We start from the raw sequence: 69,901 nt of genomic DNA, 5'->3' as shown, positions 1-69,901 counted from the left end.
CCCCTCTGTGACCTCCCCCCAAGCTGCCCTCCCCTCTGTGACCCCCCCGGGCTGCCCTCCCCTCTGTGACCCCCCCAAGCTGCCCTCCCCTCTGTGACCCCCCCTCCCCGGGCTGCCCTCCCCTCTGTGACCCCCCCGGGCTGCCCTCCCCTCTGTGACCCCCCCGGGCTGCCCTCCCCTCTGTGACCCCCCCTGGGCTGCCCTCCCCGCTGTGACCCCCCCTCCCCAGGCTGCCTGCCCTCTGTGTTCCTGCAGGGCTGCCTTCCCCTCTGTGACCCCCCCTCCCTGGGCTGACCTCCCCTCTGTGACCCCTCCCTCCCCGGGCTGCCCTCCCCTCTGTGACCCCTCCCTCCCCGGGCTGCCCTCCCCTCTGTGACCTCCCCCCAAGCTGCCCTCCCCTCTGTAACCGCCCCCCTCCCCAGGCTGCCCTCCCCTCTGTGACCTCCCCACGGGCTGCCCTCCCCTCTGTGACCCCCCCACGGGCTGCCCTCCCCTCTGTGACCCCCCCCGGGCTGCCCTCCCCTCTGTGACCCCCCCGGGCTGCCCTCCCCTCTGTGACCCCCCCCCCGAGCTGCCTGCCTTCTGTGTTCCTGCAGGGCTGCCCTCCCCTCTGTGACCCCCCCCACGGGCTGCCCTCCCCTCTGTGACCCCCCCTCCCCGGGCTGCCCTCCCCTCTGTGACCTCCCCCCAAGCTGCCCTCCCCTCTGTGACCCCCCTCCCCGGGCTGCCCTCCCCTCTGTGACCCCCCCTCCCCAGGCTGCCCTCCCCTCTGTGACCCCCCCTCCCTGGGCTGCCCTCCCCTCTGTGACCCCCCTCCCCAGGCTGCCCTCCCCTCTGTGACCCCCCCTCCCCGGGCTGCCCTCCCCTCTGTGACCCCCCCCCCCCGGGCTGACTGCCCTCTGTGCTCCTGCAGGGCTGGTTTCCTGGGCCCTCTCCGGTTCTCTGGTGACTGGTGTGTGGTCACTGGTGTGTGTTTTCCCTGGGGCTGGAGGGGCTTTTGGGAGGGCAGAAGTGGAGGCCGGCAGTCCTGTGAGGGGCCCAGGGCCGCCCCTCCCCACGCCCACCGTCCCCTGGGGCCCTGGGCCGCTGGCCCCAGCCCCGTCCGGCCGTCCAGGAGGAGCCGGCCCGGGAGGCCAGGCCACCTGTGGGTGACAGAGGACCTGGGCACACGCGGCCCCATGCTGTGACTCTGCGCCCAGTGGAATCTTTCTTCTTGGAGTCGTCTCTGCGGGGTCTCGGCGTCGTCACGGCGGTGGACGCTAACCCGGTGCGCTGCGCTCCCTCCCGGTGCCGAGCCCTCCGCCCAGAGCTGGGGTTTGAACCCGGCATGGGTCTGCGGGGGCTCTTCCGCTGCCCCTTTGACTGGGAGCCGGGCCCCTGCTCCTCCTAGAGTCGGCCTCGTGGCTGGGATTAGGGGCGTACACCACCTGCCTGCCGCTCCTGGGTCTGTGCTCGCCCAAGCACCCCTCCCGCCCCGCGAGCCACGCAGCCCAGAGCTGCTTCCTGAACGGATCCACCTGTCCCACAACACAGCCCAAGTGACAGACGCACGACAGTTCTGCACCAGGCTAGACTGCGGTGTGGGGACCAGATGCCACCTGCTGGCGGGCCTTGGCATCTTGTGTGTTACCCTCCAGAACCTTCCCTGGCCCTTCTGCCAGTGGCTTCCCTGTTGGCTGGAGCTGGCGTGGGTGGGGCAGGGAATTTGGGAGAAAATGGGCTGGAGGGTGAGGAGACTGGGGTGGGGGGCAAGTCCATTACCATCTGACTGCCTTGTGGGAGCTGGACAGGACAGGACTGGACAGGACAGCACAGGACAGGACTGGACAGGACTGGACAGCACAGGACAGGACTGGACAGCACAGGACAGCACAGGACAGGACAGGATAAAACTGGACAGGACAGGCCAGGACAGGACAGCACAGGACAGGACTGGACAGGACAGCACAGGACAGGACAGGACTGGACAGGACAGGACTGGACAGCACAGGACAGGACAGGACTGGACAGGACAGGATAAAACTGGACAGGACAGGCCAGGACAGGACAGCACAGGACAGGACAGGACAGGACAACACAGGACAGGACTGGACAGCACAGGACAGGACAGGACTGGACAGGACAGGACAGGACTGGACAACACAGGACAGGACTGGACAGGACAGGACAGGACGTTTTCCTTGGACCCCCTGAGCTCCCAGGTAGAAGGTGCCCAGCCACCCTGACCAGGGCTCCCTCTGTGACGCCATCCCCGCCCGTGTACCGTGTGACACACCATCCCCCGCCTGTGTGTCCTCTGTGACACGCCGTCCCCGCCCATGTACCATGTGACACGCCATCCCTGCCCGTGTGCTGTGACACGCCATCCCCGCCCGTGTGCTGTGTGACACGCCATCCCCGCCTGTGTGTCGTGTGACACGCCATCCCCACCAGTGTGTCCTCTGTGACACGCCATCCCTGCCCGTGTGCCGTGTGACACGCCATCCCCACCCGTGTGTCCTCTGTGACACGCCATCCCTGCCCGTGTGCCATGTGACATGCCATCCCCACCCGTGTGTCCTCTGTGACACGCCATCCCCGCCCGTGTGCCATGTGACATGCAATCACCACCAGTGTGCCATGTGACACGCCATCCCCGCCCGTGTGCTGTATGACACGCCATCCCCACCCGTGTGCCGTGTGACACGCCATCCCTGCCCGTGTGCTGTGTGACACGCCATCCCCACCCGTGTGCTGTGTGACACGCCGTCCCCACCTGTGTGCTGTGTGACACGCCATCCCCACCCTTGTACCGTGTGACACGCCATCCCCACCCGTGTGCTGTGTGACACGCCATCCCCACCCATGTGCCGTGTGACACGCCATCCCCACCCGTGTGCTGTGTGACACGCCATCACCACCCGTGTGTCCTCTGTGACACGCCATCCCCGCCCGTGTGCCGTGTGACACGCCATCCCCACCCGTGTCCTCTGTGACACGCCATCCCTGCCCGTGTCCTCTGTGACACGCCATCCCCGCCCGTGTGCTGTGTGACACGCCATCCCCGCCCGTGTGCTGTGTGACACGCCATCCCTACCCGTGTGCTGTGTGACACGCCATCCCCACCTGTGTGCTGTGTGACATGCCTGTATGTCCCTGCCCGTGTGCTGTGTGACACGCCTGTATGTCCCTGCCCGTGTGCTGTGTGACACGCCATCCCCGCCCATGTGCTGTGTGACACGCCATCCCCGCCCGTGTGCTGTGTGACACGCCATCCCTGCCCGTGTGCTGTGTGACACGCCATCCCCGCCCGTGTGCTGTGTGACACGCCATCCCCGCCCGTGTGCTGTGTGACACGCCATCCCCGCCCGTGTGCTGTGTGACACGCCATCCCCGCCCATGTGCTGTGTGACACGCCATCCCCGCCCGTGTGCTGTGTGACACGCCATCCCCGCCCGTGTGCTGTGTGACACGCCTGTATGTCCCTGCCCGTGTGTGCTCTGTGACACGCCGCCCCTGCACCTGCTCCTGGTCTGTCCTAGGCCAGCCCCCTGGCACCTGGCGGTGGCTCCCTGGTCACTGGGCAGCAGGGGTCGGACCCGCGGCTGCAGCCCCCGGCCCTGGGCCCCAGGCTGCGGCTGGTGCCGGCGGTGAAGCTAGCGTGGGCCACCCCTGAGGGGGAGGGGAGCTGGGGGGCGCCCGCCCTCCCCAGGAGCACCCCTCCCTGCCCTGGGCTGCTGCAGGGGGGCCGCGGGGGGCGGGGCGGGCAGACTCGGGGAGGCGGCTCTCCTGGGAGGGGCCCCCAGAGGAGCCCGCAGCTCCCCAACCTCTATGCAGCAAACCCGCTGCCAGGGCCCCACCGGTGCCCACCAGGCTCCCGTGGGCCCCAGGGCGGCCTCCCTTCCTGGAGACCCTGGGTGCCCAGAAGGGGATTGTCGGCTGGGCCAGCGGGGCCTCTGGGCCCAGGGTCCCGGGCTGGAGGCCCCTCCTCAGAAGGCAGCGCGCAGGGCAGGGGTGAGGGGTGACTGGAGGTGCTGGCCGTCTCCTGCCTCTCGAGTGGGCCAGACTCTGTGTGGGCCTGCACGCCTCACTTCAGCCCTGCCTCCCCTGCCCCCACACCTCCCCCATGTCCCCCTCCCCCATCCCCCCACACCTCACCCCTAATCCCTACCTCACCCCTGCCCCCACACCTCACCCCTGGTCCCACACCTCCTTCCTCCCCCCACACCTCACCCCTGCTTCCCCTACTCATATACAGGCACACAGTGGGTCTACTCCCCCGTCCTCCCTCACACGCGGCACACAGTGGGTCTACTCCCCCGTCCTCCCTCACACGCGGCACACAGTGGGTCTAGCCCCCCCGCCCTCCCTCACATGTGTCACACAGTGGGTCTAATCCCCCGTCCTCCCTCACACGCGGCACACAGTGGGTCTAGCCCCCCTCACCCTCCCTCACACGCGGCACACAGTGGGTCTAGCCCCCCGCCCTCCCTCACACGCAACACACATTGGGTCTAGCCCCCCCGCCCTCCCTCACACGCGGCACACAGTGGGTCTAGCCCCCCCACCCTCCCTCACACGCGGCACACAGTGGGTCTAGCCCCCCCACCCTCCCTCACACGCGGCACACAGTGGGTCTAGCCCCCCCCTCACACGGGGCACACAGTGGGTCTAGCCCCCCCGCCCTCCCTCACATGTGTCACACAGTGGGTCTAATCCCCCGTCCTCCCTCACACGCGGCACACAGTGGGTCTAGCCCCCCCGCCCTCCCTCACACGTGGCACACAGTGGGTCTAGCCCCCCCACCCTCCCTCACACGCGGCACACAGTGGGTCTAGCCCCCCTGCCCTCCCTCACACACCGCACACAGTGGGTCTAGCCCCCCCGCCCTCCCTCACACGTGGCACACAGTGGGTCTAGCCCCCCCACCCTCCCTCACACGCGGCACACAGTGGGTCTAGCCCCCCTGCCCTCCCTCACACACCGCACACAGTGGGTCTAGCCCCCCCGCCCTCCCTCACACGGGGCACACAGTGGGTCTAGCCCCCCCCCTCACACGGGGCACACAGTGGGTCTAGCCCCACACGCCCTCCCTCACACGGGGCACACAGTGGGTCTAGCCCCCCCGCCCTCCCTCACATGTGGCACACAGTGGGTCTAGCCCCCCCGCCCTCCCTCACACGGGGCACACAGTGGGTCTAGCCCCCCCGCCCTCCCTCACATGTGGCACACAGTGGGTCTAGCCCCCCCACCCTCCCTCACACGCGGCACACAGTGGGTCTAGCCCCCCCCTCACACGGGGCACACAGTGGGTCTAGCCCCACACGCCCTCCCTCACACGCGGCACACAGTGGGTCTAGCCCCCTCCCGCCCTCTCTCATGTGTTGATGGCTGACAGTTGAGACCGCAGGCATATGTGCAGCGGCCCTGTTTTCCGTGTGCCGCTCCGGCTCTGAGGTCTGGGGGAAGCCAGTGCCCAGCCCAGCCAGCCCGTGCTGCAGCCCCGCGCTGCGCCCCGCCTGTTCCTGGAAGATGCTGCGGTAGGAAGGGCGGCGCACTGGACCGGTGCCTGCAACAGGACCTGGCCATAAACGCTGTGGGCGAGGCAGTGGGGGGGCAGGACTCTGATCCCGAGGACTCTCCTCAGGCCTGGCCTGCAGCTGTCGGCCTGTCCCAGGAACAGGCTCCTTGTTTGTTCCTTGACAGAGTCCGTGGCTCTATCCACCAGAGTCTGGCCACCGGCCCGTGTGGGCCTGGGTCCCGTCCACCCTCTCCAGAGCCTGGCCTGGGTCCCGATCACCCTCTCCGGAGCCTGGCCTGGGTCCCGATCACCCTCTCCGGAGCCTGGCCTGGGTCCCGATCACCCTCTCTGGAGCCTGGCCTGGGTTCTGTCCACCCTCTCCGGAGCCTGCCTGGGGTCCCGTCCACCCTGTCCCTGGTGGCAGGCACAGGGAGGGCCTGGGGCGCAGACGATGTGGGACGGGTGTGAAGGAGCCGCCAGACCTGAGACGGGCCTGGTGCCGCCCTGCCAGGGCCTCCCCCTCCGCCTGTCTGGGGAGGTCAGGAGCCTGCTTTCCCTCCCTCAGGTTTTGTTGGTGTGGTGTTTTTCTTAGTGCTCTACCATGTGAGCCGCAGCTCTACTTCTGACTTTTTGGTAGTTAATTTGACATAACAGTCTTACAGCCTTTCCTGCCCAGGCTGGCTTTGAACCATGGTCCTCAGAAGTCAGCCTCCTGAGTATCTCACGAGGGTGTTGGACCACGTACCCTGATGGGCCATGGGCGGGTTCGCAGGCCTGCCTCCAGCTCCTGCCCGCCGCTCCTGGCTGTGACCTCACCAGGGGGCCCAGAATCCCGGCGCTCTCAGGAGCTGCCACCGCGTCCCAGGTCCCCAAGTTACGTTTTGGGGGAGGCTGTGAGCCCCACACTGGCTACCTTCTTTCCCTCTTGCCCAGATCTGGGAGCCGGTGGGGCCGGACCTGCCCCTGGCCGGCCCTGCTCTGGGAAGCATGGGAAGAAGGTGGCAGTGGCAGGCCCTGCAGGGTGCTTACGTGCTCTGCTCTGGTCTGGAGCACAAGAGGGCCAGATCCTGCCGTCCTGGAGCCCTGGATGGCTGTCTGTGGAGAGTTGTCTGTGCATGTCTGACTGTGGATGTCTGTCTGTGGATGTCTGTCTGTGGATGTCTGTCTGTGGATGTCTGTCTGTGGAGAGCTGTCTGTGGAGAGCTGTCTGTGGAGAGCTGTCTGTGGATGTCTGTCTGTGGAGAGCTGTCTGTGGAGAGCTGTCTGTGGATGTCTGTCTGTGGATGTCTGTCTGTGGAGAGCTGTCTGTGGAGAGCTGTCTGTGGATGTCTGTGGAGAGCTGTCTGTGGATGTCTGTCTGTGGAGAGCTGTCTGTGGAGGGCTGTCTGTGGAGGGCTGTCTGTGGATGTCTGTCTGTGGATGTCTGTCTGTGGAGAGCTGTCTGTGGAGAGCTGTCTGTGGAGAGCTGTCTGTGGAGGGCTGTCTGTGGATGTCTGTCTGTGGAGAGCTGTCTGTGGAGAGCTGTCTGTGGAGAGCTGTCTGTGGAGAGCTGTCTGTGGATGTCTGTCTGTGGATGTCTGTCTGTGGAGAGCTGTCTGTGGAGAGCTGTCTGTGGAGAGCTGGCTGGCCGTCCCGGACACTGCTGGTGCTTCCACTCCGTCGTTGGAAAGACCTCCTGCTGTGGGCGAGGCTGTCTTTCACAGCCGGCTGTACCTGCTGTTCACGCGCACCAGGGCACGGCAGACAGCTTTCCCAGGATGGACAGAGAGACAGCTCCTGGCAGGTTGGGCTGCTTTTAGTGAAGGAAATGAAATTCAAGGCCTCAGGCTGTCCATGTCTGCAGGACCCAACCTGAGACGGTTCTGGCCAATCTGGTGTGACCTTAGCGACCCCAGGGTGTGTATACAGAGGGCCGACAGGCTGACTCCAGGGACAGCCATGCTAGGACACCAACGTGAGGTGCCACAGAGCCACTCACACACGGTGAAGAGCATTCACACCAGGTCCATGGGAGACCACACAGGGTGAAGAGCATTCACACCCGGCCCATGGGAGATCACACAGGGTGAAGAGCATTCACACTCAGCCCATGGGAGATCACACACGGTGAAGAGCATTCACACCTGGCCCATGGGAGATCACACACGGTGAAGAGCATTCACACTCGGCCCATGGGAGATCACACATGGTGAAGAGCATTCACACTCAGCCCATGGGAGATCACACAGGGTGAAGAGCATTCACACCCGGCCCACGTGAGGAGATCATACACGGGTGAAGAGCATTCACACCCGGCCCACGTGAGGAGATCACACATGGTGAAGAGCATTCACACTCAGCCCATGGGAGATCACACAGGGTGAAGAGCATTCACACCCGGCCCACGTGAGGAGATCATACACGGGTGAGCAGCGTTCTCAGGAGGCCCAGGGAGCCGGATCCCCACACAGAGTGGTGAGCAGCATGGGGCACATAGGCTGGGAGAGGGGAGAGGGGAAGCCCGCGGCCCAGGGCCAGCCTGGCAGAGCAGGGTTCGAGGGGCGTGTAACAGCACCGCGCTCACCGACTTTTCGCCTTGCGAGATGCTGTCTATGCTGCACCAGGTTCCTTTACTTTATTCAGAATGAAGAACAGCGCCGCACCCGGGAATGCCAGCTCCCTTGGGGCTCCGGGCCGGTCCTCCTGAGGGGGTCGCCGTGCCCGAGGCAGGGGAGTTTGAGAACCCCCGCTCGCCAGCCGTGGGGCGCGGGCACCCTGGGCACACAGGGCCCCTTCTGGAGGGCCCCGTCTTGGGGAGCGAACAGGCCCCCCTCCCTCCCTCCCGTCACGCCCTCTGCAGCTGCTCCACCGTGGTCACGGCAGGAGGCTGGCCATGGTGGCTGCATTCATTCATTCATTCATTCATTCTTTCATTTCTCTCTCTCTCTGCATTCCCAGCACTTGGGAAGCCGACACAGGAGGATCAGCTTGGGCCTCAGACTGAAGCCTTGTCTCAGATGTCCTGACATCAGGAAAAATAGATGAATCATGACATAAATTTTATCGTGTTTACCTTTTTTGCTTCTGGTGCTGGTCCTGAGACTTGAACTCAGGGCCTGGGTGCTGTTCCTAAGCTTTATTCTGCTAGCACTCTACCATGTGAGCCACAGTTCTTGTGGCTTTTGTGGCTCACTGGAGATGAGTTATGGACTTTCCTGCCTGCGCTGTCTTTGAACCACAATCCTCAGATCCTGAGTGGCTAGGTTTTCAGGTGTGATTCGCCAGCACCAGGCCCCTGGCTGCCATTTTTCAGTGCACAGTGTAAGGGTTCAGATGGTCCTGTCGCGGTCACCACGGTCTGCCTCTGCGTCTCTCACCTTTCCATACTGGACTCCGTCCTCATTAGCTCTGCCTGCCCTGTCCCTCCCCAGCCCTGGCTCCCTGCCCTGATTTCTGTCTCTGTGGGTCTGATGATTCCGGAGCCTCCATGGGTGAACTCGGGAGGGACTTACTTGTGTGGATTATTCACTCAGCATAGGTCCTCACAGGCCACCTTTGTTCTGTAGTGAGTGCCAGAATGGCCTGTTCATGGCTGACCAGTATTCTACCGGTGGCTGGGTGGCCGCCTGCCCCTCTGTCCGTCTGTCAGTCCACGGACACCGGGTAGCCTCCTCCTTTGGCAGCTGTGAATAATGCTGCTGTGGCCACAGGTGTGCAGATGCTGTTCGCATCTCTGGTTTCGATGATCTGGAGCATGCAACGAAGGTGTGCATGGGTCGGGCCACAGAATGTGGCAGTTCCTCGTGACTGTTGTGGGAGAGCCGCGCTGCGTCCCCCAGCGGCTGCACCGTTTCAGTCCACCCTTCCCCTTTCTGTGTCCTCCAGGCCACTTGGTAGTGTCTAGGTTTTGGTGCTAGGCGGCCTAGCGGGTGTGGTCGTGGCCTTGTGGTTTCGAGGCTTCCTCGGGGGCCTGGAGCCTGGCCCGGGTGTCCGTGAGCCCAGGGGGGCCAGTGCGCCGGCCATGCGCTGCCCCGCCAGCGGCCCCGCCCCCGTGGCCTGCCCCCAGCTCTCGTCCAGTCGGGGCAGGAGGAGGTCTGAGCTGCTCCTGTCCAGGGACTTACTGCCCATAACAAGGCTTGAACTCAGGGTCTTGAATTTGCTAGGTCGGTGCTCTACCTCTGGAGCCATACCACCAGCCCTTTTTACTTTCATTTAAAAGATGTTTTTATTGTTACAGTGCAGGGAGGTTACAGTTACATGTCAGGTAATGAGCGCATTTCTTTTTGAACAGTGTCAGTCCTTCACTTGTTTTCTCCCAGCTTTTCCCTCCCTTCCTTTCTTCCTTTCTTCCTTCCTTCCTTCCTTCCTTCCTTCCTTCCTTCCCTCCCTCTCCTTTCTTTCCTTCCTCCCTCCCTCCCTCCCTCCCTCCCTCCCTCCCTCCCTCCCTCCTTACTTTCTTTTCCAAATAGTGCTTTTTCTGGGGACAGCTGTACCATGGTCCTCCCATTTATGTTTCCTGCGTAGGTGAGTGACAGGTGTGTGCCTATGCACCCAGCCTTCTCACAGTTGATATGGGGCTCAAACTGCGATCTTCCCAGTCTCTACCTCTCGATTTGCTGAGACTACACACATGAGCCACCTTGCCCAGCTGTCCAGAGTTGGCCTCTCTACAGGCTCCCAGATCTCCTGTGAGCTCCCAGAACACCAGGGCCCGTGTCTCTAAGCCAAGACCCAGTGCAGCCTAGAGACCTGGTAGGGGCTTAGGTCAAGTCCCTGCTCTTCCCCAGCGGGAGCTGGGGCTTCCAGGACTCAGGGAGCCGAACCTCCACCTTGGTCAGACCTCCAGACAGACATGTCCATTTTCACGGTCCTCTCCCTTCACTGTGCCGTTTGACTTCCCTCAATGAGGGGTGGGAAGCGGGATTCATGGCCTTGGGTGACCCCTGAGCCAGGCCTGAACCTTGCCACCTTTATTACTATTATTATCATTATTACTATAACTTGTCAGTTGTGGGTCTTGAACTCTGGGCCTGGGCGCTGTCCCTCAGCTCTGCAGCTCAAGGCTGGTGCTCTACCACTTGAGCCACAGCACCACTTCCGGCTTTCTGGTGGTTTATTGGAGATGAGAGTCTCACGGACTTTCCTGCCCAGCCTGGCTTCAAGCTGCGGATCCTCGGCTCTCCGCTTCCTGAGTAGCTGGGATGGCAGGCAGGAGCCACTGCGCCCAGCTCTTTCTAGCTTTATTTACAGGGAGCAGCATCCATAGCCGAGGTCTCAGGGCGGCCTCTGCCCACTGCCAGGCGTGGGCAAGGCGACCAGGACGTGAGCTGTGGACACGGACTGAAGGGTCCACACAAGGCAGGCGTGTGGACGGGCCCCCCGACGCCCGCGGGGCCGGCACCGCCCGGGACCCCCGACGCCCGACGCCCGACGCCCGCGGGGCCGGCACCGCCCGGGACCCCCGACGCCCGACGCCCGCGGGGCCGGCACCCCCCCTCTCCTCCCTTCTGTTGCAGTGCCGTGTAGACCGCGTGGACGTGCAGCGTTCCACAAACTCGGTATAGAACGCAGAAACACAGGCCACTCCACCTCCTCGTCCTCCCCAGGCCCACACTGGAGGCCCGCGTCCCCTCTAGTGGGGTCATTGTCGGGACGCCTGGGGGGGGCTGGCATCCCCGCACCGCTGCGGGTGATGTGGCCCGGCCGGAGGTGCGGAGCTTCCGCGGCGGGGGCCGGCGGGGGCTGCACCCTGCCCCGTGCAGGTCACACGCAGGGCCCGCGAGTTCCTTCCCGCTGGCACGCACGCATGCACGGACGTCCGGTTATTACCCTAGATTGCTTTATAGCCCTCTCCTCAGCAGTGTGGGGGAATTAAAGCCAGCATCAAATATTCACCAGGAACATTTTAATGGCTGTGGGACATGGTCCAGCACAGCGGCTCAGCCTTCATCCGCCCAGGCCTCGGCCCGGACAGCTGCGCGGCGGCACCCAGGGCGATCCTCACCCGGGACCATCCTTAGAGATGCCCAAGGAGCTGCCAGGATGCTGCTCCTCCATAGGCTGGAGGCCACACTGCCTGCAGCCTCTCTGGAACCCTCTAGAAATGTCTCTTTGTTCCCTCTGATCTGTGTCTGTTCTTCATTCTTTCCTGTCTTCCATGAAACTTTTTTTTTTTGTCAGTCATAGGACTTGAACTCAGGTCTTGGACACTGTCCCTCAGCTCTTTAGCTCAAGGCGAGCGCTCTACCATTTGAGCCACAGCGCCACTTCTAGTGGTTTATTGGAGATAAGAGTCTCAGGACTTTCCTGCCTGGGCTGGCTTTGAACTGTGATTCTCAGATTCAGCCTTCTGAGTAGTTAGGATGATGGGTGTGAGCCACCAATGCCTGGCTTTATTATTAATCTTTTTTTTTTTTCTGAGTCACAGTCTTGCTATGTGGCTCAGGCTGACCTTGAACTCAAAATTCTCCTGCCTCTGTCCCAGTTGCTGGATTATCGCATCAGATACCACACCTGACTTATTTCGTCACTTTTAAAAATTAATAAATACCTTGGAGTATGTGACTCAAGTGGTGGAGTTCCTGTTCAGCAAATGGGAGGCCCTGGGTCCCAGCCTTAGAGCAATACCTGCTGTGGGCAGTAGTTTGAATTTATGTAAATAGCTTGCTTCCCTTCAAAGCTTAGTCCGGTGGCTTTAGAATCAGCGCAATAATGAGGTGATAATGGCTGTGTGCACCAATGAAGAGTTTCTGTTTCCTTGTTCCCATTGATAATTCTTCACAATGAGCAGTTTTTCCTTAACTTCCCCATGTAATTATTTACATTACTGTGGACATATAAGATGTTTATTTCGCCCTTCGATGATAACCAGACGCTGCCTTCATTTCTTGCTCCGATTGCTCCAGCCGTAGCCGTTTTCCCCCTTCTCTCTCACGAGCCCCAGCTTTTCTTTGCTGAATTTTGTTTGAGCGTCTTCTTGTTCTCTGGCACAACAAAACGCCCGGTTCTTCCCCTCACCTCTTTGCCTAGACACTCAGATCCTGCTCCGGAATAGATTTTCTAAGCCAAGATCTGGCGTTACACATGGCTGTTACACATGGTAACTGGGTTACCACTACGCTCAGACCTTCTCAGGAGGCAGCAGAAATGTGTGGTGTGCACGCGCGTGTGTGTTAACCTGTGTGCGCACGTGCATGCACACACGTACCTCTCTAGATTGATCGTAGAGACCAGGGACCGTGATTTGTGGGATGTGGCAGCGCAGCCTTTAGGCCTGATCTGCAGTACAGACGCCCCACATCCTGGAGGAAGGCCTCCGGCCAGTGACGGCCTTCCTTAAAAACCAGGAAAGGAGAAAATGAACAGTGACCCAAATAATAGAGACAGTGACACAAGACACTGGAGAAAACCGGTGAAGCCAAAGCTGGCTCTTTGAAATCGCTAAGCCTCTTACCAGACTGGTAGGGAAAGGAGAGAGACGCCACGGAGATCCGCAGCGGGGAGAGCGCGGGCGTGGGACGGGCCACGGTGCTGAAGTCCATAAAGGAATGTGAACAACCTCGTGCCAATAAACTTAACCACTTAGGTAAAGTGGCCGGATTCTTGGAAACACAACCTACCAAAGCATACCCAGGAAGAAATAGCTAGAATGGCCCTGTATATTAAAGGAATTGAGTTGTAATTAAACCAAAAGCAAACAAAACCTTCCCACAAAGAAAACTCCAGGCCCTGATGACTTCACTGGTCAATTCTATCAAACATTTAAGGAAGAGATAAAGCCAACTCTACACAAACTCTTCCGAAAAACTTGAAGAGGAAGAAATACTTCAGACTCTTTCTCAGAGACTAGTATTACTAATTTAGAAACTACATAAAGACAGTATGAAAAGAGAAAAGTAGTTTAATATCCATCATGAAACAGACGCACAAATTCTACATATGGTTTAACAAATCAAGCCTGTTAATGTATTAAGATGAGGCTGGACCCCTCACATTGCCGTTCTAGCTACTCGCTGTCTGTGATCTGTAGGACTGAGGTTCGGAGTTAGTCCAGGCAGAAAAGTCCGTAAGACTCAGTCTCCAAAACAACCAGAAAAACAAAACCAAGCCCCAGGCTGGAAGTGCGGGTCAAGTGGCCGGCGGCCAGCCAGCTGGGAGCGGGAAAGCCCAGCAAGCCCAAAGCCCTGAGTTCAAACCCTAGTACTGCCGAAAGGAGAGCAGGAGACAGCCAAGCGAGAAGAGTGTGGCTTCCACATACTGAGGGCGTTAGTTGGCTTTTGCTTTTTTACGGGACTGAGGACTGGACTCAGAGCCTCCTGCTTGCTCACCTTGGGCCCTGCCCTGTGAGCCAGGCCTCCAGCCAGCCCTGTGTTTTGCTGGTTATTTTGGTCTTTTCTGCTGAGGCTGCCTTGGAACCTCCTGAGTTCCTGGGGTTCTCCGCATCCCAGCCTCCCAGCAGGGATGGCTGTGTGTGTCCCGGTGTGGCAGGGCTAGCCTCTCATGGCTGCGAGTTTAGTCTGGTGAGACGAGACAGTGCATGAGTAGACACTTGGTCAAGGGCCATATTTGGAGGCGGAAAAGCAAAAATCCCTCATGTGATTTGTTACAGAAACACAAGGTAAAGCGGAGATGGAATGCCGCTGCACACTTGCGCCAAGGACTCAATGAAACCTGGAACACACACGGCTGTGTGGACAGCACCTGCGGGTAGCTGGGAGAACAGAGTGTGAGTGTGCGTGTATGTGTGGGAGCGTGTGGGAGTATGTATGTGTGTGTGAGTGTGTGTGCGAGTGGGTGTGTGTGCCAATACTGGCGCGTGAATTCAGGGCTTCGCTCTGTCATTTTGTTTTTGGGCTAAAGGCTGGTGCTTTACCACTTGAGCCACCCCTCCCCTCTACTTACAGCTTCTTGGTAGCTAGTTAGAGATAAAGATCTTACAGTCTGTGTGCCCAGGCTGTCCTTGAACTGCTGTCCTCAGATCTCAGCTCCTGAGTGGTTGGGTGGTGGGCGTGCCGCGGTGCCCAGACAGTTTGGTAATGTCAGTACTTACGTGGAGAATTCACTTCTGGCCTCACCTGTGAGAAAAGGATGCTAACATTCACAGGCGCGCACACAGACAGCGCTAGCGGTTTATCATTTGCACTAGGTTATGTTATAGCTTGGATCTAGAATGTTCTAAAGCTCCTGTGGCCCGCGTGAGGCGGTGGCGCGGCGGGCGTTGGTGGGTCGCTGGTGCTGTCCCTGCAGGGGTCTGGGACTCCGCCCTCCTCTCCTCCCTCTCTGCGTTCTGGCGGCCCGGGAAGAGCAGCTGCGCTGCATCCTTGTTTTCTGCATGCTGTTCAGGTTCCACGGGGGGCAGGCACGGGGTCGCGTGGCCGTGGACTCAGCTCTGAACCTCAGGCCTGACCCACCCTCCCCTCCTTCAAGCTGGGCGCTTGGGCACCCTTGGTCTGGATGGGCATGGAGCCTGTCCATCAGCAGTACACAGGAACCCAGATAGGATCACACAAGGTGGTGAGTACTGGTACCTGTAACAGCACAGAGGGGTCTCAGAATAATTATCCAGAGTGGCAGAGGTCAGAGAAGGTGTAGGATATATGAACCGTGCCACTAATCCACCACAGACAAGAGATCAGTTGGCACTTCCTGAATGGTGTAGGGTGGGAGGGAGGGAAAAACAAATTTCCATCTACTTACTTACCTATCCACCCACCCACTCACCCACCTACCCACCCACTCATCCACCCACCCATCCATCCATCTACCTCCTCACCCACCCACCCATCCATGCATCCACCCATCCACACATCTACCCATCCATCCATCCACCCATCCACTCATCCATTCACACACCCACCTACCCATCCATGCATGCGTGCATCCATCCATCCATCCATCTACCCACCCACTCATCCACCCACCCACCCATCCATCCACACGTTCATCCATCCACCCATCCACCCACCCACCCACCCACCCATCCATCCACACGTTCATCCATCCACCCATCCACCCACCCACCCACCCATCCATCCACTCATGCCGGGGGGCATGAGGACACTTGTGTGGTGGATAGATGTGGAAACACTCCTATCTTCATTGTGTTGATGGTTGCCTAGGGGTATTTGTATGTTGGAAAAAAATCATAAAACAAGCAATTTATTGCGTGCTAATTATGCCCCAGTAAAGCAATTTTAAAACATTTCATCTGGGTGCTTGTGGCTCACACCTGTGATCCTACTCAGGAGATCTGATTATTGTGGCTCAAAGCCTTTTATCTCCAATTAACTAGGAAGAATCTTGAAATGGAGCTATGGATCAACTGGTAGGATGCCAGCCTTGAATAAAAAAGCTAAGGGACAATGCCCAGGCCTTGAGTTCAAACCTCAGTATAGTATAGGCATAAAAAGCATTTCAAATTATTTGTAAAAAGGAATATGCCCAGTATTCTTCAGACCAGTCAGTATTACCCATCCATCCATCCATCAATCCATCCACCCACCCACCCACCCACCCACTGATGCATCCATCCATCCATCCATCCACCCATCCTCCATCCACCCATCCACCCACCCACTGACCCATCCACCCACCCACCCACCCACCCACCCACCCACCCATTCATCCATCCACCCATCCACCCATCCACTGACCCATCCACCTACCCACCCACTCACCTACCCACCCACCCACCCACCCATCCATCCATCCACCCATCCATCCATCCACACATCTACCCGAGTACTCATCCATTCATCCACCCACAGTTCCATCCTTGATCTATCCATCCACCCACTAAACTCCCAATCTACCCACCCACCCATTTGCTAACTCACCATCAATTTATCCATCCATTCATGTACTTGTCCATTCATTTATCTGCTTACTCCTTCATTCATCTCTTCATCTATCCACTCACCCACCCACCCATCTCCCCACTCCACTCCACTTACAGGCATCAATTGATATATGGATCAATCAATCAATCGAGAGCATTTGCTGTCATGGCGGCATATGAGGGACCTGTACAGCTTGCTGTCCCTGTGGCGCGAGAGCCAGGAATGGCCACAAAATGTGGCTGAGGGCAAGGGCAGTGGTCAGCGTGAAGGTGTGACACCTGGGCCGCATCTCAAGTGGAGAAGGGAGTAACTGCCCAGAAAGGCTGGAGTGCAGTGAGCCAAGAAGTCTGCTCAGCGCCCCAGTTCCGTGGCGGTGCTGGTTTGGCTTCTCGCGACCCCTCCGCCTTCACACACTTCCACGTTCTGACCAAGGCAGTGGTCTGCTGTGATCTCTGCGGCCCCACGGCTCAGGGAGGACTCCCGGGAGGGTGGTGTGGCGGATGCCCGGCCTGTGGCTGTGGGCAGGGCCTCCCTTGGCTGTGCAGAAGGCGGGGGTGGGGGAGGGCTGTGGGGCTAGGGCTGCGCCCCGGGGCTGGGGACCCTGGCGGGGGCAGAGTGGCCCGGGGCTGGGGGCCTTCCTGGGGTGGGGGGGGGTGATGGCCGTCAGCACAGTGGTTGTCGGCCTCAACTCACGCTCCTGGTGACAACCCCAGGATGCTAGGAATACTCAGTGACTCAGTTTCCCTCTGTAACACGGATGAATGACCAGGATGGCCATGCTGTGTCCTAGTTGGGTGGCCTGAGACGACGCAGGCAGGCCGCCTATGTCTGCGGGAAACTTACTTCAGTGAATGGCCTGCGGGCCGCTGAGGTCCACGGAGGCCGGGAGGAGGAGGCTGCTGGGGAGGGAGGCCGAGGAACGGCAGTGGGAACACGGAAGACGGCCCCCCACGCTGGGCCACAGGACTGCCCCCACCCAGGGGGTGGGGCTTGGCCGCACAGGCCAATCACGGGGGGCCGCGGGTCTGAACTGCACAGGCCAATCACGGGGGCCGAGGGTCTGAACTGCACAGGCCAATCACGGGGGCCGAGGGTCTGAACTGCACAGGCCAATCACGGGGGGCCGAGGGTCTGAACTGCACAGGCCAATCACGGGGGGCCGAGGGTCTGAACTGCACAGGCCAATCACGGGGGGCCGCGGGCCTGAACTGTGTCCAGCAGGCTGGAGACGTGGGGCTAACTGGAGGCTGCTCACATTGGAGGACCTGGGATTAAATCCCCTCCTTCTTGGAGCCTCGGTGTTTTGTCTCGCCTGGTTTAGTGATGCCCATGTACAGGGGAGGGCCTTCCCCTGCTCACACCTAAAAGGTGCCTTCTCGCACCCTTAGACTAGTCTCGGAGCAGAAGTGGGGGACCTCCGCCCAGACAAGTGGACACATGAAATTCACCAGCACAGGAGGGTGGGGGGGGCGGGTCTGGCAGGAGGGTGGGAGGCTCCCTTCCCCCACTCTCCTTTCCTCCCTGTCTGGCCTGGTCCCCGGTCCCCGCTGGTCCCCGGGTCCCCGCCTGCCCCGCCGCTTCCTGGTGACTCAGTTTGTGGACGCTCGCAGTGGAACAGTCGCTGAGGATGTGTGACGTCTGTACCGCCCCCTCCCTGCGGCCACGGCTGTAAAGTCTGCGCCCGCACTGGGAAGTGTCTTGTCCAGGTAAACACTGCCAGGTGCGGGACAGCAGGAAAAGCCCAGAGTGCTGGAGACCCCGGCTGCCCGGGCAGCCGACCACAGCCCACGCCTGCGCTGCCTTGCGGTGGGGAGGGGCACCGTGCAGCCCCCTGGAATCCACCCCCTGCGGCCCCTCCCCCCGCGGCCCCCTCCCCCGCAGTCCCTCAGGGTGGAGGATGGGTAAGGGTCTCTGAGACCTGGGACGTGTGCCTCCCATGCCCTGCACAGAGGAGACGACGCACATCCCTGTGTCTGCTGGTCTAGGGCAGTTTTGACAGCTCTGCAGCTGGATGCTGTTGGAACCAGCTCAGGGCTTCGGCCCATCACTCCAGACCCAACGCGAGGCCCACTGGCCGTCCAGGGCCCTGCACCTGCCGGGGCACGGCCACTGCCGCTGCCGCCGCCGGCCAAGACGCCAGCAGCCGCCGGGCCCCTGGGCATCGCCGTCCCCAGCCCACTGCTTGGCCCTCGTCCCGCCCCGCGCGGCCTGCCACGTGTCACGGTCCACGGGACCCCACAAGACCCTGCCGCGGGCCAGGAGCACGGCTGGGCTCAGGCCTGGGCCTGAGTTACTGCCACTGCCTGACCAAGGGGACACAGACCTGAGCCCCGCCACCCAGGGGGACCTCCTCTCCACCCGGGGAGGACTCACCTCGCCACCCGGGGAGGACTCTCCTCGCCACCCCGGGGGACCTACCCCTTTCCTTCCACAGATGGCCTGCATCTCCATCTGGGGGACCTGCATCCTCAGAGCTTAGGGCTGGGGCTGTGCCGTTGTTGTATTCTGGCTGAGACTTAATGGTCTCACCCGGATCAGAGTTGCCTGGCTCCTGGGGCTCGTGAGCCGGGTCTGTCCTTGTGTTTCCCTCGGGCTGGGTGCCAGGGTGTGGGGCCCACACCGGGAAGTTGCACAATGTGTTCTTGGCCTGAGGGCTCTGGTTCCCTAATCCCTGTTTCTCTAGCTTAGGCCACCTTCCAGGTCCCTTGTCCGGGCAGGGGGACACTCCAGGCTGCGGCTGGTCACCGGGGCACTGCGCTGGGACGGGTGGGAGGCTTTCTCCCAGCCCCGCTGACGCTCACCCTGGTCTCTGATGCCCTCCCAGCCAGGGACCTTCTCCTCCTGGCCTGTCTGAGGGGCTGTGGGGCAGCAGGGGCTGCAGGCTGACACACGGGGACGGAGTCCGGGCCTCAGGAACTCTTCCTGAATCTAGAGCCTGTCCAGGTCAGCAGGTGGGCTGGCCAGGGGCTTGGTGAACGCCAGCCGCATCTTCCTCATTGGCCACAGGAGCTTGGGGCCACGTTTGGCTCCGAGGCCTCCCCTGTGATCAGCGCTCATGATGGACACCGACCCAGAAACGAGAATCAGGATCCCATTGTTTTCAACAGGGGGAAGACATGGCGGGGAAGGGACCCCACGTCTCTGTTCATCCCCAGCTGCAGGGTCAGGGCCGCCCGGGCCTCTACGCCTGGCCAGCCTGTGTGCTGAGGGCCTCTACCCCTGGCCAGCCTCTGTGCTGAGGGCCTGCAGGCTGGACTGATGCACCGTGCCCTTCCAGGTGGCTCCAGATGCCGGAAAGGCAGTGGTCAGCCTCAGCCACTCAGGATCAGGCTCTGCAGAGGCTGCGCTTCTTTCTGGGGCAGGATCCAGACAGAGAGAGTGGGGGAGACAGAGACAGACAGACAGAGACAGAGGCACACAGAGACAGAGACAGAGACAGACAGAGATAGAGACAGGGACAGAGATAGAGACAGACAGGGACATAGATAGAGACAGAGATAGAGACAGAAGCAGAGACAGACAAAGACAGAGACAGAGACAGAGATAGAGAGAGACAGAAGCAGAGACAGACAGAGACAGAGACAGAGAGAGACAGAAGCAGAGACAGACAGAGACAGAGACAGAGACAGAGACAGACAGAGACAGACAGAGACAGACAGAGACAGAGGCACACAGCGACAGAGACAGAGACAGACAGAGACAGAGATAGAGACAGAAGCAGAGACAGACAGAGACAGAGACAGACAGAGACAGAGACGGAGGCACACAGAGCGAGGTATGGCATTGAGCGGGCAGCTCCCTGCGTGTGCCCGGGAGCAGCAGCAGCGGTGGGGAGGGCTGCGGGGATGGCCTGTGGGGAGGGCTGCCCTCCCCCAGCCCCATCTGCAGGCCTCAAGCCGCTTCCTCCTGCACGACGGGACCTGATTCTACCGAAAGCCCCTGGCCGGGCTGGGCGCGCCCCGCGTTCTAATTACATGTAATTCCAGGACCTGCTGAGCCTGGGAACGCGCGGGATCAGAGCGCAGAGTGTGGATGGAGCTGGGCTCTGACGGAGCTCCAGGCTCCACCGAGGCCGGCGGCCCCACGCTCCCACGCTTCTGGAGGCCACGCGGGGCATGCGCTGGTGAGGGGTGCCGGCTCTGGCCCCCCTCGCCCCCGAGCTCCCCCTGCCGGGGGAGGATTACCTCCCGAGGTGGGCCGGGCCGGGGCAGACCCCAGGCCCCCTGGCTGGGGCAGCCACGTCGTTTGTGGCTGATGGGCCTCTGGAATGGGAGAGAATGCACACACCGAGCCAGGAGTCCCAGCCTGGGAGTCCCTCATTCTACCTGGGCACGGGGCTGGGGCTGGGAGCCGGCTCTGCGGCCAGGATGCACTTCTGGCAAGAACCTTTGGCCTCTTCCTTGGCTGGGGTCTCCTAGCGTGGAAGGGACGGGAGCCAGGCCGTGGGTGTGTGCGGCGTGGGGAGGTGTGGGTGCTGCATCCTGAGGAAGGCCGGGTTTACTCAGAGAGTCATAAAAGGATAAACTCCGATAACCTGAGTCAATATTTCCCCACGGGAGCCCCCACAGCTGTTTTCTGCATAATCCGCAGGCCCCGCCCACCGCCGCCCCTCCCCCTCGGCCCTGCACAGCCTGCTGGGCATATAAGGTGCCCACCCCGGCCCCGGCCGCTCTCTCACGCCGGCCTGCTGAGCGCCATGGGGTGGCCGCTGGCTCGTCTGGTGGCCGTCTGCCTGGCCCTGACCCTGGCCAGGGGCTCAGAGCTCCAGAGAGGTGAGAGGTCCGGGGTGTGCGCAGCGGGAGGCAGCCCGGCCGGGAGGCCGGTCAGGCGGGCCAGGCAGCCCGGCGCGGCCAGCGGAGCCTGGGAGCCGAGGGCCCGGGACAGCCCGACGGCTCCAGCTGGATGGGCCCGGGACAGCCATCACCCCTCTGAGGGTGGAGTGAGGGGGGCCTACCGGAGCGGGGCAGCTGCCGGCTGAGGAGCTCTGTTCTCGGGGGGCGGGGGGCGCAGGGGGAGCGGGGGCGAGGGCGGGGAGCTGGGTTGGGGCGGGAAGGCCAAGCCGCCCCTGTTCCGTCAGGGCGGGCTCCGGCTCAGGAGGGCCCAGCCCCCGTGTGTGGGTGGGCGGCGGGGAGGGGCGCCTGGAGTGGCAGTGTTGGGGGTCCGCACGGGGTTACACGGGGCCGGGCCCGCCGCGCAGCTCTGGGGCGGGGACCGGGCGGCCCGGGCGCTCACCACGTCCCCCGCCGCTCCATCCGAAGGCCGGCCCCGGAACCACGGCCACAACGTCTGCAGCACCTGGGGCGCCTTCCACTACAAGACCTTCGACGGCGACGTCTTCCGCTTCCCCGGCCTCTGCGACTACAACTTCGCCTCCGACTGCCGGGACGCCTACAAGGAGTTTGCCGTGCACCTGCGGCGGGGCGCGGGCACGGGCGGGACCCAGCCCCGGGTGGAGTCCATCCTGCTCACCATCAAGGACGACGCCATCTACCTCACGCACCAGCTGGTCGTGGTGAACGGAGCCATGTGAGTGGGGTGGCAGTGTCCCCTGGGGACTGGCAGTGTCCCCGTGCTGTCCTGGGGACTGACAGTGTCCCCCATGCTGTCCTGAGGGTCAGCAGTGTCCCCTGTGCTGTCCTGGGGGTGGTGGCAGTGTCCCCCATGCTGTCCTGAGGGTCAGCAGTGTCCCCCGTGCTGTCCTGGGGACCGGCAGTATCCCCTGTGCTGTCCTGGGGGTGGTGGCAGTGTCCCCTGTGCTGTCCTGGGGTGGCAGTGTCCCCTGTGCTATCCTGGGGTGGCAGTGTCCCCTGTGCTGTCCTGGGGGTGGTGGCAGTGTCCCCTGTGCTGTCCTGGGGTGGCAGTGTCCCCTGTGCTGTCCTGGGGTGGCAGTGTCCCTGTGCTGTCCTGGGGCGGCAGTGTCCCCTGTGCTGTCCTGAGGGTCAGCAGTGTCCCTGTGCTGTCCTGGGGTGGCAGTGTCCCCTGTGCTGTCCTGGGGCGGCAGTGTCCCCTGTGCTGTCCTGGGGTGGCAGTGTCCCCCGTGCTGTCCTGGGGTGGCAGTGTCCCCTCCCATTCTTGTAAGGATGGTGGTACTTGCTTGGCTGTGGAGGCCTGCTCCCCACACCCTCTTTTAGACCTCTTTCTGCCTGGCATGTGGCTTTGAGGTCTGAGCGCAGGTCACAGATTCATTCAACAAACACAGATGAATCCCCTTCACGAACAAGGCGTCTTGCTTTTCCTGTGGGCTTCTCTGGAAGAGGGGGTAGTGACCACCAGAGCCGGGTCCCAGGCTGGGGGATGGTGACCACCAGAGCCGGGTCCCAGGCTGGGGGGTTAGTGACCACCAGAGCCGGGTCCCAGGCTGGGGGGGGGATGGTGACCACCAGAGCCGGGTCCCAGCCTGGGGGATGGTGACCACCAGAGCCCTGGCCCAGGCTGGGGGATGGTGACCACCAGAGCCGGGTCCCAGGCTGGGGGATGGTGACCACCAGAGCCGGGTCCCAGGCTGGGGGATGGTGACCACCAGAGCCGGGTCCCAGGCTGGGGGATGGTGACCACCAGAGCCGGGTCCCAGGCTGGGGGATGGTGACCACCAGAGCCGGGTCCCAGGCTGGGGGGGCGATGGTGACCACCAGAGCCGGGTCCCAGGCTGGGGGGTTAGTGACCACCAGAGCCCGGTCCCAGGCTGTGGGGGGGATGGTGACCACCAGAGCCGGGTCCCAGGCTGGGGGGGTGGTGGGCTGAGCCCAGGCTTGGGTTGCAGAAGGCTGACGCTATTGTTCCTGCTTTGTCCGGGGAACAATGGGCGTCTCAGGTGGATTTCCGTCCTGCCGTGGGAGTTGCCCTCTCCCTGCTTCACGGGGCTGTTTCCTGCACGGCTCCATCTTCACTCCCCTGCCCCGCTGGCCTGCCTGGACGGGCGGGTGGGGAGGGCAGCGGGGCTGGGGGTGGGGCTCGAGCTGGGGTGAGGCAGCGCCCCTCCAGCACAGGACGCGTGGGCACAGCCCGGTCAGGGATGCGTGGCCCACCTGGGACAGAGGCGGGGGCGGGGCTGTCCTCAGCGCCCAGAGCCTGGAGGGGCTGGGGTCCCGCCCCTCCCTCCCTTGGGGCTGGGTGCTTCCTGGGGGGGGCGGGGCTGTCCTCAGCGCCCAGAGCTGGTGAGTGACCCTGGCGCCCCTCCAGGGTCAGCACCCCACACTACAGTTCCGGGCTGCTCATCGAGAAGAACGACGCCTACACCAAGGTCTACTCCCGGGCTGGCCTCACCCTCATGTGGAACCGCGAGGACGCTGTCATGGTGGGCACCGGCGTCCCCAGGCTGGGGGCGGCAGGCTCCCCTGTCAGGCCGGAGGGCAGAGGACCTGGGCTGGCCCTCACTGGGCCGTGGGAAGGCTACAGGTAGCCGCCAGTCCTGGGCCCTCAGCCCCTGCCTCGAGAGGTCCTCAGGGCTGCGGGGCAGCCGCTGCCCCACGGGGCCCACGTGGTAGCCGCCCGGGGCCTCCCCTCCACCGCCCTGCTTAAGGATCTGGCCGGGCTGGGGGCTTGGGTGGCAGCCTGGGACCTGGGTATCACATGCTCGCTCCTCTTCCCTAGCTGGAGCTGGACAGCAGGTTCCAGAACCACACCTGCGGCCTCTGCGGGGACTACAATGGCCTGCAGACCTACTCAGAGTTCCTCTCCGAAGGTGGGCTCTGGGCTGGGCAGCAGGAGGTGGGGGCCGGGCCGGGGCCCCTGCTCACGCTGACCCGTCCCCCGCCTGGCTCTCCCCCGCTGACCGGACCCCTGCCCACCAGGCATACGCTTCAGCGCCCTGGAGTTCGGGAACATGCAGAAGATCAACAGGCCAGGGGTGCCCTGTGAGGACCCGGAGGAGGAGCCGGCGCCCGAGTCCTGCTCTGAGCACGTGAGTGGCAGGCTGGGCCCCCCAGCTCCCAGCGGGCCCCCCTCTGCTGGCTTTGGGTGGGGACCCCAGCGGCGAAGCGAGGGGCAGGGGATGGAGGGAGAGCAGCTGGCCGCATCGCGTCCCCCTCTGTCCAGCGAGCCGAGTGCGAGAGGCTTCTGACCGCAGCAGCCTTCGAGGACTGCCAGGCCCGGGTGCCGGTGGAGCTGTACGTGCGCGCCTGCATGCAGGACCGCTGCCGGTGCCCACCAGGGGGCGCCTGCGAGTGCAGCACCGTGGCCGAGTTCTCCCGCCAGTGCTCCCACGCCGGGGGCCAGCCGGGGAGCTGGAGGACAGACTCGCTCTGCCGTGAGCAGCGGGGGACTCCCGGGGGGGGGCTCTGGGGTGGAGCCCGGGGCGGGGGCCATGTCAGGGCCCGGCCGCTGGGCCCCATCCTCCCCGAACCGCAGACTCATGGCCGCCTTCGCTTCCAGCCAAGAGCTGCCCTGGGAACATGATTTACCTGGAGAGCGGCTCCCCCTGCATGGACACCTGCTCACACCTGGAGGTCAGCAGCCTGTGTGAGGAACACCGCATGGACGGCTGCTTCTGCCCGGAAGGTGAGGTTCTGGAGGGTCCCCACTCAGGGGCTCTGGGGCCCCCAACGAGGGTCTGGGACTCTCTGTACCAGATGGGGCACAGGTGTGGGAGGTGGTGCAGTGAATCGGAGGGCGGCACTTCCTGGGGTCCCGGGCCGACGCCCCGCTCCCGTCTGCCCCAGGCACCGTGTACGATGACATCACGGGCGGTGGCTGCGTCCCCGTGAGCCAGTGCCACTGCCGGCTGCACGGGCGTCTGTACACGCCGGGTCAGGAGGTCAGCAATGAGTGTGAGCAGTGGTGAGTCTCGGGGCGCGGGGGCGGGGGCGGGGCGGGCGGGTGCCAGGCAGGGTGCCACCGAGCCTCAACCCGCTCCCCGCTGCCCGGCAGCCTCTGCCACGCCGGCCGCTGGGTGTGCAAAGACCTGCCCTGCCCGGGGACCTGCACCCTGGAGGGCGGCGCTCACATCTCCACCTTCGACGGGAAAAAGTTCACCTTCCACGGGGACTGCTACTACGTCCTGACCAAGGTAGCCGCCCGGCGGGCGGGCGGGCGGGCAACGCAGAGCTGGAGCCCCAGCTGTTCCTGGAGGGGGCCACGGCGTGCTGGGGCGGCGGGTGGCCCCTGGCCCTCACATCTCAGCGTCCGCCGTCCGCCCCGCAGGGGGAACACAACGACTCGTACGCCCTGCTGGGCGAGCTGGCCCCGTGCGGCTCCACCGACAAGCAGACCTGCCTGAAGACCGTGGTGCTACTGACTGACAAGAATAAGAATGTGGGTGCCCCCCACGCCCCTTGCCCAGTTCCCCGAGCTCTGCAGACCCGCTCCATCCTGTGGACCTTTGACCTTTCAGTTAGATTATGACCTTTAAGTAGTTGTGCAGAGGGGTTTCAATCACGTGGCAGTTTGTGAGTACAACACGCCTCGGTCCACGTGACCCCTCCCATCTGCCCCACCCCCTCCACCCCCCAGGTGCATACTGAATGTTCTGACTGTGCGGGCCTACCCTCTTCTCTCCGTTCTTTTGCCCAATGCCCTGGACCCCCCACTCTGTGTCCCAGCCCTCGGTATTCACTGTTAGCATGTAAGCGGTTCAAAGGCGTTACACCGTTGGAATCCTCCCTTGCGTAAACACACCATGGCGTGCATGTGAATGGCTCTGTACGCCTTTTACATACATCTTTACCTTCGTCCCCACTTCCACATATGAGAGAAACATGCGCTGTCTCTCTTAGCTCAACTTTCCTCACACAGCTGGACAAAGGACACAATGTTATTCCTCCAGATAAGTGGGGAAAGGTTTGCATGTACACACGGAGGTACATATACGTATATGCATACAAGCCCACATGTATTCTCTCGACCTGTGTCTTGGCTGTGATAAATAGTGCAGCAAGGACAATGGGTGTGCAAGCATCTTTACTGTATCCCAACTGACTGTCCCCCCCCCCCCCCCCCGCTGCTGGGCTGTGGGGTCTTCTCTGGTACTTTTCTGAGCTGGCTTCCTTGCAGGTGGTAGCCTTCAAGTCAGATGGCAGTGTGCTGCTCAATGAGATGGAGGTAACCCTGCCCCATGTGGCTGGTGAGTCCCCTGTCCTGAGGGGAGCCCTGATGGGGGGTGGGGGAGGGTGGGGGGAGGGGCCGCCTCTGCTCTCCAGCTCCTTCTGGTTGTGGCGAGGGAAGGTGACGGGGGACCGCAGGGAAGCAGGGCCCAGGGGTCCTGTGTGCTCACCGCACCTTGCCTTGCAGCGAGCTTCGCCATCTTCCAACCCTCCTCCTACCACATTGTTGTGAACACGGCGTTCGGGCTGCGGCTGCAGGTCCAGCTGGTTCCGGTCATGCAGCTCTTTGTGACTCTGGACCAGGCTTCCCAGGGGCAGGTGCAGGGTGAGTGGCCCAGCGGGGTTTGCCCCTGCAAACGTCCCACGTGGGGCCTGCCCCCCGCCAGCCCCGGACCCCCCCCAACCCTGTGCTGGCCCCTCAGGCCTCTGCGGGAACTTCAACGGCCTGGAGAGTGATGACTTCATGACGTCTGGCGGGCTGGTAGAGGCGACGGGCGCCGGCTTTGCCAACACCTGGAAGGCCCAGACCAGCTGCCATGACAAGCCGGACTGGCTGGATGACCCCTGCTCGCTCAACATCGAGAGCGGTGAGGCTCAGGCCCGGGTGGGGGCGCCGCGTCCCGGCCTCCGGGGTGGGGGCTCCCGCGTCCCGGCCTCCGGGGTGGGAGTTCCCGCGTCCCGGCCTCCGGGCTGGGGGCTCCCGCGTCCCGGCCTCCAGGGTGGGGATTCCCGCGTCCCGGCCTCCGGGCTGGGGGCTCCCGCGTCCCGGCCTCCAGGGTGGGGATTCCCGCGTCCCGGCCTCCGGGGTGGGGACGCCCGCGTCCCGGCCTCCGGGGTGGGGGCTCCCGCGTCCCGGCCTCCAGGCTGGGGGCGCACGAGCCCTGGCCAGCACGGCCTTAGGGTGGGCGGGGCCCTGGCGGGTCAGGGCGCAGGGGTTGGTGGGGGGTGGACAGCCTGCCGTGCCAGGTTCCAGCCTGTCACCTGCTGCTGCCCCACAGGACTGTTCATTGTAGCTCAGTGACTGACAGCGAGGGCCGGGCTGGCCACTCACGGGTGGTGGTCCCCGTCCAGGGTTGGCCTGGCACCGTGAGAGGCAGCATGAGCTCCCGGCCACACCCAGGGTCCTCTCTGGATTCTGCTTTAAGCTGGGACACTGTGGGTGGGGTCTCCTTGGAGGAGCAGAGGTGGTGGGTGGGTGGCAAGGAGCTCCTAGAGATTTGACTGGAGAGAGGAAGGGACCTGGTGTGGGTGAGGGGACCCTGTCCCTCAGCCCGGGTGAGCTACTGGACTGGGGATCTACAGAGAGGCCCTGGCCCTGCTGAGGTTCTGACCCATTCCAGCCAACTACGCTGAGCACTGGTGCTCACTCCTGAGGAGGACTGAGACCCCCTTCGGCAAATGCCACCTGGCCGTGGACCCTACAGAATACTACAAGGTGGGTGTGCAGTGTGCAGTGTGCAAATGTGCAGTGTGCTGCATTCAGTTTATAGTATGCAAATGTGCAGTTTGCAGTGTGCTATGTGCAGTTTGCAGTGTGCAAATGTGCTGTGTGCAGTGTGGAAATGTGCAGTGTGCAGATGTGCTGTTTCCGGTGTACTGTGTGCAGCATGCAGTGTGCCTTGTGCAGTGTGGAAATGTGCAGTGTGGAGATGTGCTGTGTCCAGTGTACTGTGTGCAGTGTGCAGTGCACAGCGTGCAGTTTGCAGTGTGCTGTGTGCAGTGTGCCTTGTGCCATGTGCAGCATGCTGTGTGCCGTGTGCAGCATGCTGTGTGCAGTGTGCAGCATGCTGTGTGCAGTGTGCAGCATGCTGTGTGCCGTGTGCAGCATGCTGTGTGCAGTGTGCAGCATGCTGTGTGCCGTGTGCAGCATGCTGTGTGCAGTGTTCAGCGTGCTGTGTGCAGTGTGCAGCGTGCTGTGTGCAGTGTGCCTTGTGCCGTGTGCAGCATGCTGTGTGCAGTGTGCAGCATGCTGTGTGCCGTGTGCAGCATGCTGTGTGCCGTGTGCAGCATGCTGTGTGCAGTGTGCAGCATGCTGTGTGCAGTGTGCCTTGTGCCATGTGCAGCATGCTGTGTGCAGTGTTCAGCGTGCTGTGTGCAGTGTGCCTTGTGCCGTGTGCAGTGAACTGTGTGCCTGAAGCAGCCCGGGGGCTTGGTGCTCCTGGCTGAGCCTGCATGTTCTAGGTGTGTGTGTCACACTGCGTGCGTGCGTGCATGCAAGCGTGTGCAGCTCTCAAGCACACAGGTGGCTGGCCACTCCCCTCACTGTGTGCTGCCTTGTTCTGTTGTCCAGAGGTGCAAATATGACACGTGTAACTGCCAGAACAATGAAGACTGCCTGTGTGCGGCCCTGTCCTCCTACGCCCGGGCCTGCGCGGCCAAGGGCGTCATGCTGTGGGGCTGGCGGGAGCGTGTCTGCAGTGAGTGCCCCTGCATGCTGGGTCCAGGCCGAGAGCCCGGGGCCCAGAGCCTGGGAGGTGCAGGAGAGGGCCGGTCCCTACGGACCCCTCTGCTGCCTGCTCCCAGATGGGCAGGGAGTGGGGTACACCCATGTCTGCCATCCCAGGGACAGACTTTGGGGGGCCAGCTGGGAGCCAGCTTTGGGGTATCAGCTGGGGGCCAGCTTTGGGGGGTCACTTGGGGGTCAGCTTTGAAGGTGGTAGATGGGGGTCCACTTTGGGGTGTCTGCTGGAGGTCAGTGCACTCACCCTCACTCTGGCCCTGTGGTCCCCCCTAGACAAGGACGTGGACTCCTGCCCCACCTCCCAGGTCTTCCTGTACAACCTGACCACCTGCCAGCAGACCTGCCGCTCGCTCTCCGACGGGGACACCCACTGCCTCAAGGGCTTTGCGCCGGTGGACGGCTGCGGCTGCCCGGACCGCACCTTCCTGGACGAGAAGGGCCGCTGCGTGCCCCTGGCCAAGTGCTCCTGCTACCACCACGGCCTCTACCTGGAGGCCGGAGAAGTGATCCTGCGGCAGGAGGAACGCTGGTGGGGCAGGGGTCAGGGGTCAGCGGAGGGGGGTCAGGGGTTAGCGGGGGGGTCAGGGGTCAGTGGGGGGGGGAGGAACAGGATGGAGGAACGGCTCCAGCTCTGCTCCGGGTCTCTGCTCCAAAGCAAACCTCGGGGAACTCTATGTGGGGAAAGAGGGCCCCACGGGGGCGGAGATGCTCGGGGCGGGGGTCCCCGGGCAGCGGCTGGCCGTGTCCGCAGCTGGCGATGGCGTTCTTGTGACCGTCGCGAGTGGGTGCAGGGCCCGGCCCACTCACCCCCCTCTCTCTCACAGTGTTTGCCAGAATGGAAGGCTGAATTGCAGGCAGGTCAAGTTGCTTAGCCAGAGTAAGTGCTGCCTGCAGGGCGGGGGGTCCCGCCCGCGGCCCCCTCCCCTCCCCTTCCCCTGCCTCTGCCTGGGGCTCCAGCTGAAGGCCGGCCTCCGCCCGCAGGCTGCCGGCCCCCAAAGGCCCTCGTGGACTGCAACAACCTGACGGCTCCCGCCACGCAGAGCCCGCGTCCGCGGAGCTGCCAGGCGCTGGTGGCTGGCTATGTGCGTGTTCCGGGGGCTGCGGTGGGCGGGCAGGCTGGGAGGGTCCCCGGCTGCCTGAGCGGGGGGGGGGGGGGCGGCGGGGCCTCACCCTGCCCCACCCACCAGCCTGGCTCGACCCGAGGGTGGCAGTGTGGTGAGGGGCGGGCCCTCCTGGGGACTCTGGCAGCCAACCTGTGGGCAGCGACGAAGGGGGGGGCGGCTGAGGGTGGGAGTCAGGGGCCCCGGGGCGGCCCCATAGCTTCGCGGGAGGCAGTGAGGACCTCGCTCAGGAAGCCCTGCTTTGTGCCGCCCCCAGTACCACACGGAGTGTGTCAGCGGCTGCGTGTGCCCCGGCGGGCTGCTGGATGATGGGCGTGGAGGCTGCGTTCCGGAAGAGGCGTGCCCGTGCATGCACAACAAGGACCTGTACCTCCCGGGGGACCAGATCAAGATGGACTGCAACAACACCTGGTGAGCAGGCCCCGCCTGGCCGCTCCTCGGGGGGTGGGCCGAGGTGGGCGCCGACTCCGGGGGGCCACAGAGGGCCGCAGTCGGCAGCCGGCCTCCGGTGTCTGCAGAGGCCTGGAGCCTCGGTGGGAGTGGGGCCTTAGGGATGGCCCTGCACCGTGGTCCACACGCGCCTGCGCGAGCTGCTGGGCGCCTCTCAGCCCCTCCTGCTCCCCCCAGCACCTGCCAGAGAGGACGCTGGGCGTGCACGCAGTACGCGTGCCACGGCACCTGCTCCATCTACGGGAGTGGCCACTACATCACCTTTGACGGGAAGCACTATGACTTCGACGGGCACTGCTCCTACGTGGCTGTGCAGGTGAGGCTGGGCGGGGCCGGCGCCTGTCCAGACCCGGAGGGGCTCAGGGTGGGACCGGCAGCCTTCCCCGGCCCCAGACGCCCACCCCTCACACTGCCTGGAGGTTGGGCTCCTAACCTCACGCGGGTGGGCCTCCTCCGTTCTGTGCGTGTAGTGTGTGTACGGGTGTACTTGTGCCTGTGTGTGCACTTTGGCGTGTGTGTATATGTGTGCATGTGAACACAGACCCAGAAAGTCTCCAGGTTCCCCCTGCCCCCTGTTTGGGAAGCTGTGGAGGGCTGTGGTTGGTGAGGCTGGGGGGGGGAGGCAGAGCTGGGGTTGGGTTGACCAGCGGGAGGGTGGGTGTACGCAGAGCACCCATGCTGCGCCCATCCTGCTGGCCCCTAGGACTACTGTGGTCAGAACTCCACCGGCTCCTTCAGCATCATCACCGAGAACGTGCCCTGCGGCACCACCGGCGTCACCTGCTCCAAGGCCATCAAGATCTTCATAGGCGTAAGCACCAGCTCCCGGGGACTGGGGACTCCTCGGGACCCTCCCCCGGGATGCCTCGGGGCCCTCCCCCGGGACTCCTCAGGGACCCTCCCCCGGGACTCCTCAGGGACCCTCCCCCGGGACACCTCAGGATCCCCCCGGGACTCCTCGGGACCCCCCCCCCTGGGATGCCTCGGGGCCCTCCTCCGGACTCCTTGGGGACCCTCCCCAGGGACTCCTCGGGACCCTCCCCCGGGACGCCTCAGGACCCCCCCGGGACTCCTTGGGGCCCTCCCCCAGGACTCCTCAGGGACCCTCCCCTGGGACTCCTTGGGGACCCTCCCCCGGGACGCCTCGGGACCCCCCCGGGACGCCTCGGGACCCTCCCCAGGGAAGCCTTGGGACCCTCCCCCGGGACGCCTCGGGACCCTCCCCCGGGATGCCTCGGGACCCTCCCCCGGGACGCCTCGGGACCCTCCCCCGGGACGCCTCCGGGCCATCCCCCGGGATGCCTTGGGACCCTCCCCCGGGACGCCTCCGGGCCATCCCCCGGGATGCCTCGGGACCCTCCCCCGGGACGCCTCGGGACCCTCCCCCCGGACGCCTCGGGACCCTCCCCCCGGACGCCTCAGGACTCCCCCGGGACGCCTTGGGACCCTCCCCCGGGACGCCTCGGGGACCCTCGGACGTGAGCAGTGGCCCTCCTCTCCGGTGGACAGGGCACGGAGCTGAAGCTGGAGGACAGGCACCGGGTGGTGAAGCAGCTGGAGGAGGGCGGCCACGTGGCCTTCCTCACGCGGGAAGTGGGCCAGTACCTGGTGGTGGAGGCCAGCACCGGCATCATCCTCATCTGGGACAAGAAGACCACGCTCTTCATCAGGCTGGCTCCGTCCTACAAGGTGGGCATCTGGCAGGGTGCAGCGCTGCCTCCCTGCCTCCCACCCGCCCGCCCCCTCCCCCTGCGCCCCCCCACTCCAAGCCTGGGACTAGCCGGCTCGCCTCCCGCAGGGCGCGGTGTGCGGCCTGTGCGGGAACTTCGACGGCCGTACCAACAACGACTTCACCACGCGGGACCACATGGTGGTGAGCAGCGAGCTGGACTTCGGGAACAGCTGGAAGGAGGCTTCCACCTGCCCGGATGTGAGCAGCACCCCGGACCCCTGCAGCGCGAACCCACACCGCCGCTCCTGGGCCGAGAAGCAGTGCAGCATCATCAAGAGCAGAGTGTTCAGCGGGTGCCACAGCAAGGTGGGCAGGCGTGGGCTGGGCGTGGCCAAGACAGGCGGGCGGGGCGTGGGAGTGGGCGGGGCCAAGACCGGTGGGTGGGGTGCAGGAGTGGGCGTGGCCATGGCACACAGGCCAGCAGAGGCCTCCTGTGGCTGAGGACCCAGGTCAGGCAAGGCCCAGCCTGCCCACGGCCAGTGAGCCTGTCTGGGGCCCAGGGAAGGCAGGGCTGCAGCTGGCGGGTTGGGCTATGCTGCTATTGGTCCCAGGGTCCTCTCCACGTGTGCCAGGGTAGGGTCACCGGCTGCATCCCCATGGGGTGCTAGTCCCCGAGCTTCTACGCTGCACCCCTCGCTCTTCCCTCCCTCCCTCCCTCGGAGATCCCTGGCTGGTCCCCAGCCTTCCCTACCTTTCCTGGCTCACACGTTCACCCGAGGGAGAAAGGACATAACCCACGAGGGTACGGGCCAGGGGCGGGGTGATTTTAGGATTGCCATTTACAGCGGAGGGGCGGAGGCCCCCGGGGGCAGAGAGGCCAGCCACGGCTGTGCATGGGAGCCACAGGGCCTCTCTGGGCCCTGGTTAGCCACGCGGGGCCCGGGGTAGGAGCAGGTCTAGGGGACTGCGTCCCGAGCTCCAGGGCCTGCGGGGAGGAGTCCTGGCGGGGGGCGGCAGCGTGGCCCCAGACACACTCGAGTCCGCCCCCCAGGTGGACCCCACCGTCTTCTACGAGGCGTGCGTGCACGACTCCTGCTCCTGCGACTCGGGCGGGGACTGCGATTGCTTCTGCTCGGCCGTGGCCTCCTACGCCCAGGAATGCACCAAGGCCGAGGCCTGCGTCTTCTGGAGGACGCCAGACCTGTGCCGTGAGTGCCGGGCAGGGCCGAGGCGGAGGGAGGCCCGGGGTCTGCTACAGAGGGCGCCCCCCCGTGCCGGGATGGCGCCGGCCCTCCGGGGGTCCCGGCCCTGGCTCCCCGTCATCTCGGCACCCGCCGGTCCCCTCGGGCCTGACTCTGCCCCGCCCCCCTCCCGCACCAGCCATCTTCTGCGATTACTACAACCCCCCGGACGAGTGTGAGTGGCACTATGAGCCGTGTGGGAACCGCAGCTTCGAGACCTGCAGGACCATCAACGGCATCCACTCCAACATCTCTGTGTCCTACCTGGAGGGTGAGCGGCCGGCTCTCGGGACACCGGTGCCTCACCGGCCTCTGCGGTGGGGCCAAGGGGTCACTTGGAGAGGGGTCTGCGATGGACGAGGTGGACCAAGCCCACCTCGCTGCAGAAGCAGCCCCCTGGGCAGGGGCCTGGCTTCCAAGCTGGGCCTGACTGTGCGGGACAGGGGCCGAGAAGCCGACGCCGTCAGAGTGGTGTGCGGAGTGGGGGGGGGGGTGGGGGGGATGGGGAGGGGGGACGGCAGGGGCAGACTGCTTGGGTCAGGCAGTGCAGGACGCCCCGGGGACACATGCAGGCCCTTGTGCTCCTGACCCCTGGGCCTCCCGGAGCACCAGCCCCAGGAGAAGGGCCTGCGGCGTGGGGCCTGGGCTGTCCCGTGGGGAAGGGCCTGCGGCGTGGGGCCTGGGCTGTCCCGTGGGGAAGGGCCTGCGGCGTGGGGCCTGGGCTGTCCCGTGGGGAAGGGCCTGCTGCATGGGGCCTGGGCTGTCCCGTGGGGAAGGGCCTGTGGCGTGGGGCCTGGGCTGTCCCGTGGGGAAGGGCCTGCGGCGTGGGCCTGGGCTGTCCCATGGGCTGAGCCTGCTCCTCCCCATGCCGCCAGGCTGCTACCCCCGGTGCCCGCAGGACAGACCCATCTACGATGAGGACCTGAAGAAATGTGTCAGCGGGGACCAGTGTGGCTGCTACATCGAGGACACCCACTACCCACCCGGAGCCCCCATTCCCAGCGAGGACATCTGCATGTCCTGGTACGTGAGCCGGGGCCTGGGGGAGGCTCTGCACACGCACACACACACGCACACGCACACACACACACACACACGTGCAGACACACACACACGTGCACACACACACACACACGTGCAGACACAGCAGAGTCTACACACGGGCAACATGCCACCTCCCCATGCAACGTGCATATGGGAAACCTACCCACAGGCATCCACACCATATATGGTAACCTACGCAACACGCGTACGTGCACACAAAGCACAACATACCACATATACATACCAAGCACAGCACACACAGCAATACACATACAACACATGTGACCCATACACCTAACCTGACCCACACACGTGTGTACAGCATACACATGTATATACCACACACATGTGACCTACACAACACGCACAGAGGCCAGGTCACAGGTGCACTCAGTGCACATGCTTACAGAAACTCGAGCGTGGAGTTCCAGTCCTTTCTTTCTCTTTTTCCTTCCTTCCTTCCTTCCTTCCTTCCTTCCTTCCTTCCTTCCTTCCTTCCTTCTTTCCTTCCTTCCTTCTCTCCCTCCCTCCCTTCTTTCTTTTTCTTTTTCCACCCCTCCCTCCCCTCTCTCTCTCTTTTCTCCCATCCTACCCCTCAGTATCAGGAGGTCCCAGGCGCTCTACCACTTGAGTCACACCTCCAGCCTGGCTTTTTGCTGATTGTTATGGACATGGAGGTTCACAGACTTCTCTGTCTGGGCTGCTGTGATTTGTAGCTCTCCACACCTCAGGGTCCTGAGCAGCTAGGATCCTAGGCGTGAGCCACCAGAGCCCGGCTGCCAGTCCCTCTCCCTGGGGGCAAGGAGGCCTTCCGGTCCCCTCCGCCCTCGGGCCCCGCTTTCCCTCACCCACCTGTCCCCCATCGAGGACAGCGCGTGGCAGGGAGGGTGCAGGAAGGACTGGCAGCTGTTGTGTTTTCCTTGCAGCACGTGCACGGATTCCTCACAAATCACCTGCCAGCCAGACGAAGGTGAGGGGCGAGCCGTGAGCTGGCGGGAGGGGACCCCAGCCCAGAAGCCGCACGGTGCCCGCTCTCAGCCCAGGGGCCCGGCCTGGCCTCTTCCCCCTGGGCCCTGCCCCCGGGCCTGGGGAATCTTCTGGGCTCAGACCTGAGTGCTCAGCTCACTTGTTTCTGTCCCTTCTTGTGGGAGGAGCCGGCCGGCCTGTGGCCCAGCTCCTGCGTGGCTGATGAGACCTTCCTTCCTGCGCGGGGGACGCTGGGACACTTGGCTGCGGGTGGTCTGCGGAGTGCGTGGAGTCCTCCTCTTTCCTGCGGTGTTGATGGTCAGCTTCCCTTCCCTCCCAGGAAAAGTTGTCAACCAGACCCAGGACGGCGTGTTCTGCTTCTGGGACATCTGTGGCCCCAACGGAACAGTGGAGCATCACTTCAACATCTGTGTCTCCTCCACCAGACCACCCTCGTCCACGCCAACCACCGCGGTCACCACGTCCTTCACCACCCCCACGCCCCTCACCACCACCACCCCCACCCCCACCTCAACCCCCCGGACAGGTGAGCGGGGCAGAGGGACGTCCACATTTGCTCTGGAGGAGACCGCAGGGGAGGCTGCCAGCAGTGTGACAGCCACGGGCAGAGGCGCCTTTAAGGTATGTCTGAAGCGGTACGATGACATCTTCTTCTCGTCCTTCTCTTGCAGTGCCGTCCACGACTCCACGTAAGTGATGCTGCTGCGTGACGGTCAGAGGGGCGGGGGGGGGGAGGTCGGGGAGGTCGTGAGTGTGTCAGGACTGCCAACGGGGACAGGGCCTGGGGGGGACGCAAGTGCGCAGAGCAGAGGAAAAGCCCTCCTTCCACACTCCTCCTTCCTGGAACGTGGCCCTTTTGGTTTTTATTTTTCATTTACTTATTTACATTTTCTGTGTCAGAACTGGGGCTTGGACTCATGGCCTTGCTCGCTCTTTCCTTCTTTCTTTCTTTCTTTCTTTCTTTCTTTCTTTCTTTCTTTCTTTCTTTCTTTCTTTCTTTCTTTCTTCTCTCTTTCTTTTCTTTCTTTCTTTCTTGGTCCCCACTGAACTCTGGGCCTGGGTGCTGTCCCTCAGCTCTTCAGCTCAAGGCCAGCGCTCTACCACAGCGCCACTTCTGGCTTTTTCTGCTTATGTGGGCTGAGGCATCAAACCCAGGGCCTCATGCATAGGAGCCAAGCACTCTACCACTGAGCCACCTTCCCAGCCCCAGCCTTGTAGTTTCATTTGGCTTTGTCACTTGAGGCTGGTGCTCTACCACTTGAGCCACAGCTTTACTTCTGTGAAGCTTTTTGGTGGTCAATGGGAGATAAGAGTCTCATGGATTCTCTGCCAGGGCTTTTCTGATGGATTTCTCTGCTGGCTTCAAAATGAGATCCTCAGAACTCAGTCTCCTGAGTAGCTGGGATTACAGGCGTGAGCCACCAGTGATCAGCCCCTTTTGACTGGCAATCTGGTAGCCACACCACACGTGGCTCTGTGCGGCCCCTTCCGTCCCTAGGCTGCAAAACAAGACTGTAAGGGATGCCCAGCCCTAAGCTCAGACCCCACACACAGTCCTCGGGTGAGGGAGGGGTGGTGGCAGCCTCACGGGGTTGGTCATGGAGGTCCGGAGTCCTCTAAACGTGCAGGTGCCTCTCCCAGCCACACATGACCAAGACTGGTTTGGTTTCTCTAGACTGCTGCCTCTGGTCTGACTGGGTCAACAAGGACCACCCTGAGAGTGGGAGCGATGGCGGCGACCACGAGACATTCACAAATATCTGCCCCGCTCCTGAAGACATCGAGTGCAGGCCAGCCGCGGAGCCCCACCTCAACTTGACGGACCTGCAGCAGAAGGTGTACTGCAACGTCACACATGGCTTTGCTTGCAAGAATGAAGAGCAGTCAGCAACACCATTTAATCTCTGTTATGACTACGAGATACGAGTCAAGTGTTGCTGGCCAGAAGAACTCTGTGTGACCAGCACCTCACCTACAACCGCTACCACTAGAACCACCACCACAACAACCACAACCACACCCACCACTCCACCAACATCCACCCCACCAACCCCCACCACTTCACCAACACCCACCACCCCACCAACCTCCACATCCACCACCTCACCAACACCAACACCAACACCAACACCCACCACCCCACCAACCTCCACATCCACCACCACACCAACACCAACACCAACACCAACACCCACCACCCCACCAACCTCCACATCCACCACTACACCAACACCAACACCAACACCTACCACCCCACCAACCTCCACATCCACCACTTCACCAACATCCACCACCCCACCAACCTCCACATCCACCACTACACCAACACCAACGCCAACACCTACCACCCCACCAACCTCCACATCCACCACTACACCAATACCAACACCAACACCCACCACCCCACCAACCTCCACATCCACCACTACACCAACACCAACACCAACACCAACCACCCCACCAACCTCCACATCCACCACTACACCAACACCTACCACCCCACCAACCTCCACATCCACCACTACACCAACACCCACCACCCCACCAACCTCCACATCCACCACTACGCCAACACCAACGCCAACACCAACTACCCCACCAACTTCCACATCCACCACTTCACCAACACCTACCACCCCACCAACCTCCACATCCACCACTTCACCAACACCCACATCCACCAGTCCACCAACCTCCACATCCACCACTTCACCAACACCTACCACCCCACCAACCTCCACATCCACCACTTCACCAACACCTACCACCCCACCAACCTCCACATCCACCACTTCACCAACACCCACATCCACCAGTCCACCAACCTCCACATCTACCATTTCATCAACACCCACAGCCACCACCTCTCAGACAACATGTGTACCAGACTGCAAATGGACTGGCTGGTGGGATTCCGGTAAACTGTACCCTAATGGGACAGGTGACTTTGAATTGGTTGGAAATGTCTGTGAAGGCTGGGCACTGAACATCTCCTGCAGAGCTGTGCCTTACCCCAGCACTCCAATTGAACAGCTCGGACAAACAGTGGTATGTGATCCCTCTATTGGGCTGGTGTGCAAAAATGAGGACCAGGAGATAAGTGAGGCTTTCCCATTCCGCCATTGTCTTAACTATGAGATCAATGTCTACTGCTGTGAGTGCGCTGCTCCCACCTCAACCAGCACCTGGACACCAACCACCACATCCACCACTTCAACACCAACACCCACACCCACCACCCCACCAACCTCCACATCCACCACTCCTCCCACCCCACCAACCACCACCCCACCAACCTCCACATCCACCACTTCAACACCAACACCAACACCTACCACCCCACCAACCTCCACATCCACCACTCCTCCCACCCCACCAACCACCACCCCACCAACCTCCACATCCAACACTTCAACACCAACACCCACACCCACCACCCCACCAACCTCCACATCCACCACTTCTTCCACCCCACCAACCACCACCCCACCAACCTCCACATCCACCACTTCAACACCAACACCAACACCTACCACTCCACCAACCTCCACATCCACCACTTCTCACACACCAACACCAACACCAACTACCCCACCAACCTCCACATCCACCACTTCAACACTAACACCAACACCTACCACCCCACCAACCTCCACATCCACCACTACACCAACACCAACGCCAACACCTACCACCCCACCAACCTCCACATCCACCACTACACCAACACCTACTACCCCACCAACCTCCACATCCACCACCTCACCAACACCAACACCAACACCTACCACCCCACCAACCTCCACATCCACCACTACACCAACACCAACGCCAACACCTACCACCCCACCAACCTCCACATCTACCACTTCGCCAACACCTACCACCCCACCAACCTCCACATCCACCACTACACCAACACCAACACCAACACCTACCACCCCACCAACCTCCACATCCACCACTTCTTCCACCCCACCAACCACCACCCCACCAACATCCACATCCACCACTTCAACACCAACACCAACACCTACCACTCCACCAACCTCCACATCCACCACTTCTCACACACCAACACCAACACCAACTACCCCACCAACCTCCACATCCACCACTTCAACACTAACACCAACACCTACCACTCCACCAACCTCCACATCCACCACTTCTCCCACCCCACCAACCACCACCCCACCAACCTCCACATCCACCACTTCAACACCAACACCAACACCTACCACTCCACCAACCTCCACATCCACCACTTCTCACACACCAACACCAACACCAACTACCCCACCAACCTCCACATCTACCACTTCAACACTAACACCAACACCTACCACCCCACCAACCTCCACATCCACCACTACACCAACACCAACGCCAACACCTACCACCCCACCAACCTCCACATCCACCACTACACCAACACCTACTACCCCACCAACCTCCACATCCACCACCTCACCAACACCAACACCAACACCTACCACTCCAACAACCTCCTCATCTACTACTTCTCCAACACCAACATCCACCATCCCTGAAACAACCACATCCACCACTTCTCCAACACCAACACCAACACATACCACCCCACCAACCTCCACATCTACTACTTCTCCAACACCAACACCAACACCTACCACTCCACCAAGCTCCACATCTACTACTTCTCCAATACCAACATCCACCACCCCTGAAACGACCACATCTACCACTTCCCCAACACCAACAACACCTACCACCACACCAACCTCCACATCTACTACTTCAACACCAACACCAACACCTACCACCCCACCAACCTCCACATCCACCACTTCACCAACACCAACACCAACACCCACCATCTCTGAAACGACCACATCCACCACTACACCAACACCAACACCAACACCTACCACCCCACCAACCTCCACATCCACCACTTCACCAACACCTACCACCCCACCAACCTCCACATCCACCACTACACCAACACCAACGCCAACACCTACCACCCCACCAACCTCCACATCCACCACTACACCAACACCCACTACCCCACCAACCTCCACATCCACCACCTCACCAACACCAACACCAACACCTACCACCCCACCAACCTCCACATCCACCACTACACCAACACCAACGCCAATACCTACCACCCCACCAACCTCCACATCCACCACTTCGCCAACACCTACCACCCCAACAACCTCCACATCCACCACTACACCAACACCAACACCAACACCTACCACCCCACCAACCTCCACATCCACCACTTCACCAACACCTACCACCCCACCAACCTCCACATCCACCACTTCACCAACACCCACATCCACCAGTCCACCAACCTCCACATCTACCATTTCATCAACACCCACAGCCACCACCTCTCAGACAACATGTGTACCAGACTGCAAATGGACTGGCTGGTGGGATTCCGGTAAACTGTACCCTAATGGGACAGGTGACTTTGAATTGGTTGGAAATGTCTGTGAAGGCTGGGCACTGAACATCTCCTGCAGAGCTGTGCCTTACCCCAGCACTCCAATTGAACAGCTCGGACAAACAGTGGTATGTGATCCCTCTATTGGGCTGGTGTGCAAAAATGAGGACCAGGAGATAAGTGAGGCTTTCCCATTCCGCCATTGTCTTAACTATGAGATCAATGTCTACTGCTGTGAGTGCGCTGCTCCCACCTCAACCAGCACCTGGACACCAACCACCACATCCACCACTTCAACACCAACACCCACACCCACCACCCCACCAACCTCCACATCCACCACTTCAACACCAACACCAACACCTACCACCCCACCAACCTCCACATCCCCCACTTCTCCCACACCAACACCAACACCAACTACCCCACCAACCTCCACATCCACCACTTCAACACCAACACCTACCACCCCACCAACCTCCACATTTACCACTTCCCCAACACCAACACCAACACCTACCACTCCACCAACCTCTACATCTATTACTTCTCCGACACTAACACCCACCATCCCTGAAACGACCACATCTACCACTTCTCCAACACCAACACCAACACCTACCACTCCACCAACCTCAACATCCACCACTTCTCCAACACCAACACCAACACCTACCACTCCACCAACCTCCACATCCACCACTTCTCCACCAACACCAACACCCACCACCCCTGAAACAACCACATCTACCACTTCCCCAACACCAACACCAACACCTACCACGCCAACCTCCACATCCACCACTTCTCCAACACCAACACCCACCATCCCTGAAACAACCACATCTACCACTTCCCCAACACCAACACCAACACCTACCACCCCACCAACTTCCACATCCACCACTTCTCCACCAACACCAACACCCACCACCCCTGAAACAACCACATCCACCACTTCCGCAACACCAACACCAACACCTACCACCCTACCAACCTCCACATCCACCACTTCTCCATCAACACCAACACCCACCACTCCTGAAACAACCACATCCACCACTTCTCACCCAACACCAACACCAACACCTACCACCCCACCAACCTCCACATCCACTACTTCTCCACCAACACCAACACCTACCACGCCACCAACCTCCACATCCACCACTTCTCCACCAACACCAACACCTACCACACCACCAACCTCCACATCCACCACTTCTCCACCAACACCAACACCTACCACGCCACCAACCTCCACATCCACCACTTCTCCACCAACACCAACACCCACCACCCCTGAAACAACCACATCTACCACTTCCCCAACACCAACACCAACACCTACCACCCCACCAACCTCTACATCCTCCACTTCTCCACCAACACCAACACCTACCACCCCACCAACCTCCACTTCCACCACTTCTCACCCAACACCAACACCTACCATGCCACCAACCTCCACATCCACCACTTCTCACTCAACACCAACACCAACACCTACCACGCCACCAACCTCCACTTCCATCACTTCTCCACCAACACCAACACCTACCACGCCACCAACCTCCACTTCCACCACTTCTCACCCAACACCAACACCAACACCTACCACCCCACCAACTTCCACATCCACCACTTCTCCACCAACACCAACACCTACCACGCCACCAACCTCCACATCCACCACTTCTCCACCAACACCAACACCTACCACCCCACCAACCTCCACATCTACCACATCTCCACCAACACCAACACCCACCACCCCTGAAACAACCACATCTACCACTTCCCCAACACCAACACCAACACCTACTACCCCACCAACCTCCACATCCACCACTTCTCCAACACCAACACCTACCATCCCTGAAACAACCACATCCACCACTTCCCCAACACCAACACCAACACCTACCACCCCACCAACCTCCACATCCACCACTTCTCACTCAACACCAACACCAACACCTACCACCCTACCAACCTCCACATCCACCACTTCTCCACCAACACCAACACCCACCACCCCTGAAACAACAACATCTACCACTTCCCCAACACCAACACCAACACCTACTACCCCACCAACCTCCACATCCACCACTTCTCCAACACCAACACCCACCATCCCTGAAACAACCACATCCACCACTTCCCCAACACCAACACCAACACCTACCACCCCACCAACCTCCACATCCACCACTTCCCCAACACCAACACCAACACCAACACCTACTACCCCACCAACCTCCACATCCACCACTTCTCACCCAACACCAACACTCACCACCCCTGAAACAACCACATCCACCACTTCTCCAATACCAACACCAACACCTACCTCCCCACCAACCTCCATATCTACTTCCCCAACACCAACACCAACACCCACCACTCCATCAACCTCCACATCCACAACTTCTGCAACACCAACACCCACTGTCCCTGAAACAACCACTGTCACCACTTCTCCAACACCAAGAACTACGACCCCGCCAACCTCCACACCTTCCACCCCGAAGACTGCAACTCTGACCTCTCCCACCAGTACGGCCACCACCACAGGTAAGCTACCCGACCCCCACCCACCCGTATACCTCTGCCACTATGTGGTGCCAGCTCAGCGTGTGCCACCACAGAGACCCTGCGGCCATCACAGGGATACCTGGGTCACTGTTGGGGCGGCACACTCTGCGTGGGGAGTCTGGGTCCCCCCGCAGCCGCCACCCCGGCCCCTCTAGGTCAACGGACAGGAGGAACCAGTGCTGTTCCTCCTTGCCCGGGGGAGCTGCGGTTCTGCCGGGGAGCTCTGTGTCCCGAGGACCTGAACCGCAGCTCAGCACTTTCTGCCTGGTGCCCCTGCTTTGCCCAGGGTGGCTTGGGTGGGCTCCATGGCCCCTGCCCTCTGAGCCTGGCCTGTGGGCAGAGTGGCGGTCCCAGCTTCCACGATGGGGGGCTTTGCCTGGCACAGCCCGTCTCTGTCAGGGAAGCCCGGGCTGTGTGGGGCGGGAGGGGGTGGGGCAGCCTCCCCCGCCCCGCGCCCCTCTCTGGGCCTGGCACTGGCGGCCTCTCGGAGGGTAGCCTGTCGCTCTCGGGTGGCCCAGACATCCACTGCAGGCCGCAGGTCTGGCCAGCACGTTCTGGGGCTTCCCAGAGCCCTGGCTTCTCGTCCGTGACCATGTGTGTGTCTGAGAAGCGGACATGAGGCCTTGTGGCCTCCGGTGCCCTTCCCCCAGCCAGCTGTGGCCCGGCCTGCAGCTCAGCTCCGGGTTTTACTGGTGAGCGCTGTTTTCACAGGCACACCCTCCTCCAAGACCACCCCCACCGGCGGGACCCCGACTGAGTCGTCCGCATCCACCCCCAGACCACCCTCGACAGCCTCTCCCCCTCCGAGCACCCCGCGGACCACCAGCACCACAGGCACGGTCAGCCCGCTCACCTCTCCCAGCACCAGCTGGGTCAGCAGCGCCACGCAGATCACCTGCTGCGTCCTGGATGAGATGTTCTACGGCCCAGGTACCCGCGCGGGCGGGCGGGGCTGACGCTCGGCCCCCGGCGCTTCTTGTCCTGGCGGGCGAGGTCCAAGCTAGGAGTCTGCAGGCGTACGGGTGGGCGGCCCAGCACACCCCCGCCGGGCAGGCCGAGGCGCAGCCAGCGTGGCTCCACCGCAGAAAGCCAAGAGCGCTGCGTGGTGGCCCCTCTCCAATGCCTCTCGGGCCCGACTGCCACCGACGCGTGGCCTGGGTACTAACACTCGTGACAGCCGCTGCGTGGGTCCCCCTGCCCCTGGCCTCCGCTGTGGCGGGGTGAGCACCGGTTTTCCCCTTCCCTTGCAGGAGAGGTGATCTATAACAAAACCTCCGACGGCAACTGCTATCACGTGAACTGCTCCACCGACTGCGTAGTCTACACGACCGTCTGGCCCTGCCCGTCCACCCCCGCGCCCCCCTCCACCCCCCCCACCAGCACCCCCACCCCCACCCCCTCCACCCCCACCCCCACCCCCTCCACCACCACCAGCCCCAGCACGCCGCCGCCCCCAGACTGCCCAGACTTCGATCCTCCGAGACAGGTCAGTGTGGCTGTCTGTGTGCACGGGTTCCTCTCCTCGGCACTGGGTGGGTTCTCATTCTGGCATTCACGGCCCGGGGCGCTGTCTTCCCGCCCTGCAAGATGCACTGTCCCCCCCACTCCATCTCTAGCCGGGCGGAGACCTGCAGCGATGCCCTTCTTCGGGGTGCCGGGGAGACAGCTTGGGCCTCGCGGTCTGTGGCGGATGCTGCACCAGTGTCCGACCTTGCTGTGGTCAGGCGCTGGCCGCTTACGACCCGAGCAGGTGCCCTGGGCCTCCAGCCGAGAGCGTGGCGCAGCCCTAGCTGACGCTGCTGCACGCCCTCCCCGCCTCCCGCCCTCGTCCCGGCTGACCATGACCCCCCCCCCCCCCGCGACCACAGGTGAACGAGACCTGGTGGTTGTGCGAATGCTACATGGCCACGTGCAAGTACAACAACACCGTGGAGATTGAGAAGGTGGAGTGTAATCCCCCGCCCAAGCCCACGTGCTCCAACGGTCTGCCGCCGGTGCGCGTGGAGGACCCTGACCACTGCTGCTGGCACTGGGAGTGCGATTGTAAGCCCACGGCCCCTCCCCTGGGGGCGCAGGCCCCGCAGGCCCACCCGCCCCTCCACCAGGGGGCACAGGCCCCGCAGGCCCACCCGCCCCTCCACCAGGGGGCGCAGGCCCCGCAGGCCCACCCGCCCCTCCACCAGGGGGCCCACCCGCCCCTCCACCAGGGGGCGCAGGCCCCGCAGGCCCACCCGCCCCTCCACCAGGGGGCGCAGGCCCCGCGGGCCCACCCGCCCCTCCACCAGGGGGCGCAGGCCGCCATCTGGGAGCAGAAGGCCCCCAGGTTCCTTGGGTACAGACCCGGTGGCCGGGCTCCTGTGGAGGGCTGAGCTCATGGACCAGGGGCTTCGTGTCCTCCCCGGCTCCCCCAGACCCCGCCTGGCTGACGGGGCGGGCGCCTCCCCAGGCTGAGGGCCTCTGAGGCGGGATGGTCCTCTCTGGGCCTCAAGCCCGGGCCCTGAAGGCCCAGTGCCAGGCCCTGGCTTGCAGAAGGGGCTGCCGGGCGCTGAATGGGAAGACAGTTTGGGGCCAGGCCCGCTCCGGCCCAGAAGCCGCCTCTCCCAACAGGAGCTGGGCTTCGCTGCCTGCTCCGTTCCCACCAGTTCTTCCAGCCTGTCTGACTCCTGAGCTGAGCTGCTCGGTCCCTGCCATGCCCCCAGATTGGCACCAGCCCCCCGGCCCGCTCTCCGGTCCCTGCCGCACCCGATTGGCACCACCTCCCTGGCCTCTCCACAGGTTACTGCACCGGCTGGGGTGACCCGCACTACATGACCTTCGACGGCTTGTACTACAGCTACCAGGGCAACTGCACCTACGTGCTGGTGGAGGAGATCTCCCCCACCGTGGACAACTTCGGGGTGTACATCGACAACTACCACTGCGACATCAACGACAAGGTGTCCTGTCCCCGCACGCTCATTGTGAGGCACGAGACCCAGGAGGTGCTCATCAAGACCACGCAGATGACGCCCATAAAGATGCAGGTACGTGGGGGCCGCAGGGCCCGCGGGCTCGCCCTGGGGTGGGCCGGAGCCGCGGCCCCGGGCCACAGAGGACCAGGCCGGGCCCTGTTCTCCCCTTTCCGATGGGAAGCCCTACCTCCCGCGTTAGGCCCCAGCTTCGCTGGGCTCCCCGCCGCAGCGGGCAGCCCCAGGTGCCCGTGAGAGGCCCGAGTGCGGCCGGGCACCAGCGCCCGCCCAGGGGCCTCCCTGACCCGGGGTGTCGCTGCAGGTGCAAGTCAACAAGCAGGCCGTGGCGTTGCCCTTCAAGAAGTACGGGGTGCAGGTGTATGAGTCCGGCATCAACTTCGTGGTGAACATCTCCAGGCTGGGCGCGCTCATCTCCTACAATGGCCTGTCCTTCTCCATCAGGCTGCCCTACCAGCTGTTTGGCAACAACACCAAGGGCCAGTGCGGTGAGCCCCGGGGACCCGTGGCCCCCTCTTCCGGTACCCGCATTAGAAGGGTGGGGCTAGGCGTGAGCCCCGGCCTGCCCGGCCCCGAGCTGCCCTCTCCTCCGTGGTGGCACGGGACCCTGAGGTTTCCCGGCCTCTGTCCTCAGCCAGGCGCCTGGCTGAAGAAGGGGTGGGGCCGGGCGTGTCCAGGCCCGGGTGGACAGGACTGACCCCTCTCCCCGCATGCAGGCACCTGCACCAACAACACCGCGGACGACTGCGTGCTGCCCAGTGGGGAGGTCATCTCCGACTGCGAGCTGGCCGCCGACCAGTGGGTGGTGAACGACCCCTCCAAGCCACACTGTCCCCACGCCGGCTCCACCACCGGGCGCCCGTCCACCACCACTTCCGGACTCAAAACGCCCCGGCCCAAGGACTGCCCCGGCTCTCCGCTCTGCCAGCTCATCAAGGACAGGTGACCCGCCGGGCACAGGACAGCTGCGGACCTCACCCCTCCCCTGCCCCGTGTCCTGAGCCTCCCCCTCCCCCTCCCCTGCCCCGTGTCCTGAGCCTCCCCCCCCTCTGTGTCCTGAGCCTCCCCCCCCCGTGTCCTGAGCCTCCCCCTCCCCCTCCCCTGCCCCGTGTCCTGAGCCTCCCCCCCCCGTGTCCTGAGCCTCCCCCTCCCCCTCCCCTGCCCCGTGTCCTGAGCCTCCCCCTCCCCCCCCTCCGTGTCCTGAGCCTCCCCCCCCCCGTGTCCTGAGCCTCCCCCTCCCCCTCCCCTGCCCCGTGTCCTGAGCCTCCCCCCCCTCTGTGTCCTGAGCCTCCCCCCCGTGTCCTGAGCCTCCCCCTCCCCCTCCCCTGCCCCGTGTCCTGAGCCTCCGGAGCTCTCGCACAGCGGGAGGAGGTGTGGGGCGTGCAGGGTGTGGGAGAGGCGGGTGCGGAGAGCCTGGCCCGTGTGTGACCCGTGCCTGTCCCCCCCACCCCACAGCCTGTTTGCGCCCTGCCACGCCGTGGTGCCCCCCCAGCACTACTACGAGGCCTGCGTCTTTGACAGCTGCTTTGTGCCCCACGGAGGCCTGGAGTGCGCCAGCGTGCAGATCTATGCGGCCCTCTGCGCTCAGGAGGGCGTCTGCATCGCCTGGCGGAACCACACCGGCGGGGCCTGCCGTGAGTGCCCATCGTCCGCCGGCTCCCCGCCCGCTCCCCACCAGCTCCCCGCCCGGGCCTCGGCCTGGGCCCGGGGCTCTAGGCTCTGCCTGGGCCAAGCCCATCCTGAAGAGAGGGTCAGGCGGTTGGGGCCTCTGGGTGGACCGCCCAGAGCCTTGGGCCCCCCGCCCCTCCCCCCGACAGTCGTGGGGGTGGGGCAGGCCGAGAGGTGGCAGCTGCCCCACAGCAGGAGCTGTGTGAGCCCCACGGGGGGTCCTGGGCGGCTGCCCCACAGCAGGAGCTGTGTGAGCCCCACGGGGGGTCCTGGGCGGCTCAGTCACGCAAGGCCTTCCCCCTGCCCACTCTCTTCTTCCCACAGCCATGGCGTGCCCGGCTCACAGGGAGTACCAGGCCTGCGGTCCCATGGAAGAACCCACCTGCCAGTCCAGGTATGCGGCCTGAGCACTGGCCCGGAGGGTGCTCCCGGCCCCGCCCGCCGGCCTGGGGTCCCCGGCCCACCCACTGGCCACCCACGCGCTTCTTGCGCTTCCCCCCTCCAGTCCCATCGAGCAGGAGTCCCCGAGCCTGGTGGAAGGCTGCTTCTGTCCCAAAGGCACCATCAACTACGCCCCTGGCTTCGACGTCTGCGTGAAGACGTGCGGTACGCCCCCTCCTGCTTCCCCCCTGCTCACGGGCAGGCGGCGAGGCTGGCCCTCGCTCCCCAGGCCATGCTTCCTCCCTGCCCACGGGCTGGGCGGCGAGGCTGGCCCTCGCCCACGGGCTGGGCGGCGAGGCTGGCCTTTGCCCACGGGCTGGGCGGCGAGGCTGGCCCTCGCCCACGGGCTAGGTGGCGAGGCTGGCCCTCGCCCACGGGCTGGGCGGCAAGGCTGGCCCTCGCCCACGGGCTGGGCGGCAAGGCTGGCCCTCGCCCACGGGCTGGGCGGCAAGGCTGGCCCTCGCCCACGGGCTGGGCGGCGAGGCTGGCCCTCGCTCCCCAGGCTATGCTAACTGACGTTGTTTCCTCCCTTTCCTAGGCTGCATGGGACCCGACAACGTGCCCAGAGAGGTAGGCATTCTTTTTTTTTGGTTGTGGGTCTTGAACTCTGGGCCTGGGCTCTGTCCCTCAGCTCTTCAGCTCAAGGCAAATGCTCTACCACTTGAGCCATAGCGCCACTTCTGGTTTTCTGAGTGGTTCATTGGAAATGAGAGTCTCACGGACTTTCCTGCCCAGGCTGGCTTTGAACCTTGATCCTCAGCTCTCAGCCTCCTGAGTAGCTAGTCATTCTTTATTGTAGTGGGGGGAGGGGCGGTGTTCTACAAATCCTGAACTTTAGAGGGGTGGAGCAGAGTGGACATGAGCAGTGGTGAGCCTCAAGACTGAACAGTGAGTCATTTAGGTTACGCTGTGTCCATCTATCTCTCCCCCACCATCCACCCATCATCTATCTGACTGTCCATCCTCTACCCAGCATTTATCAGTCTGTCAATACAAATTCAATATCCGCCTCTCATCCACCTGTTCACCTGGTGTGTATATGCATCTGTCTTCCATCCATCCATTCATCAGTCTGTTGACCCATCCATCCATCTTCCATCCATCCATTCATCAGTCTGTTGATCCATCCATCCATCCATTCATCCATCCATTCATCAGTCTGTTGATCCATCCATCCATCCATTCATCCATCCATTCATCAGTCTGTTGATCCATCCATCCATCTTCCATCCATCCATTCATCAGTCTGTTGATCCATCCATCCATCTCCCATCCATCCATTCATCAGTCTGTTGACCCATCCATCCATCCATTCATCAGTCTGTTGACCCATCCATCCATCTTCCATCCATCCATTCATCAGTCTGTTGATCCATCCATCCATCCATTCATCCATCAATTCATCAGTCTGTTGATCCATCCATCCATCTTCCATCCATCCATTCATCAGCCTGTTGATCCATCCATCCATCTTCCATCCATCAGTTCATCAGTCTGTTGATCCATCCATCCATCCATTCATCCATCCATTCATCAGTCTGTTGATCCATCCATCCATCCATTCACCCACTGTCTACCCATCACCTACCCATCCATCTACTCATCCATCCATTTACACACCTGGTTATTAGTTCATCTGTCCAGACAGTCTCCACCCAGACATCATCCACCTATCTACTTATGCATTCATCTCTCTAATCATCCATCCACCCATCTACAATCCACCCATCCATCATCTATCATCCATCCATCCATCCATCTGCCCATCCATCCATCCATCCTCCATCTATCCATCCATCCATCTAGTCATCCATCTATCCATCTACCCATCTATCTATCTATCCATCCACTTACCCATCCATCCATCCATCCATCCACCCATCTACCTACACATTCACCCATGTACTCATCCATCCATCCACCCACCCGTCCACCTATATGTTTACCCATGTACTCATCCATCCATCCATCCACCTATACATTCACCCATGTACTCATCCATCCATCTACCTACCCATTCACCCATGTTTTCATCCATACATCCATTCATGCACCCACCCACTTATCCATCCATCCATCCATCCATCCACCCATCTACCTACACATTCACCCATGTACTCATCCATCCATCCACCCACCCGTCCACCTATATGTTTACCCATGTACTCATCCATCCATCCATCCACCTATACATTCACCCATGTACTCATCCATCCATCCATCCATCCATCCACCCATCCACCTATACATACACCCATGTACTCATCCATCCACCCATCCACCTATACATTCACACATGTACTCATCCATCCATCCATCCATTCATCCATCCATTCACCTATACATACACCCATGTACTCATCCATCTGTCCATCCATCCACCCATCCACCTACCCATCCATTCATCACCCATTCATCCATCCATCCATCAATCCACCCATCCATCCATGTACCTAACCACCCACCTACCAGTCACATACCAGTCTCTAAGCCTGAGATGACACCTTGGGCTACTTTAGCACTATCTTCTGTATGTGGTCATAGCTGTGTGGCTGATTCTTTAGCTGGATACTGTGGTTGCCATGTGCCAGGCTCATGTTGGCAGATGTGGGTGAGCCTGCACAGTACTGTGGTAGCGTGATCAGAATGAGCAGCTGCAGGTTCCAGAACCTGCTCCAGGATCTTGTGGGGTTGGGGTGGGGAAACTGGGCTTTCCCAAGGGACCCTCACCTGCCGCACACTTGAGCTCCGTTGGCCCTGGCTAGCCATGGCTGTCCCGTGGTGTGCCCGGCCCGGCGCCCTCCTCTCTGGGCTCAGCCTCTGCTCTCCCTGCAGTTTGGGGAGCATTTCACATTCGACTGCAAGGACTGCGTCTGCCTGGAGGGGGGGAGAGGCATTGTCTGCCAGCCCCACGTGTGCAGCCAGAGGGGCCCCTCCCAGTGCACAGAGGATGGCACCTACCTGGTCACCGAGGTCAACCCGGCCGACACCTGCTGCAGCATCTCCTCTTGCAGTAAGGCCGCTCGGGCCGCCCAGAGCCCTCCTGGGGCTCCCAGCATTGTCCCCCACTGTGGGCTCAGGATGTGCCTGCCTGAGAGGGGTGGGCTGAGGCTGGTCAGGCCAGGCGCCTGGACCCACAGACATCTGGGCAGACACTGTGTGGTGGGGAGGGGAGTCATGACTGTGGGAGTCAGCACCCCAAACCTCCCCCCGCCCCAGGGTGCAACACCAGCCTGTGCCGGGAGGAGCCCCCCGCTTGCCTGCTGGGCTTCGAGGTGAAGAGGAGGGTCGTACCTGGACGGTGCTGTCCAGTCTACTCCTGTGGTAAGTGGGGAGGGCAGGCGGGGCAGCGGGGGCGTGGCCTGCGGCCGGGGGCGTGGCCTGCGGCCGGGGGCGTGGCCTGCGGCCGGGGGCGTGGCCTGGGGCCCGAGGCGCCTCATCTGCAGGGCTGGTGGGCCCACTTGGCCCCAAACACCCTGTAGCTGTGGGTCTGCCTCGCGATCCACGGGGTCGGCGGCTGGTCTCAGGATGGCTTCTGATGACCTGTCCGGCTCTTTGTTCCCAAGTGCCCAAGGGAGTGTGTGTGCACCAGAACGCGGAGTACCAGGTGAGCCCTGGGCAGGGTCGCAGAGCTGGGGGACAGGGGGGACGGAGGGCAGATGGCCAAGCCCTGGTCCCTGAGGACAGGGGTGCGGTGCCGCATGGGGGCCTGGGAAGGGCGTCCAGTGCCCGCCTGCCCGTGCCCACTCCTGCCCGTGCCCGCAGCCTGGCTCTCCAGTGTACTCCTCCAAGTGTGAGGACTGCGTGTGCACCCACGCCGTGGACAACAGCACCCAGTTCAACGTCATCACCTGCACCCACGTGCCCTGCAACAGCTCCTGTAGCCCTGTAAGCCTCAGCCCCGCCCCGCCCTGCCTCAGTCTACCCTGTAAGCCACGGCCTCCCTCCCCTTCCCTGTCTCATTCTGCTCCCTAAGCCATGGCCCCCTCCTCCCCCCCTCCCCGCCTCAGTCTACCCTCTTCCCGCACCTCGGTACCTTGGCACTTCCCAGACTGTGGCCTCCCCCAAATTGGGGGTTCTGGCAGCCCCCGGGAATGTGTGGGTGCGAGCCAAGCCCCAGAGCTCAGCCTGGCCGTGCCTGTCCACAGGGCTTTGACCTCGTGGACGTCCCCGGCGAGTGCTGCAAGAAGTGCCAGCAGACGCAGTGCGTGGTGGAGAGGCCCAACGGACAGTTCATCATCCTGGAGGTGCGCAGGGGTGGTGGCGCGGGGCCCAGGGTCCTGGGGCCTGCTGGAAGCAGGGGGAGGCCTGGGGGATGGCCGTGCACTGACCGAGCCCCGGGTCCTGGCGCAGCCGGGTCCTGGCGCAGCCGTCCCCAGGGTTCTGAGGCTGCCATAGCCAATGGCCGCAGCTGCGTGTCTGAAAACCAGAGGGAGAGTGGCTTCTCCCTCTTCTGGCTAAAGCTCCCCCTGTTTAACGCTTCGGGCCCGTCTGGGCCGGCCGGGCACATGCCCGCTGCTCGCCGTCACCCACCCTTCTCTTCCCGCAGCCCGGGGAAACGCAGGCAAACCTGGACGACAAGTGTACCTTCTTCAGCTGCACGAAAATCAACAACCAGCTCACCTCCTTCGTCTCCAAAATCATGTGCCCTGAGTTCGACAGCAGCAGCTGCGTCCCGGTGAGTGGGCCCCCAGGCTCGGCCGCGTGTGCTGTGCAGGAACTGGGGGACCCTGGTGGTCTGGGGGTGGCTCCCGGGTTGGGGACAGTGGCCTCTGGCCGCCGACACTCCTGCGCCTCGTGGGCTCGGGTCTCAGCTCACTCTCCCTCCCTCCAGGGCTCCATCACATTCATGCCCAATGGATGCTGTAAGACATGTGAGTACGGCCGGGCAGGGCTAGCCCGGAGGGCACAGGGACCCCCAGGGCAGTGGGAGGGAGACCCTGTCCTGTTGACAGGTCCCATGGCCTGAGCCTGAGCTGGACACTTGCTTCGGGTAGAGGGCTGGCTGTGCTGCGGGGGGGGGGGTGGGAGAGTTGGCGTCGGGAGCCCGTGTGAGACCACGCCATGCCCCTCCCCCCAGGCATCCCCCGCAATGAGACCGCAGTTCCCTGCTCTACCATTCCGGTCACTAAAGAGATCTCCCAAGATGGCTGTGCCAAGAATGTCAGCATGAACTACTGCTCCGGGTCCTGTGGGACGTTTGCCATGTGAGTCCCAGCGTTGCGTGTGCCTGGGGGTGCGGTGGAGGAGCACCCCGGGGGCGCGGTGGAGGCCGGCCCTCACCCCGCCCTTCCCGCCCAGGTACTCGGCCCACGTGCAGTCCCTGGACCACAAATGCTCTTGCTGTAAGGAGGACAGGACCAGCCAGCGCCAGGTGATCCTGGACTGCCCCGACGGCCGCTCGCTGGCGCACACCTACACGCACATCGAGAGCTGCCTGTGCCAGGACACCGTCTGCGCGCTGCCCCAGCCTCGGCAGAGCCGGGCCCGGCGCTCCAGCCCTCAGCTGCTGGGAAGGAAATGAGCGGCCCCCGCCCCCGCCCCCTGCCTGGTCCCGCAGACCCTCCGAGCTGCTGAGATTCCCGAGCTTTGCCTTCTCTCCGCAGATATTTATTTTCTGACTCTTTGTTCCATCTTTTGCTTTCTGATAATAAACCCAGGCAGATGTTGTATGGCGCGGTCTGAGTTGGTGCGCAGGGGTCTGAGTCCCCCCCTCCCCCCAGTGTCCAGCCACCAGGCTTTGCATGCAGGCAATGGGAGCTGGCTTTGATGGATACTGAATGCAAAATGTGGCCAGAAGGGCCTTCCCTTAGACTCCTAGCGGTCTGCAAGGCCCTCTGTGGGAGAGGCCCTCCTACCCTCACCCTGAACCCCACGGCCCCTCACCCTGAACCCCACGGTCCCTCACCCTGAACCCCACGGTCCCTCACCCTGAACCCCACGGTCCCTCACCCTGAACCCCACGGTCCCTCACACTAGCAATGCCCTCATCCAGCACCAGGGGTACCACAGGCGTACCACAGTGTATGTGTGCGCATGTGAGTGCACAGGTGTGCACACCGTGCGTGTGAATACATGCCTATTCACACAGATTACACATGCCTCTGTGGGTGTGTGGCGTGTGCATGTGTGAAGTGAGACTCAGGTTGCAGTGCTCCTGTGTGTTTGGTTGCTGAGCCTCTGCCTCCCCGTGGGCAGGGCCCCTGTGGTTTTCTCTATCAAGGCAGGGTGCGGGGAGGGGCCGAGGACACTTGTCATCATCCTCTGGGCCAGAGGGAGGCTGGCAGGTGTCCTCGGTGCCCAGTCCTCATCCCTGAGCTGGGTGGGTGCACTTGTACCTCAGAGAAGGTGAGCCCTGGGGTCCCAGGGCCCCAGCGGCACTGTCGCGGGTGGAGATACCACCATTGAACAGCAGGGGGAGGCAGAAACACCCGCCAGGTCCCGCGAGTACCACAGGAGAGGAGAAAACCAGGACTTTTGGGGGGATTCATGAGGAGACACTGGCTCAGCGAGAAGACAGACCACAGTCACCCCCCATTAGCCCATTTTGACGTTGTCTTGGAGTGTAAGATGCACATGTGCGTGCACACACGTGCACACACGTGAGGCAGCTCAGCTTTGGTGTGAGGGGCATGCTCACATGGCTGCACAGGGCCGTTCCACACTACCAGCAGGGGCAGACCGCCGATGGACCTGGCCCCACCCTGACCCCACGCTGACCCACACTGACCACACTCTGGCCCCATGCCCACCACACACTGACCACACGCTGGACCCATGCTGACCACACACTGGCCCCACACTGACCACATACTGACCACACCACACGCAGGTCCCATGCTGACCACATGCTGGCCTCACGCTGACCACACACTGGGCCACACACAGACCACACTGACCACATGCTGGACCCTCGCTGGACCCATGCTGACCACACTGACCCTACACTGACCCACACTAACCCCACGCTGACCACACACCGATGACACACTGACCCCACACTGACCCCCACGCTGACCCACGCTGACCACACTGACCCCACACTGACCCACGCTGACCCCACGCTGACCCACTCTGGCCCCATGCCCACCACACACTGACCACACACTGACAACACACTGACCACACGCTGGCCCCATGCTGACCACACTGACCCACGCTGACCACACTCTGGCCTCACCCTGGCCCCACGCTGACCACACTGACCCTACCATGACCCACGCTCACCCCATGCTGACCACACACTGATGACACACTGACCCACGCTGACCCTACACTGACCACACTGACCCCACGCTGACCCATGCTGACCCCCATGCTGACCACACTGACCCCATGCTGACCACACACTGATGACACACTGACCACACGCTGGCCCCCATGCTGACCACACTGACCCCACACTGACCCACGCTGACCCCACACTGACCACACTCTGGCCCCACACTGACCCCACACTGACCACATGCTGGCCCCATGCAGACCACACTGACCACACGCTGGACCCACGCTGACCACACGCTGACCCCACACTGACCACACGCTGGCCACATGATGACCACATGCTGGCCCCACACTGACCACATACTGACCACATGCTGGCCCCCAGCTGACCACACACTGAGCACACGCTGGCCCCAAACTGACCACATACTGACCACATGCTGACAACACTGACCACACGCTGGCCCCACACTGACCACTTGCTGGCCTCACGCTGACCACACACTGACCACACGCAGACCACACTGACCACATGCTGGACCCACGCTGACCACACACTGGCCCCACACTGACCACACAGTGGCCCCATGCTGACTACACAGACCACATGCTAGCCACACGCTGACCACACACTGACCCCATGCTGGCCCCAGACTGACCACACACTGACCACACTTTGACCACACACTAACCACATGCTGGCTCCATGCGGGCCCTACACTGGCCTCACACTGACACCACACTGGCCCCATGCTAGCCCCAGACTGACCCCACTCTGGCCCACACGCTGGTCCCAGACTGATCACACACTGGTCCCATGCTGGCTACACACTGCATGCTGGCCCGATGCTGACCACATGCTGAAAACACACTGGCCACACACTGACCCACACTGGCCCCACACTGACTGCACGCTGGCCTCATGCTGACCCCTATGCTGACCACACACTGACCACACGCTGACCACAGATTGGCCCCATGCTAGCCAGACACTGAGCACATGCTGGCACGATGCTGGCCCCACACTGGCCCCATGCTGACCCCCATGCTGACCACACACTGACCACATGCTGACCACAGATTGGCCCCCATGCTGGCCACACATGAAGCACATGCTGGCACTATGCTGGCCTGACACTGGCCACATGATGGCACCACACTGACCACACGCTAACCCCATGCTGACCCAATACTGGTCCCACACTGACCACACACTGGCCTCATGCTGGTCCCACACTGACCACACAAAGTTCTGACACTGACCCCATGCTGACCCCACGCTGGCCCCACACTGACCACACAAAGGCCCCACACTGACCACACAAACTCCTGACACTGACCAAATGCTGACCACACGCTGGCCCCACACTGGCTCCATGTTGGCCCGACACTGGCCCCAAGCTGGCCCATTCTGCCCTGTTGCAGTGGCCTTCAGGACACAGAAGGGTTTCCAATTGTCTGAGTGCTTGGGAACTGTGGGATGCAGGAGGCAGGCTTGCTGCCACAGAAGACCTGCAGGGGCGGATGACCAGGTGAGGACGTGCAGCTGAATGCCAGCCACAGACTCGCAGGGGGCTCGGATGCAGCTGCGAGGAGGACTCGCAGGGCTCGGAGGCAGCTGCAATGAGGATGCGCAGGGCTCTGTGATGCAGCTGCGATGAGGATGCGCAGGGCTCTGTGATGCAGCTGTGATGAGGATGCGCAGGGCTCAGATGCAGCTGTGATGAGGATGCGCAGGGCTCAGATGCAGCTGTGATGAGGATGCGCAGGGCTCTGTGATGCAGCTGTGATGAGGATGCGCAGGGCTCTGTGATGCAGCTGTGATGAGGATGCGCAGGGCTCAGATGCAGCTGTGATGAGGACACGCAGGGCTCAGATGCAGCTGTGATGAGGATGCGCAGGGCTCTGGCGCAGCTGTGATGAGGATGCGCAGGGCTCTGTGATGCAGCTGTGATGAGGATGCGCAGGGCTCAGATGCAGCTGTGATGAGGATGCGCAGGGCTCTGTGATGCAGCTGCGATGAGGATGCGCAGGGCTCAGATGCAGCTGCGATGAGGATGCGCAGGGCTCTGTGATGCAGCTGTGATGAGGATGTGCAGGGCTCAGATGCAGCTATGATGAGGATGCGCAGGGCTCTGTGATGCAGCTGTGATGAGGATGTGCAGGGCTCTGTGATGCAGCTGTGATGAGGATGTGCAGGGCTCTGTGGTGCAGCTGTGATGAGGATGCGCAGGGCTCTGTGGTGCAGCTGTGATGAGGATGCGCAGGGCTCTGTGATGCAGCTGTGATAAGGATGCGCAGGGCTCTGTGATGCAGCTGTGATGAGGATGCGCAGGGCTCAGATGCAGCTATGATGAGGATGCACAGGGCTCTGTGATGCAGCTGCAATGAGGATGTGCAGGGCTCTGTGATGCAGCTGTGATGAGGATGCGCAGGGCTCTGTGATGCAGCTGTGATGAGGATGCGCAGGGCTCTGTGATGCAGCTGTGATGAGGATGCGCAGGGCTCTGTGATGCAGCTGTGATGAGGATGTGCAGGGCTCTGTGATGCAGCTGTGATGAGGATGCGCAGGGCTCTGTGATGCAGCTGCAATGAGGATGTGCAGGGCTCTGTGATGCAGCTGTGATGAGGATGCGCAGGGCTCTGTGATGCAGCTGTGATGAGGATGTGCAGGGCTCTGTGATGCAGCTGTGATGATGCGCAGGGCTCTGTGGCGCAGCTGTGATGAGGATGCGCAGGGCTCAGATGCAGCTGTGATGAGGATGCGCAGGGCTCTGTGATGCAGCTGCGATGAGGATGCGCAGGGCTCAGATGCAGCTGCGATGAGGATGCGCAGGGCTCTGTGATGCAGCTGTGATGAGGATGTGCAGGGCTCAGATGCAGCTATGATGAGGATGCGCAGGGCTCTGTGATGCAGCTGTGATGAGGATGTGCAGGGCTCTGTGATGCAGCTGTGATGAGGATGTGCAGGGCTCTGTGGTGCAGCTGTGATGAGGATGCGCAGGGCTCTGTGGTGCAGCTGTGATGAGGATGCGCAGGGCTCTGTGATGCAGCTGTGATAAGGATGCGCAGGGCTCTGTGATGCAGCTGTGATGAGGATGCGCAGGGCTCAGATGCAGCTATGATGAGGATGCACAGGGCTCTGTGATGCAGCTGCAATGAGGATGTGCAGGGCTCTGTGATGCAGCTGTGATGAGGATGCGCAGGGCTCTGTGATGCAGCTGTGATGAGGATGCGCAGGGCTCTGTGATGCAGCTGTGATGAGGATGCGCAGGGCTCTGTGATGCAGCTGTGATGAGGATGTGCAGGGCTCTGTGATGCAGCTGTGATGAGGATGCGCAGGGCTCTGTGATGCAGCTGCAATGAGGATGTGCAGGGCTCTGTGATGCAGCTGTGATGAGGATGCGCAGGGCTCTGTGATGCAGCTGTGATGAGGATGTGCAGGGCTCTGTGATGCAGCTGTGATGATGCGCAGGGCTCTGTGGCGCAGCTGTGATGAGGATGCGCAGGGCTCTGTGGTGCAACTGTGATGAGGATGCGCAGGGCTCAGATGCAGCTGTGATGAGGATGTGCAGGGCTCAGATGCAGCTATGATGAGGATGCGCAGGGCTCTGTGATGCAGCTGTGATGAGGATGCGCAGGGCTCTGTGGTGCAGCTGTGATGAGGATGCGCAGGGCTCAGATGCAGCTATGATGAGAATGCGCAGGGCTCTGTGATGTAGCTGTGATGAGGATGCGCAGGGCTCTGTGATGCAGCTGTGATGAGGATGTGCAGGGCTCTGTGATGCAGCTGTGATGAGGATGCGCAGGGCTCTGTGATGCAGCTGCAATGAGGATGTGAAGGGCTCTAGATGCAGCTGTGATGAGGATGCGCAGGGCTCTGTGATGCAGCTGTGATGAGGATGCGCAGGGCTCTGTGATGCAGCTGTGATGAGGATGTGCAGGGCTCTGTGATGCAGCTGTGATGAGGATGCGCAGGGCTCTGTGGCCCAGCTGTGAGGAGGATGCGCAGGGCTCTGTGATGCAGCTGTGATGAGGATGTGCAGGGCTCTCTGATGCAGCTGTGATGAGGATGCGCAGGGCTCTGTGATGCAGCTGCAATGAGGATGTGCAGGGCTCTGTGATGCAGCTGTGATGAGGATGCGCAGGGCTCTGTGATGCAGCTGTGATGAGGATGTGCAGGGCTCTGTGATGCAGCTGTGATGATGCGCAGGGCTCTGTGGCGCAGCTGTGATGAGGATGCGCAGGGCTCTGTGATGCAGCTGTGATGAGGATGCGCAGGGCTCTGTGGCGCAGCTGTGATGAGGATGCGCAGGGCTCTGTGATGCAGCTGTGATGAGGATGTGCAGGGCTCTGTGATGCAGCTGTGATGAGGATGCGCAGGGCTCTGTGATGCAGCTGCAATGAGGATGTGCAGGGCTCTGTGATGCAGCTGTGATGAGGATGCGCAGGGCTCTGTGATGCAGCTGTGATGAGGATGTGCAGGGCTCTGTGATGCAGCTGTGATGAGGATGCGCAGGGCTCTGTGATGCAGCTGTGATGAGGATGCGCAGGGCTCAGATGCAGCTGTGATGAGGACACGCAGGGCTCAGATGCAGCTCTGATGAGGATGCGCAGGGCTCTGGTGCAGCTGTGAGGAGGATGCGCAGGGCTCTGGTGCAGCTGTGATGAGGATGCGCAGGGCTCTGGTGCACCTGTGATGAGGATGCGCAGGGCTCTCTGATGCAGCTGTGAGGAGGATGCGCAGGGCTCTGTGATGCAGCTGTGAGGAGGATGCGCAGGGCTCTGGTGCAGCTGTGATGAGGATGCGCAGGGCTCTGGTGCAGCTGTGATGAGGATGCGCAGGGCTCTGTGATGCAGCTGCAATGAGGATGTGCAGGGCTCTGTGATGCAGCTGTGATGAGGATGCGCAGGGCTCTGTGATGCAGCTGTGATGAGGATGTGCAGGGCTCTGTGATGCAGCTGTGATGAGGATGCGCAGGGCTCTGTGAGGCAGCTGTGAGGAGGATGCGCAGGGCTCTGTGATGCAGCTGTGAGGAGGATGCGCAGGGCTCTGGTGCAGCTATGATGAGGATGCGCAGGGCTCTGGTGCAGCTCTGATGAGGATGCGCAGGGCTCAGATGCAGCTGTGATGAGGACACGCAGGGCTCTGTGGCGCAGCTGTGAGGAGGATGCGCAGGGCTCTGGTGCAGCTGTGAGGAGGATGCGCAGGGCTCTGTGATGCAGCTGTGTTGAGGATGCGCAGGGCTCTGTGGCGCAGCTGTGAGGAGGATGCGCAGGGCTCTGGTGCAGCTTGTGTTCCCTCCTCCTTTATAACCTTTATTCGTCCTCAGTGGTGGTGGATGGAACTGTGAATTTCAGTGGACACCCTTTCTGCATGAAAATGACGGCCCCAACCTATCCATTCCTGGACTCCGTGATCTGATACATTGGGTCTGAGTCCCTCCTGCCAGGGCATGGCCTTGTGTGTTTTCTGGGGGAGAGGTGAGTGGCCCCTGTGGAAGTTCCGGCAGTGTCCGTGAGGATTTCCTGTCGTCTGCGCATCACCCACCAGGATCTTTTCTGTCTCTGCCTCACGCTCTATCTCCAGCGCTCTCTGGCCTCTGCTCCTGTGTTCCCCTCACTTTCTCTGAGTCTGACTCATTCCTGGAGTCCGTCTTGCCTGGTGAGCAGGACCCTCCTCTTCCCAAGTTGGAAATCTGCTTTCAGAGGCTGAGAGGGAGATTGGGAGGGAGGGATGGGCGGAGCTGTGAAAGGTGAGGTGCCCAGGTGTGGGCCCCAGGGACTCTGAGAGGCCCCCCTGAGTGGATGCAGCATTCAGCGGCACGCACAGCAGACCCGTGTGGGCTCTGGAGAGCTAAGATCTGGAGCTGGGCCTGCAGACCTCCCAGGTTCCCAGGTAGGCCCACCCCCTCCCTTCCCCGTTCCCCCTCCCTTCCCCCCTTCCCCCTCCCTTCTCTCTCCCATCCCCTTCCCTTCCCCCCCTTCCCCCTCCCTTGCCCCCCTTCCCTACCCTTCCCCTCCCTTCCCCCTCCCTTCCCCCTCCCTTCCCCCTCCCTTCCCCCTCCCTTCCCCCTCCCTTCCCCCTCCCTTGCCCCCCTTCCCTCCCCTTCCCCTCCCTTCCCCTCCCTTCTCCCCCTCCCCCACTTCCCATGCCATGCTGGGTGCTGGCTGTTGACAGCATCATTAGTTACAGCTTAATTCAAACCCTACAAATCTTATAACTAAACACCAGATTTGGACCAGCCCCGTGTGCACACATGGTGCATCCGTGTGGCTTTGTCCCTGGATTGTGTGTGGGGAGGGGAGGGTGGCGGGCAGCAGGGGAGTCCCTCCCCTGGCCTTCCGGCACTTTCCTTCTAAACCACACACAGATACCATCTGGCTCTGAGGGACTTTTCTAAGCAGAAAAGGATGCTTGAGGTGGTGATTCACAGGATGTCAAGGGGGCCACAAGAGGAAGTAATTCAGGGCCATAGGGACACACACTCCAGGACCACATGCTCGAGGGCCTTGGAGATGGCATAGGATGGCTGTGGCTGGAGGCTTCCTTCCTCCTGGGCCTCAGCTGGCATTGCTAAGTGACAAGGACTCTCCTTCCTCCTACACGGGCTCAGGAGCAGCCTGCACACTCCCCACAGTGCCATAGGCAGCCTGGCGCCCTGGTGGGGCCCGGGAGCCCCTGGGGCTGGAATCCTGGCCATGCCGCAGGCCGCAGGCTGCTGCCCGGGAAGAGTGGAGAGCCAGGGCCCCAGAGCCAGTGCGGTGCTGATTCCGATCATGTCCATTGGAGTGGGCTGTCTTTATCCTTGGTATCTCCCAATGTTTCCTCCTATTCAAAAAGGAAAGAGATGACCCAGCAAAGCTGCAGAGACGGCTGGCCTACAGTGGGAGGCCGGGTGCTGGGCCTTGCTCTCAGCCAGGTCTGTGCTTCATCTGGGGATCCGACTGCCCTGCCCAGTTCTTGTTCCCAGGCCCCCAGGGAGAGATAAAGCAAGGATTTGTTTTCTCAGGGAGGAGGGTGGCAGGAGAAGCTATTTTCCTTCTGTCTTCTGCTGGCACTAGGACCAAGACACAAGGCTCCCAGGCCTGTGAACCCTAAGGGGCTGTGGTCCATGACTCAGACTTCCCCAGGGAACCTGGGGCTGCCCCATCTCAGCGAGGAGTGAGCTCAGATTGGCCTCAGACAGCCCGGGCCTCCCCGATCCTGGGGCAGGCTCCGAGTGCCCCTCGGGGAAGAAGTTCCCAGCAGCCCACGGGTCCCCCAGTGGTGGCTCAGGGTCTGTGTTGGGGTGTTCTCGGGTCTTCTCTGCCCCGGGCAGTCTGTAGGTAGATCAGCACGCTCTGTCCACAATACCATGCAAGCACGTTAGGATAGATAGGCCGTGGCACAAGGTCGGAGCTCAATAAATATTTGCTGAGTAAGAGAAGGCACGAATGGTTCCAACCCACAGCCCACTGGATGTGTACACATCGCAGCCCAACAGAAAACTCCTCAAGCTGGTGGCCTGAGGTCAAGTACTCTTGACATGATGGCGGCCTGGGCCGGAATGAGCATCGCATGAGCAGCGGGTCCAGGACCCTGAGCCCCTCTGGCTCCCCCCTTGCTCTCTCTCACCCTCTCGCTCTCTCTTGCTCTCTTTCACTCTCTCTCTCTCTCTCTCTCTCTCTCTCTCTCTCTCTCTCTCTCTCTCGCCCTCTAGCTTGCGCTCTCTCTCTCTCTCTCTCTCTCTCTCTCTCTCTCTCTCTCTCTCTCTCTCTCTCTCTCTCTCTCTCTCATACCAGTAGCAGGGTTTGAACTCAGGGCCCTGCATACTCACGTGGCTTTTTCACTCAACTCTGGCACTCTACCACTTGAGCCACACCTCCACTCCCAGCACTATTTTGTTCATTGGAACTAAGAGTCTCACAGACTTTTCTTCTCTGACTGGCTTTGAACTCGACCCCCAGATCTCAGCTTCCTGCACAGCTAGGATGACAGGCCGGGCCGCCGGTGCGCTGCTGCCTCTCACTCTTCTCTCTTCCCATCACTCACGTATTGGTTCCCTCCTCACTACGCTTCGACATCCTCTTGCTCAGGCCCTCCATAACTGGGCCACAGAGACTCTGGTCCTGGATGGCCAGAATCACTGAAGCCCAAATCCAGCCGCAGTCCCTCTGTGGGACATAGGAGAGAGTTCTGTGGACGAGCGTGTGAAGATCACCAGAAACGTAATGACACTAAGCGCACAGTTAATAACGGATCCCGAGTCCTATGTCGGCTCTCCTGCTCGGTGTGTGCTGGCATGTCAATGTGGTCTACGAAACGGAGGAGGATCGGAGCGCCTTTGCATCTTTAGTGCTCGGCTCTGGGCTTCACGCACATTCATGGTGTTGTGAAATCATCCACCCCCACTGCCATCTCGAGAATTCTGTCATCTTCCCGATCGGTCTGCCTGGCATAATTGGAGCCAGGGCCCCTTGGTATTGCAGAGCTAACCAAGCTCTCAGGGACTGGCTTTCCAGGCATGTTCTCAAGGCCTCTGCTCTGCAGGGACCAGTCTGGTGTTGAGGGTCTTTGGCCAGCTGAGTCTTCATGTCCTATCCAGCAGAGAAGCTCATGCTCATTGTCTGTGAACACGGCATTGTCTGTCTGTGAACCCCGGACATGGTTCCTCAGTTGCCGTCAGCCTTTGAGCCACAGCTCTGTCCACACGGCACCTGCACCTCGCAGCCTGGACTTGTCTTACAACCCTGCGTTGCCTGTGGCCAGCTGGAGGCTCTGGATTGGGACAGGATGCCTATAAGCTCAGAGCCCTGGAATCCTCCCCTCCCCCCCTGCCTGCCCATGGGAGGGAAGCAGGGACAGTTTGGGGTGGTCCAGAGCACTGTTACCAGGAAGCAGTTAAGCAGGGTCTGGATGCAGGCTGCCCATGCCCAGATGCCCTTGGGGACACCTGACCCAGGGACAGAGGACACAGCGGCCAAGGGCAGAGGGCCTCCCCTGTGTCTAGTGGGGATCTGAGGCCTGGGTGGATCCTTGGGGAGCCCAGTGTGCGGTGTGTGGGCTGGGCCTGGGCATCCACCAGTACCAGGATGCCTGGCTGCCCCGGGGCCGTGGGTTGTCTGAAAGCGCCCCCCCCATCTTGGTGAGATCCCCGAGGACAAGGACTCATCGCATCCCCAGAGGAAGCCATGAATTATGTCCCACCCCAGCGGAAGGCTGTGGAGCACCGCCAGAACCGTCAGAGAGCAGCCTGGGCCCTGGGCTCCATCCGCTCCAGCCGACTACACCCAGTGGGGCGGTGTGGGGATGGCCAGGCACCGTCAGGGGGGCAGACCGGCGTCCTTGCCTGATAGGCAAGCTACAGCTCTTCACCTGGTATTCATGCATGCATGCATGCATTCATTCATTCACACTCCTCCTCGCTCACTGGCCATTCATATTCATTCATTCCACACGATGCTGGCTCTAGATGCTCAGCCTTCCTAGGCCTTCAGTTCATCTGTTCTGCGTGCATTTCCTGAGGCTGCTGTCTCAGAGGACCCCAAACCTGGGCCTAAACAGATCAGAAGCGTGTCTCCTCAAGCCGGGGCCTGGGTGGGGAGGACCCCTCCCCCTCCCTGTTTTGTCAGCCTCTGGGAGCTGTTCTGGCTCCCCTCAAATCTCTCTCTACCCATCTCTTAAGGACTTGCGCAGGGTCCTGGGGCCCAGCTGGGTGGCCCAGGACGCCTCGTCTGGGGCTGCAGAGCTCTCTTCCCAGCAGGCTGGCCCCGGGGCCAGGGGCTGCCGTGGGGCTTACCTTCCAGGGGCGGCTTCCGCCCAACCCTCGGCTCCTTCCGTCTAGACCTAGCTGTGCTGTGCACTCGGGGTTGGCCGCCGGCCACCGGGCAGCAGCCCCGCGGGGCGGCCTGGTCTGTTCTGTGGCCGTCCCCAGAGAGGGGTCCTGTGTGAGCCCCCGAAGGAGGGGAGAAGGACAGAGTGTGTGGAGGGTGAGGCTCATCACCCCCTGCCCATCTCCAGGTGTCCGTGACAAAGCGCGGGGCCCCGGAGCCCGTGCGCATTGGTGACGGTCGCCCCTCCGCAGCCTGGGCCTCTGAGGCTGGGCTGCCGGGTCCCAGGCCACCGTGAGGCTTCGAGTTCTGCCCACCAGAGGCAGGGAGGGGCGGCGGAGCTGCAGCGTTGGCCCCTGAGCCGAGTGTGCTGGGGCTCCTGCTTGGCCCCCCAGGGACGCCCCTCATACCCACCCTGGGCCAGTGACCTGTGTGGCCAGTGCTTGACCCCAGCCCAACGTGCCGTGGCCAGAGAGGTGATGCTCCCCCCGGAGCCCGCAGTGCACGCTCCTCCCCCCCCAAGCCCGCAGTGCACGCTCCTCCCCACCCTCCCGGCTCCGTCCCCCCCGGGGCTGAGGGTTAGTGAGAGTCATGGGTCCTCCCAGCCCAGGGTCCAGAACCGGGACTGCCCGAGGCCAACTGGCCCCCTTTCCATGGGAAGCAGGGTGTCTCCTTCCCACCCTCCCACCCTCCCTCCCCTCCCTCCCCTCCCTCCCTCCCTCCCTCCCTCCCTCCCTCCCTTCCTTCCCTCCCTTCCTTGCCTCCCTTCCTCCCTCCCTCCCTTCCTCCCTCCCTCCCCTCCCTCCCTTCTTCCCTCCCTCCCTCCCTTCCTTCCCTCCCTTCCTCCCTCCCTCCCTCCCTCCCACCCTCCCTCCCTTCCTCCATCCCTCCCTCCCTCCCTCTCTCCTTCCCCTCCCTCCCTCCCCTCCCTCCCTTCCCTCCCTTCCTTCCCTCCCTTCCCTCCCTCCCTCCCTCCCTCCCACCCTCCCTCCCTTCCTCCATCCCTCCCTCCCTCCCTCCCTCCTTCCCCTCCCTCCCTCCCTTCCCTCCCTCCCTTCCCTCCCTTCCTTCCCTCCCTTCCCTCCCTCCCTCCCTCCCTCCCTTCCCTCCCTCCCTCCCTCCCTCCCTCCCTTCCCTCCCTTCCCTCCCTCCCTTCCCTTCTTCCCTTCCCTCCCTCCCTTCCCTCCCTCCCTTCCCTCCCTCCCTTCCCTCCCTCCCTTCCCTCCCTTCCTCCATCCCTTCCCTCCCTCCCTCCCTCTCTTCCTCCCTCCCTTCCCTCCCTCCCTTCCCTCCCTCCCTTCCCTCCCTCCCTCCCTTCCTCCTTCCCTTCCCTCCCTCCCTCCCTCCCACCCTCCCTCCCTCACTCCCTCCCTCCCTCCCTTCCTTCCCTCCCTTCCTCCCTCCCTCCCTCCCACCCTCCCTCCCTTCCTCCATCCCTCCCTCCCTTCCTCCCTCCCTCCTTCCCCTCCCTCCCTCCCTTCCCTCCCTTCCCTCCCTCCCTTCCCTCCCTCCCTTCCCTCCCTCCCTTCCCTCCCTCCCTCCATCCCTTCCCTCCCTCCCTCCCTCTCTTCCTCCCTCCCTTCCCTCCCTCCCTTCCCTCCCTCCCTCCCTCCCTTCCTCCTTCCCTTCCCTCCCTCCCTCCCTCCCACCCTCCCTCCCTCACTCCCTCCCTCCTTCCCTCCCTCCCTTGCAGGTTAGATCAGGTGACTGCAAGGCTCTTTGTGTATGTGTGCTGCTCCTGGGGCTTAAACTCAGGGCCTGGGAGCTGCCCTTGAGCTTTTTTAGGCCACAGCCCCACTTCCGGTTTCCTGGTGGTTGGTTAGAGATAAGAGTCTCAGGGACTTCCCTGTCTGGGCTGGCGTTGAACTGCCATGCTCAGCTCTGCAAGTCGCGTGGGGCCGGGACGGCCGGCGGGAGGCTCTGGAGCACTGTGGCGAGGGGCCGGGATGGGATGGGACCTCTGGCGGGAGGCTCTGGAGCACTGTGGCGAGGGGCCGGGATGGGATGGGACCTCTGGCGGGAGGCTCTGGAGCACTGTGGTGAGGGGCTGGGACGGCAGGCGGGAGGCTCTGGAGCACTGCGGCAGCGAGGGGCCGGGATGGGACGGCAGGCGGGAGGCTCTGGAGCACTGTGGTGAGGGGCCGGGACGGGCACTGTGGCAGCGAGGGGCCGGGATGGACGGCAGGCAGGAGGCTCTGGAGCACTGTGGTGAGGGGCCGGGACGGGCACTGTGGCAGCGAGGGGCCGGGATGGACGGCAGGCAGGAGGCTCTGGAGCACTGCGGCGAGGGGCCGGGATGGACGGCAGGCGGGAGGCTCTGGAGCACTGTGGTGAGGGGCCGGGACGGGCACTGTGGCAGCGAGGGGCCGGGATGGACGGCAGGCGGGAGGCTCTGGAGCACTGTGGTGAGGGGCCGGGACGGGCACTGTGGCAGCGAGGGGCCGGGACGGACGGCAGGCGGGAGGCTCTAGAACACTGTGGCTGAGGTGGCAGGTGCTCCGTGCGCCCTCAGTACGGGCAGTGCGCTGGCCGCGGCTGGAAGGTCTACGGTGCCCCGGCCTCCCCCCAAGTCCGGACGCTCACATCTGGGGGTTGGTGAGGTGCGCTGTCAGCCAGGGCCTGGCCCTGTGCACGTGCTCTGGAAAGTCAGGAGAGGGGAGCTGTGGCGGGACGGGGCAGGGGGGCGGGAAGCGCGGGGTGACAGGTCGGGACGGCCCCAGGCACGGGGAAGCCTGGCCACTGTTCTCCCAGAGTCCTCCTCGGCCCCCTCCTCAGCCCGGGCCCACCCCTCAAAGCAGCCTTCGCGGGTGCCCTGGCCGGTCTGCACCTGTTGGGGCCCCAAGGCCCAGGCATGGCCCACCACGGCCCTGTCCTTCCACTGTCCAGTCACACAGACCATCTGAGGTCACCTGATCTCTGTGGCTCTGCGGCTTTCTCTGGGGACTGCCGGCCGGGATGGGGTCTGTGGGCAGAGGACAGGCTGAGCCCAGGACGTGGGCAAGGCCAGCGCCGGGCCGACGCCTCCCCGAGCAGGTGAGGCCACGCTGCTGGGTGAAGGACTCGGCCTCGGGTCAGACAGCTCAAAGGGAGGGACCGCCGTCACACTGGCGGTGGCACGCTGGAGGTCTTGGTCCTGAAGGAGCAGCGAGTCCCCGGTGTCCGCCATGCGGGCCCCCGGCGGCCGGAACTGATCCTTCCCACCCCCACCCCCTGCAGGCGCCTAATGCTGTGTCAGCGACGCGCCAAGAATTATAGATCTGGGAAACTGAGGCTCAGAGGCACCTGGCAGGTGCTGACAGAGTTGGCCTCACACTGCCCATCTGGTGCCCTGTCCAGAGCTATCCACCGGGTGCGGCCTGGTCAGCAAGCTTGGACAGTGTCCAGGGAAGGGCCGTGGTCAGGACCCCCCGGGCTTCGCTCCCTCAGGTGAGCTCTCCAACCTGGCTGGACCACTGCCATGTTGGGGACAGCTGTCTTGCATTGGCAAGGCTTCAAAATGACCGCTACAGGTGTGGGCTTCGGGGAAGCTGTCCGTCCACAGGGGACAGGGGCTGCCTCGGTGGACAGCTGGGCGCCCCGCCCAGACCTGTCCCCCTGCTTACGGTCAGTGTGGTTCCCCGTGGGTGTGGCCTGCCGGGCAGATAAGCAGATTAGCGTAGCGAGTGTCCTCAGGCGTGTGGAATCAGCTTTATCACGGCCAGGATGTTGTCTCAGGTGGAGCCGGGCTGCCCCGGTGGGGGCGTTCCCCGGCCACCCAGAGCAGCGCTGCCCGGCTCCCGCCGTGGCGGGGGAGGGACAGGCCGGACCTGCCGTCCAGCTTCAGTGAGAAGCAGGGCTGGGGCGATGGTGGAGGGGAGCCAGGCTGGAGGTTCAGATCCTCTCTGGTCTGGGGGAGCAGCCTGGCTCTTCCCCACGTCCCGCCCTCCATAGCCTGGACGAGGACCCCGGGCCGGGCAGGGCGGGATCGCGTGCACGGGGCCTGCAGGGGCTTCTGCTTCCTGGGTCCCCACATGACCTTGATTCCCGAGAGAGGATTCTCACTTAGGAACAGGAGACAGGGCCTTGGGGGTTCATGGCCTGGGTCCCTGTGAGATCGCATCCTCCAGGGGCCATCTGAGCGCTGCACAGCAAGAGACGACCCAGCAAAGTAAAATAAGTGGGGAGACGCACCGCTGTGAGACTCGGGCAGAGCCAGGGCAGGTGGCCGGGGACATGGGGCGGGATCAGGCCAGGGGGCACCCAGGCTGGCCTGCCGGGGTTCTGGCAGTGCAGGAAGGAGCCCGGGGGCACTTGGAGCGGCATGGGGCTTGGAGGGGACTTGGGAAGCCGGGCGGGGGCTGAGGGCAGGGTGGGTGCAGACCCGCAGCTCATCAAACCCACCTCCCCTGCCCCACACCGGAGACCCTGCA

The 69,901-nt window shown here is 62.5% G+C and overlaps 1 protein-coding gene across 3 annotated transcripts; it reads left to right on the top strand.

The window, feature by feature from the left end:
* The first annotated feature begins 21,008 nt into the window (after window positions 1–21,008).
* On the top strand, window positions 21,009–54,127 carry Muc2 (mucin 2, oligomeric mucus/gel-forming). Of its 3 annotated transcripts, none has more exons than XM_070009920.1 (50): window positions 21,009–21,089; window positions 21,576–21,843; window positions 23,497–23,611; window positions 23,908–23,998; window positions 24,108–24,217; window positions 24,352–24,562; window positions 24,688–24,813; window positions 24,975–25,092; window positions 25,183–25,321; window positions 25,456–25,566; window positions 26,305–26,374; window positions 26,542–26,679; window positions 26,777–26,941; window positions 27,695–27,789; window positions 28,645–28,771; window positions 29,089–29,344; window positions 29,640–29,692; window positions 29,797–29,897; window positions 30,193–30,347; window positions 30,564–30,702; window positions 31,090–31,197; window positions 31,896–32,075; window positions 32,185–32,424; window positions 33,110–33,266; window positions 33,439–33,570; window positions 34,175–34,322; window positions 35,270–35,313; window positions 35,650–35,856; window positions 36,002–36,019; window positions 37,006–38,578; window positions 38,825–43,359; window positions 44,092–44,310; window positions 44,631–44,866; window positions 45,249–45,423; window positions 46,156–46,403; window positions 46,651–46,834; window positions 47,063–47,288; window positions 47,802–47,980; window positions 48,339–48,408; window positions 48,520–48,620; window positions 48,994–49,025; window positions 51,291–51,468; window positions 51,675–51,779; window positions 52,022–52,062; window positions 52,221–52,343; window positions 52,604–52,702; window positions 53,005–53,133; window positions 53,290–53,329; window positions 53,536–53,662; window positions 53,757–54,127. In XM_070009920.1, the coding sequence occupies exons 1-50, from the start codon at window positions 21,014–21,016 to the stop codon at window positions 53,977–53,979; spliced, it is 12,741 nt and encodes a 4,246-aa protein (XP_069866021.1). In that variant the 5' UTR covers window positions 21,009–21,013; the 3' UTR covers window positions 53,980–54,127. The 3 variants fall into 3 exon arrangements, with proteins under 3 accessions (XP_069866021.1, XP_069866019.1, XP_069866018.1); XM_070009918.1 differs by having other exon boundaries at window positions 38,627–43,359; XM_070009917.1 differs by having other exon boundaries at window positions 37,006–43,359.
* The last annotated feature ends 15,774 nt before the right edge of the window (window positions 54,128–69,901 follow it).

This window comes from Dipodomys merriami, unplaced genomic scaffold, assembly GCF_024711535.1.
Source record: "Dipodomys merriami isolate MVZ:Mamm:240054 unplaced genomic scaffold, mDipMer1.0.p SCAF_78, whole genome shotgun sequence".
NCBI classification, from domain to species: Eukaryota; Metazoa; Chordata; class Mammalia; order Rodentia; family Heteromyidae; genus Dipodomys; species Dipodomys merriami.
The sequence above is the reverse complement of the archived record's forward strand: the minus strand, read 5'-3'. Positions and strand labels throughout refer to the sequence as shown.

Coding starts and splice junctions, on each gene's coding strand:
- Muc2 (XM_070009917.1), top strand. CDS start 21,014: ATGGGGTGGCCGCTGGCTCGTCTGGTGGCCGTCTGCCTGGCCCTGACC. Junction 44,311..44,630: donor TGAGATGTTCTACGGCCCAG/GTACCCGCGCGG, acceptor CTTCCCTTGCAG/GAGAGGTGATCTATAACAAA. Junction 47,981..48,338: donor CCACACCGGCGGGGCCTGCC/GTGAGTGCCCAT, acceptor TTCTTCCCACAG/CCATGGCGTGCCCGGCTCAC.